The following is a 72,066-nucleotide window of genomic DNA, read 5'->3' on the forward strand; positions in this document are numbered from 1 at the left end:
CTTGTTAAGGTTTGATTTAATAAATTTTAAACTGTTAATTTTTTTATTTTCAGCTGTTTATGTTGTCACAAAATCTAAAAAAAAAATTTTGGTAATTTTTTTTTTATATAAAGATTGAGTAAAGTTGTACAAAGCTGATGTTAAAAGATGTTAAATTGCTACTTTATATATAATTCGTATTCCTTTTAAATATAAACGTTACTGTTTTATAATCGCACTTTGTTTTTGTTCCGCAAAATGTGCCGGTGTGTGTACCTGGAACAAATTTCCATGGTTTGTTTATATTAATAAATTAGAACGAGGTAATAAATCTAAAGGAACATAAGAATAGTAAAACATATTTTAGAAGTGTTATGATCAACAACTAAAACTACAGTCAACTGCACGTGCGCTCATACGCTTTGTATTGTTATATCGTAAGTTATGTATATAGAGTTGAATTCAAGACTTCTACAGGTACAGGTACTCCAGGTGGAGCACCTGTACAGTCGACACCCTAAGATACCTGAGCCCGTTTTAATTCTGAGAGCCTTCTTATGCATTCAACTGAAAAGTGTAAAGGACTTCCAACTTTTTAGTTGAAATTTGTATTTGTGTAATGTAATTAAAGATAAATTGGCTTAAAAAGTTTCTTAAAACGTCATTAGTGAATGGTGCAATAAAGAAGTTATTTCAAAATCAAATACGGCACATAAAGTTGGTATTCCTTTGACTGGTCTACTCAAATTCAAATATTCGGTTAAGAAGTCGGGTATCTTAGGGACACCGACTGTACTAGTGGTACAAAAATTTTCATACTATTGGTTCCACTCTTGGTTCCACTAGTGGCTCCAGTAAGATATTGATAGTACTCATGTATCCACTACATAACATGAGTGGAACTATTATTCTTCTTCTATCCTAATGGCAGTATTACCATTTGAAACGTTACTAATTTTCTATGAAACTTTGCACGGTGTGATATATAAAATATTATATTGATATAACTATTAGTGGGCTTGTTCCGTGCGTGACCTCGCTGAAAAAATGTTTTGGGAACACACTGTGTTTTTAGCAATACTGAATTAATTACCCTTTTGTTGCCCCAGCTGACATTACACAAAATATCTTTATACATACATTTAGTAGAGTTGTAACGCCTCGATAACTGTTCGGCATTTGGATTATACGGCCTGTTTTGCACTATTTGGCCGAATACCGTGTAATTTTCATGATACCATGGAAACTGGAACGCACGCCGCTCGACCACGGAGGGCATCCAATCAAAATCGTCAATTAATTTTTTTAAAAGTAGGAGGGTCTCAATTCGATTATATGTCTTTTTGTATGTACGTTACGGGATAAATGCGGCATTTGCGAACAGATTTTGGTCGTTTTTTTTTTGTTGGAAAGAGATCAGTCATGGTCCCATTTGTATTTGAAGAAAATATTCCACCTTTAAGGGTGGCAAACTAGGGGATGAATCAGGTTTTGTGCACTTTCCGGTAACCGATTTCAATAAAACTTGGCAAGTAGATGTAATTCCACGAACTTTTGAGGACGGTTTTTTACTGAGATTATTTTAATGAACGTTTCAAAATGGCGAACAAAACCTACAACCGCCGATTCAATAAAAACTAAATTATTATAACAATCTGTCAACAAGATTAAATAATATAATCTCAGTACATAGTGCTAAAAAACCAACCTCAAAAGTACGTGGAATTACATATAATTACCAAGTTTTATTGAAAACGGTTACCGGGAAGTGCGCGGATTCATCCCCTAGTTCGCCACTTCACAGGACTTGACACAGGAGATAATAAAAATCGGTTCTCACAACTCAAAGTATTGAGAGAGAAAAACGTCTTGAATATCTTATCTTATCTTATCTTTAATACCATTGAAATAATTGCTCGTTATCCTAAAATTTAGGCGCTATTTATAAAAATGAATCTTCAAGCGTGAGTAGCCACCCTTAGAGGTGGATGATTTTCTTCAAAATTAAATGGGACTACTGAGGTATCCTCTTTCCAACAAAAAAAGAATCATGAAAACTGGTTCACAAATACCGGAGTTATCGCGTAACATACATACAAAAAAAAAGAAAAAAGAACACAGTCGAATTGAGAACCTCCTCCTTTTTTTGCAGTCGGTTAAAAAAATATTCACGTTTCAAACACCATACCGCGCGTTTGCGCACTGTATGGGATTCGTATTCCGAATCCGAGACTATACAAATCTAGAAAACTCGGACCCGCTTCGGCTGTCGCTTGTGCACTAAGTCCGATTTGAATGGAAGAAAATACGAACATCACTTGTACACCTAGAGATAAAATGATCTCTGACATTTTGGACCGTCATTTCTCGGATTCGGAACTGCGGGTCTACTCTCGATCTCTGTCCGAAACAATTACTGCCAAATAAGCAATAGTTGACCAAATGAAAAGACGCGTGATGCGAACGACGCTTCATTCTTGATACTTGTATTTTAATTTTGTCGAATATTACTTATTTGACAGTAATTGTTTCGGACGGATGTCAGACGGAGATCGAGAGTAGACCCCCAGATACGAGTCGGACGTTGTGCGCAAATGCTCGATGTTCACAGTCGAGCGCGGAGCTTAACGTGTTGTCCTTTAAATCTTTCTTATCGTAAGTTGCATAGAGTCAGACTTACAGTCGTATCGTAGTCGAAATATTACGCCATTATAAGGGTAGGATTAACTCCGCAATTGCGTCGCAAAGGAAACCTTTTTCACTTGTATAACTCTTTTGCATTTTAGAAAGACTAATACGTATTATATTTCTGTATAAAAGGCCTAGATTTGTTAAGCAAAATTCGATCTTGTGTAATATGTAAGTTGCCATTACTTTGAAGTACTGTACAGATCACGTACCTGGAGGTCTATTTTTGGACACCCGTTTTAAAACGGCCATCATAGCGTGCCGGTACTATAACAGCAAACAATAAACAGCTGTTTTAGCTAATATTATTAATAAACATTAAAATCTTTCTCAGTCTAAGAAATTAGTAATGAAATTGACCAAAAACTTTGAACATAAACATGAACTTTGCAAAACTACGCTTGCAATTACAACCGGCGTCATCTGTCTTCTATCGATTGCAACCAAGGGACCTCATTTTAACAGGTCTGCAAACAGGCTTAAAGTTTGGCCATATTCTGTATGTTAACTAATCACTGTTAGGCTCAACCATACTTGTCTCATTTATGATATTAGTTTCAATATAGTGGCTACTGAGTTTCATTAAGGCTCAACTCACACTAGCGCAGAGTTCGAATCCGGCCGGATCGATGGAATATTTCTGAGTTTTCGATCTTTGTATTAATAATTATAACCAACTAGTGGAGTAATTTAACAAAAAATAATTGAATATCAATTCAATAAAAATTTAAAATAACATTTTCTACAGAATTCATATGTCCACAACCCTGCGAAAAGTAATGTAATGGAAAATCAATATTACTAATTATATAAACATGTATAAATTTGAAAAAATATTCCACCTCTAAGGGTGATAAACTAGGGGACGATATTATATATAAAAAATGCAATTTTATAATTTTCGAAATTGTATAATATTAACGCAAAATCGTTGATCGAATCGTTAAAAAGTTCTCTCCTTGAATTTAAAACAGAACTTACATTTGATTGATTGAATAGGGCAATGAAGCATGTACGAAGTATCGAAACATTTCAAAGAAAAAATCATAAAATAGAATTGTAAAAAGGGGAACTAACGACGTGATATTAAATATTTCATTACAGCCTTTAATGGTCATTTCACTGAAAGCGTCTGAAAGCTTTGCCAACTTAATAATGGCGTACGCTGTAAAACGCAAATGAAATGCAATGGCGTTGACAGTAAAACCATTCTAGTAACGTTTATTTGCAATAGATTTTCTGCGAAATTAACCAATAGATGAACTAAATAGACCTAACTCTATTTAAACTGATAACTTTTATGTTTGTGAAGAGTTTTGGAAATCTTTGGAATTATATTTTCGTGATATTTTGATGATTATGATGGTATGTCGTCTGAAATGCCTTCTATTATCAATTTTGCGACTATGCGACGTCTTTCGTCGTTATCCCACCTTTTTATCCCTTCTGGTTACTGGCCGCCTACTTTGAAATCTCGAATCGTTCTTTAATTCATTTTGTTCGTTCCTCTCACTTTCCTTCTTTTCGTCGCTACTCTTTACTAAATTTCCAATCTTCATATAAAGTTCTGAGCAGTTATACCATTAAAAATCATATATCCTGACTGAAGAGCATAATATTAGTAGGAATACAGGCCCTTTTTTTGTGAAATTACTCCACTTATCAATACAAAGATCGAACAATGAAAAAAAATTCCTTCGAGCCGGCCGGATTCGAACCGACGTCTTCTAGCATACCGTGCCAGACGCTATACCAACTAAGACCTCACGAATTTTTCTGTATGCTTGTTGTCGTGTCATTGTATTTGGCTTTTCAACGACTTTTTAGTCGTAGCGCCATCTATGAGAAATCTATGAAAGTTGTATCACCTTTTTTTTATTACCTTTTGAGGTAAGTTTCTTTTTAGTATCTCTAACCTGTTAACCAGTATTTAACTTAAGTAGGGTGTGTTTTAATTTGATTGTACCTTTGTTTATATCGTTACTTTGTTTTATTACAGCCTTTACGCCTTTATTATACTTTACCTTTCTTCCTATTCCTATTCATCAATAAATTCATACAGATAAGGTACCTTAGATACCAGTAACTAAAACTTGGATTAAATTATATGAATAATAATCTATTTATCTATTTATACTTCAATTTATCTTCTAACGTGTTTATGAAACAACCCTCGAACATTCACAAGCGTGTCGTAAATCAAAATGTGTGAAAACGGTTTATTTGTTTAGGCTCTCAGTATCCGTCAGAGTAGTGGAAGTATTAGCATGAGAAACAATATTATTGGGAAGCTATGTACACACTCACACGTTAATCTAAACAGACGGTCACATATTGAAATTGCAAATTGGAACACTACATAAATAACATAATATTTCGTAGCAGTACTACCATTATACCTATTTCTGCCGCCTAGTAGTAATGTAAGCATCACTATATTCCCATTTTGTAGGAGAAAGGTGGTGGTGAAACTACGGATTCATGGAACTTACCCATTATGTCTCAAGAAGACGGGCACTGCTTCAGTGCCCCTCACATTTTTGTAATGTAAATATTTGTAAATAGACACTTATTACTTATGTAACTTATAACTACAGATAAATAAAGAAACCTTTGTTAATTCGCTCAGAGGACACGTAAATATTTATTAAGTTCATGATTCGTGTTGCGCGCATGGGCGCATGTTGGTGCGCGCATACGGCACCACCAGTAGCTGCGGCTCAGTAAATCCGCGTTTTCATTTTTACGTCTTAGTAATTAACAATATAGATGAGTACAGAGTAAGGTCGTGGAATTACATCTATTTGCTAAGTTTTATTGAAATCGGTTACCGGAAAATGCGCGAAACTCTCCTAGATTGCCATCCTTAGAGATGGAATGTTTTCTTCAAATTTAAATGGGACCAATGCTGAGGTACCCTCTTTCCAACAAAAAAAAGAATCATCAAAATCGGTTCACAAATTATCGCTTATGAGTTATCGCATGACACACACACACACATTTTTGTGTGTGTGCATATTACGCGTTAACATACAGTGGAATTACGAAACCTAAGTGTGGATTAAAACGTATTGGGATTTTTTCTTTTCATTTGCTGATTTTGTATTGTTAGTTTATTTTACTTTGCAACGTAACGTACTACAATGTAAATGGCATTAAATAAGAAAATTAGTACCCAAATGTGCTTAATATGGAAAAGTAAAAAATCTACTTTCTTACAATGCTTAGTTAGCATGGCGTCTGGCACGGTTTGCTAGAAGACGTCGGTTCGAATCCGGCCGGATCGAAGGATTTTTTCTGAGTGTGCGTACTTTGTATTAATAATTATAACAAACTAGTGGAGTAATTTCACAAAAAATAATTTAATATCAATTTAATAAAAATTTATATACAGTGAATAACGACGTCTCTAGCCGGAGCCAGTAGCTATAAAGGTGTCTAACTGGGTGACGAAATACTTTCACAGATTTGTCATAGATGGCGCTACGGCTAAAAAGTCGATGAAAAACCAAATACCATACGACAATAAGCACATCGAGAAATTCGTGAGGTCCGCTGGTTCGTTCCGTGGCTCAGTTGGCATAGTGTCTGGCGCGGTTTTGCTAGAAGCACGTCGGTTCGAATCCGGCTGGAGCGAAGGAAATTTTTCCAAGTGTTCGACCTTTGTATTAATAATTGTAATCATTATTGTAAATAAAATTAGCAAAAAAATTAACCACATGTGGTGAAACGTCAAAAGTACTTTTATCACTTGAAAATCATAAAAATAATACGAACTACGTGAATTATGTATAAGTATGTCAAGTTTTATAACTCTCCTATTCAAGCATGAAAGATGTATCGACCAATTTCGTTTGTAGTATATTTAAACCTTATTACCTTGGGCCTTATTACACCAAGGGTGCGAACTAGTGATGTAGCCTGTTTATCAGTGTTGTTTTGTAAATTTGTTTTACTATGTCTAATTATTATCGACTTTTCTCATCCCTGTATTACAAAAGAGGTTTAAAGAAGCTTAACTAAAATAGCTCTTTGATCCCTGACCTTAATAAATAAATGGAAAGGGCAAGCGAATCTCTGCTCTAAACTGACATTAAATATGCTTAAGTGTGGAACTTGCTAAGGCAGGTAGGATTTGTAGGAGGGAAAACAAGACTAGAATGGGTGCATAATTATATCTATCTAACTTAAACTAACAATATACACACTAACTCCTAATCTAATATTAAAGTACTATTCACGACCATTTATTAGAAGAGACTCATGTTTAACGGTGGGATGTACATTCAAGGATTAAAGCTTAGTGACACCCTTTATTAACGATTCTCATGCACATTGTCACAATGTCAACACGCAGCAATGCGTACACACACTACTTTTTGTATGACGTATGAGCTGTATACGGAAAAACTTAGTTAAGTTTGTGCTACACTGGAACGTTTTATTTTTAGTGCTATTGAAATGTAATAATAAATAAATAAAATAAAGTAAAAGGCCATTCATGAATATTAAAGTACATGACAAAATTTTCCCTTATAAGTCAAAGTCAAAGATTATTTATTCCATAGGTAAAACTATTTTACACTTGCAAACGTCACATTTAAGCTACTGCTCGTTCACTACGCTGACCTCCCTGATAAGAACGAGCAAGAAACTCTAGGGACTGCTCTTTTCAAATAAACTTAAATGCTATGGAAATACACTTTGAATCAAATTTGTGTGGATTCTGGAGCCATGTCGTCTTTCCATACATCTTTATCTAACACGTAGTCTTCAATTTTGTAATATGATTTTTCGATCAAAATATTTTCAATGTAATTTTTAAACTGGAACTTAGGAAATGATAAACTTAATATATGCTCCGGAATCTTATTGTAAAAACGTATACAGTTCGCCATAAAAGAATTGTTTACCTTGGTATAAGGAATGAATCTATTCTATATACATCGTCATCATTTCAGCTCATAGTGGTCGACTGCTTTACATATTTCTCCCTCAAAAAGCGGTTACACTTTCTATTAGAAACGCGATGCAGAAACGCTAATCATCTACGTTTATACAAACGCTCGACTTTAAGCAACGATGCAAACGGGACGCAAGCGTGCGACTGCATCGATACAAATGCGCCATTGCATCGCTACACTCGAGATGTATAGGCGATTGCAGCGCAAGCCCAGTCCACGAGGAATGATATTGCGGTGCCTACATCCGGCGGATTTTCGCAACCTTCATCAAGTTCGGCCTTTGTGGGTGGCCTGTCCTCAAGTACGAGGTCCTTACTTGAGAACTCTTCGGCCCACTGACCACATTGCTTTGGCCCCATCGGCTTCTCTATCACTTCGGTATCAAAGTATAAACAAAAAACATTTAAAAACAATAATATCAAACATATTTCAATTACGCATTGGCCATGCTTTTCCATGATCACTTGACATCTTTTAGGTAATTTTAAGATAAATCCGCTGATTTGGAAAAAAATTACAAATCGTGTTTTTTTACGACACGTAACATTTTGAGGTACACAATAATATAGGCATTGAAATAAATCAACATAGACATAGATATTATCGAACAATTTTAACCACTATAAAAAGAAACTAATCATTGGTATAGTTTTTGGTATCATTGAATATTTGCTACTTATTACTGGACAAGTATTCATTCAAATCCCTAGTACCGGGCAGTACCGTTAACATCAAGATAGTGTTAATAACAATTTAAGATACCTTACAAAAAATGACAACGATCACAAATGTAAACATCTGAGCACTGTAGGATATCTGCGTCTTACCGTCTCTCTGTGCACTAGAGCGAATGAGAGCGTTATTTCATGGTTGAGCGTGATCGGTGTAATATTAGGTGCTGTCCGGCGCTAGGGAGATCCCCCTACAATTTAACATTTTACGTATAACCTTACGAAAAAGTACATGATATTATTGTACTTAAAGTAAATAATCTCAGTGCAGAGTACTAAAAAACTGACCTCAAAAGTTTGTGGAATTACATTTATTTGCCAAGTTTTATGGAAATCGGTTACCGGAAAGTGCGCAAATCCGGATTCATCCCCTAGGTGGCACGTTAGAGGTGGAATATTTTCTTTAAATTTAAATGGGACCACTACTGAGGTACCCTCTTTCCAACAAAAAGAGAATCATCAAAATCGGTTCACAAATTATCGCGTAACGCGTTTCGCGATTTATCAAAATTTATATAAAAAATACAGTCGAAAATGTCCCGCCTTTTTTGTAGTCAGTTAAAAAAGTAAACATTACCAAAAAAAATGTTATTCATTTATCGAGTTATTTTTACTTACATTTGAAATTATAACTATTTTTGTAATGTTAGTCACGTATATTACTTTTCTCAAACTAACCAACGTTCCGGCACATTCGGGCTCTTTACAGGTCTCTTGGTCACAAGTGATGACCAGTTCATATTTACACGATTTTCTCATATATTTCGGAATTTTCAACACAAAGCTACAGCTCTCTGGTGGCATTGGCTCAGATAGGCTCGACACACCCTGCAATCATATCTCTATACATAAAAAAGTAGGTTCGTACGGACGATAGTAGCTAAAGAAATTCCACGAAAGATAAGATTACGGAAGACTTTCAAAAGCCACTGGCAATTGTTTCCTCAAACCGGATTAGATTCGTTCAAAACAAAACTAACAAAGACAAACTTAAAAAGTACCTACATAATACAATGTCGCGAATTAAACAATACAAAGCTTCTGAAGTTCTTATATTATTATTGTTTTGTTTTATGATACCAAATGATGGGGCAAACAAGTCGTGCGCCTGGCGGTAAGCGACACGCCAGTTGCAGTGCCACTCAGAGCTTTAAATCGCAAATATCTAAAGGGCACAGGCACTGCGTTGTCACCCTAAGACATAAGTTAAAAAGTCCTATGTGCCTAATATTAACCTTCAAAGCCGAACTGCAGTAATGCTCACATTACTGCTTCGCGGCAGGAATAGGTAAGGTGGCAGTCATAAAGCTTTGCTTAATACTACAAAATTTTGCTTTCTACAACTGAAAAAAATTATTTTTTTTGCCAGCAATACAAATATTTATGTCTGAGACAAATTCTCAAGTTCTGAGACGTGTTCTTAAGTTAGAGCTGCACTTTGGAAAAGCTGCAAAGCTACCTATATAGTGTTTTAGGTTCTCGGGTTTCTCTTAAAGAAAAGTTTATGGAGACTGGTATCAGGACTGTGAGATCACAGTATATTTATGAAATATTTTGTATCACGCAAAAATATACATAATTTAATTAAGAAAGAAGACATCCGTCATAATATTAACCTTTAAAGTTTAACTAAGGTAAACGATTCTTGAATGGGGAACTGTATACGTTTTTACAATAGGATTCCGAAACATATAATATTAAGATTATCATTTCCTAAGTTTAAAAATTACATGAAAAGTATTTTGTATATGGAAAAGTCATATCACAACATTGAGGACTACGTGTTAAATAGAGAGTATGGAAAGATGACATTTCAGTTTATTTGAAAAGAGCAATCCCTAGAGTTTCTTGCTCGTTCTTCTTATGGAAGTCAGCACAGTGAACGAGCAGTAGCTTCAAAAATATCATTTTTAAGTGTGAATTTTTACTTATGGTATAAATTGGTTATTTGATTTTGATTGTACGACTATATGAGCGACACAGTATGCATTTACTAAAAAAATAATATGCACTTTTCTAGCTTTGAATAGCCTGAAATTGTAGTTTTCGGGGAATAGTGATGCCGACAGTGTACATATTGCATTAGGACGAACGCTTTAGGATGGCGGAAGCGCAGCACTTTGTGCGAATCGGTGACAAATTCATAACATAAGAATGGAATATTCCGGACTTTCCGAATAAGAATTGTGACAGGCACATTGCTCAGAGAATGGGCAGCCGATGGAGCTAAAAAGTTCTAGAGTGACCAAGTCCGATGATGATGATATGACACAGTCAGCCAAACGACTTGTGAAAAAAACCCGAAATGTTGGTTTGTTTGAAAAAACAAATATACGTGATTTAGATCGTAAGAAACTTGGTACAACGCCTCTACCACGAGTTTACTGTGACAGTTGTCGCTAGCGACCGCGTAAATTATTTCACAATTTTGTATGGCAAATTATACAGCGCCCCTAGCGGTCACAAGAAGACACAACATTTTGTATACAAACATTTTACGCGATAACTATCATTATAATCTCATGGTAGAGGCAGTTGTCTGCGTCAATTACGTTGCTCTCGTACACTTAGTACAGAGAAATCCAATTTTCCAGTTTGAGACCAGGAAATAGTTGGTATGATTGTCTAGAACACGGGCAAGGGCAAAAGAAATACGGGCAATTTATGGGTTGCTGATCGCCACGTACATTTAAAAAATTTCACTATCAATGTTTTTGCACTCTCGATAAAATAGTTATCGTCAGCGCTTAGATAAGCATCGTACCATGAATCCTGTTAATTTAATAAAAAATTATTAGAGTATGAGTAATTTTTTTTATTTTTTTATTTTTTATTTATTTATTTATATTCAGGTTACTGAGACCCATAAATACATACCTTACAGACTAACATACATAACAATATAAAATAACACTAATTACTAATTTAACACGTATTTAGGTTGTCGGCGACGTGTGGCGCCATCTGGTGTCAGGCAACCGGCCACGGAATCGCCGGTATAGGACACCCTTCGGCCAGAACTCCTCCTTCATGAAGGTCGACAGATGTTCGGTCGGCACTCTCACCACAAACGAATTAAAGTTCACGTAGTGGCGGGACTCCAACCGCTCGACCCTCAGGGTGTATTTGGATTTCAACCTGATGTACTCCACTATCTCCTCAGACTTCGTGGAGTAATGCAGGCGTGACAGGTACAGCAGCGTTGTCGGGATTGCCGGACGCAGCAAAAAGTTGGACCCTGTCGGTGCAGTGCCGCACAGGTTACGGCTGGTGGGCTTCCTCTTCTTCTTCTCCACCTTTGTGAAGCCGTCATCGTCGCACCGGTCCGTCTGCCTCTGTGGTTTTGCAACTTCAGAGACAGATACACGAGGTTTTTTCATCCCCTTCGTTGATAGCTGCCTGGCTTGTGGTTGTGGAGCAACGGGTCGGTTAACAGCTGCGACAGCGGCGTAATCACGTGGAGGGGTCAACGTGTTTACGCGTGACGTCTCCGCCGGCGCGGACAATCGAGGGGCGGGGCGCGGGGAAACGCGCTCAGCGACAGCGGTCGGTGACGCATCCGTATGGGCCGACTCAAAACTGCCGATAGATGCATTATGTGCCCCGCGACGAGTACTCACGTTACAGGCCTCGGGTGACCTACTTACCGAAGTTGCACTACTCAGTAATACAACTTGGGCACGTAACTCACAGATGGTGTTATCCGAAGCCTCCAATTTACATTGAACTTCGGCCAGACTTGCTTTCAGGGATGTGATGTCCTTAAGCAGCCTAGTGACATCGACATGGTCGAACGTGACAGGGGGCAGCTTGTGCAGCTCCTTTGCCACGAAAGCAGGCACGTCGTCTGGGTCGGTTTCCTTTAACATCGTTATAATGTCCTGGATACTCTTCGTTCCTCCATCCCTCCGGCGAGATGGCATCTGCTCGGCCTTGCCAAGCACACGGAAAAGCAGCGCCTTGCCACTGCAAATCTCATCTTCTTTAAAGTTTGATTTGCAGATCTGCATGATGCTGACCTCGTCCATAGTGTCGATGGCGTGTTGTATGAACGCCAGCAGTTCATTGGCTATGAGTTGTTGGGAACCCATAGTCAATTACGCGCAGCGGTCATTACCGCGCGGATCGCGAATTAATATAATTCTTACTGTGTGAGCACGTCCGAATCTGAGCGTGCATCGCACCGGACTAATGTATGCAACACTTATTTCCATGTTACTAACAGCACTAAAGCTGAGTCAAAGTTTTTTTTTGTTGTTAATATGAAATACTTGCTTAGTTCGCCATATGTGCTTAGTCGAAGTCAAAGTTAATTTTATGAATCTCAGTCTTAGAGTTACTTTTTTATTATTACTATGACCTTAAGGTGCCGAGCAGACGTGTGTCTTGTGTTGGCTACAAGCAATCGGCAAATAGAAGGGAATTTGCTATTTTCATTCAAATTGCGGTCGCGACAACCAGCGATAATAATAATATCAAATGTATGAAAATGCTATATTACATTGTAGTAACTGGTTGATTGTATCCACCATAAGTAACATGTTTGTGCGGTCCTCCGGACCCTCTCAAACACCTGTACTTAGCAGTGGGATCTAATATTTTATAACTTCTTCGGGCATGAGCATAATAATTCACAAAAGTTTTTTCGCAATCGGATATACATTAGAATGCGTACGGGACATACAATCATTTTTTATATTCTATATAGATTAGGGATGCCACAGACGCCTGCTTCTGCGCCTATAACCGCGGATCATCACCATATTTTTAAATATCTGCTACCGCATCCCACATCAGAATCAATCGATGCAGAGTTTTTGCGGATACAAATGTTTTGCAAGTTCACTACAAGATCGTCAGACCAAGCCCTACTCAAAGCGCGTGGCAAGTACTAGTGTTAATTCGAGAATTCGGCAGCGTATAGTGCAGGCAAAGGCCTGTTTGTTGTCTACAAAAACAAACAATATTGAGTTTACATTGACTTACGAAGTTTTTCATTCAACATCTTTAAAAATAATTAGGTATTAATAAATGTCATAATATTTCTATGCTTTATGTCCATCATGTCTTTTGTAATAAACTTATACAAAAACATTTATTTTACTTAATATGAATTAATAACCAATAATTCAACCATCTATCTGCGGATGTATGAAAAAAGTTTTTTTCATACATCCGCATCTGCAGACTTCAACGATGAAAAATTCGCATCCGCGTCCGCATTTTCAGATATCATCATAACCCACATCATCGGCATCCCTGATGTAGATCATAGTTGTTGAAAAGGAACAACAATTTTACAATGTGAAATAAATTTGTAAAGCTTTATTGCGCAACCAATTATAATCGTATACATGACCTCAAAAAATATGTGTATCCGCCATGTTTTTTCCTTTTTCATGAACAACTCACTGGTTAAGCTGAGTTCGCATGTAGAAAATCGTTTCATGATGCTTTTATTGATAAATTAAGTACTTTATGATTAACAATAATGTATTTAAATTATACACTAACTTAATGTTCACCAAGAACTTCAAATATAAACACTAACTTTGCCAACAACTGATCGTAATTACAACCGGTTTACATCACACCATCATCTGTCTGTTGTTGATTTATACCAAGAAACCTACCTACTTGGATATAAAATAGATCGTAACGCTGCAATGAATATGTCATAGTTAACATTATGTGTACATAGTACAAACCACTAACACAACTATGACACACTTTACTGATAAATCTAAATATATGACAGACATTCGATGGAACGAATGTCTCTCTAAATAAGCGAGCTGAACACAGTGAGATCAATATCAAGGAAACATTTGCTGTAACAAAACCTCTATTTTACTATGGCCCTATCAACTATCTTGGTAATACCGACTATATACATATGCTTTGCTCTTTCTAGTACGTTACTTTCTACAATTTCATTAATCTATCCTTTTCCTGGAATTTTATTTTTTTTATAACGTCAAGTGACGGGACAAGTCGTGCGCCTGATGGTAAGCTACACGCCTGTTCAGTTACAGTGCCACTCAGAGCTTTAAATTGCAAAGATCTGAAAGGCACTACCACTGTGCCCGTCATCCTGAGACATAAGTTGACAAGCACACTTACCCTTCCAAACTGCAGAAATGTAAGGTGGCAGTATTACCCTGGACGAACTCTTTCACAGGGAGCTCTACTGCTAGCGATATAGTATAACATGTACAGACATGTATATACTGCTATATCGAGCTGCACAACGACGGATCTTGTTCCGTTGCTCTGCAAGCGATATTCGAACAAAAGTGTATAGCTTGATGTGCTGTTGATTGTACCAAACACGAAACCAATAAAAAATCTAAAATGTTCTTTCATTTGCAGTACTCCACGCGACATCCGCGATGTGGTCGCGTAAGCTGTCTGTAAGCAGCGGCGTAAGCGGAGCCTCCAAGTGCGATGACGCTGACATACCTCTGGCCAGCGGATTGCAGCTCTATCCATTTGCTATTGCGCTTCGAGTCCGAGTCTTACAGGTTCGTACTGCTATAACCAATGCCGACTCACCTTTGTAACTATCAGGAGCAGACAAGAGATGTCGCTTTATTAATTCCAATATTCATTGAATATTATGATGTTTTTATACCACGATAATCATACGGCAAAAGATGAATTTTTCTTTGCGTTTGTTCGGTCTTTGTATCAATAATAACATCTGTATTACACTTTTGATGACATTTATATAGTGAAAGGAGCAAATATAGTTTCCACTGAGAATAAATCGCGTGACCCAACTACTTACTCAATAGCTACAGCAAATTATCTTCTACTTACACAGACTTAAGATTGTTTATAATCTACATTTATTAAGCTAAGTCATCTAATAACCCCAAATTTGAACGGAACAACGAATTAATGAACTGCACTTTCTGAACAGATAGTGTGTGGCATCGGCGGATTAGTCGTGGGTGCTGTTGGCTGGCTAGAGGAAAGGCAGAAACCTGCTCTAGGACTAGGCGTACCTGCTGGAGCCGTGACTGTACTTGCTGCAGGTAAAGCTAAAAACACACTATGTTCTCTCACATTCAAATAATCTCTATATCTAATCTTTATTTCTTAGAAATCGTCACATCGATTAAACTCTACTACTAATTCGTATGGCACATCTTCTTGAGAAGCGTGAGTAAGGAACTCCAGGGTTTGCTCTTTGTAAAGAAACATGTGCACACATTTATGTTTACAATATTTATTACAATATGAGAGGTCAAACAACCTGCTAGAACTAAACGGGTCATTACCATTGATTTTTGTCATCCAAGTACGCAAAACCTGTGGTATAAAGTTTTTGTTTCACTATAGTTTTAAGCTCAGGCCACACAGACGTGGTAAAACGCAGAAAACGGTCCGGGGGTGAACTTGTGGTAAGCGAATGATACCGGGGCGTGTCACACAACAGTCTCAATAGTAGTTCCCAGGAATAGCGGCGCGACGGTTGTCAATGTGACGTCAAAAGCAGCCACTTTCATTTTTATTCATTTTTAAGAAAGCACCACATCGTTGTCGGATAAAGATCAAGAAAATTTTCACCTTTTACTATTGCTACGGTAGTAACCCAAAAGAAATATCGGCCGAATTCATATTCTAACTTAATAAAAACACATTAAAAAACACAACTTCCAAGCCCGTTAAAGTCCCGCTAAAGGCCCGCTCCCGGACCGCGCGCCGCTGCTACCACACTGTGTAGACGGTTGCATGGAACTCAATGGAATACAACTTACGCGCCTGCACCCGCTCCGCGTTCGCCGCCTGTTTCAATGTGGCAGTGTTCATAAGAACTCAAACATTACAAAAATTCCAGCGCCCGGAACGCTCTCACTTCCGCCTCTGTGTGGCCAGAGCATTAAACCTCGTAAATGACAAAATTTGAATATAAATCGGAATCTTATTATAGAAGCGTATACATTGTCCCGTAAACGAATTTGTGAATGACTTTTCATGAATGTACTCTGATATTAGTGTCAGAATGTTAATTTATTCAAAACTCTTTCAAAGACACCCTGGAGCTCAGATTGTCAATTAGATAGATAGATAAAATGTTTACTCAGCACATAGAAGCAGAAATAAACATTTATTATCACTTCGCATGGTATTACAGAAAAGCACTTAGAACATAAATTAGTACACATTGATACAACCACATATTTGTAGAGGAAAAGAAAAACAAATGTTATATTGACCATTCCTATTTGCAACAGTTTATGGTGAAATGGCCCTGACTCGGCATTTCAATTATCTCTCTCTAAATGGAATCTATTATACACACACGCTGGATTATCAATATTGATTAACTCAAACACAAAATAAATGTAGGTTCAGACAGGTATAACCTTAGACTATTGAATTTGTTTTGCTCATAAACAAAAACAACATAAAGCCAACGGCTAAATCGTAAATCCTTCGTAACTTCGAAACAAAGTTTAAATTATTCAAAGTACTCCATATTTTTAAATTCTCGCACACAATCCTCAACTTTTAAGAATTCGAACGAACAGTCCAATTTTTTTTTAACTGACCATTTTAGGCTTCCTGTACTATCTATATACGTATATGTATATATTGTAGTTAGACCTAGGCTGCCAGGTAGGAACCTAGGGTTGATTGTACTAGGTTACAACTTTCACTTACGACTTCAAGTATAGCCTGCTAGCTTTAATAACAACACGAGACGATACTAAACATTATAACACTCATATCACACCCAACAAATTTAGTATAAGTAGAAGTTTAGTAGTAGTAGCTTGTGAAAGAGTACCAATTTCTGCCACTAAGCATTAATGCGAGCATTACTGCGTTCTAAATTTGAAGGGTAAGGGTGCTGGTACAATTACAGGCACATGGGACTTGTCAACTTATGTCTCAGGGTGACGGTCGCAATGGCAGTGCCCCTCAGATCTTTGCTATCTAAAACTCTAAGTAGCACTGCAACTGTTATGGACAAGCGTGTAGCTTACCATCAGGCGCACGACTTGTTTGTTTGTTTGTGAAAGAATTTGCCAATCGGCGTTAGGTACTTGCCGATTGTTGTCCATGGTGCGCCAGACGTGCAGGAATGGATTAACACGTCATACTGGGAAGCTCCTTTCGTATAACCTTCGTCCTGAAACCTAAAGCTCACAAGTCCCAGGTGCTTCTACCAACACCCTTACGCTTCAAAACCGGAACTCAATAATCTCACATTACTGCTTGGCGGCAGAAATAGGTAATAGCCCCCGTGACACAGTTACTCTATCGCGCGTGATCAGTAGTGCGACTCATATAATGAAACCGTTACGTAGCGATTTAGTCGTCGAACTGCTTTTTCGTATTCACGTGTGACAGTCAAATGTCAACGAGTCCAATTTTAAAGTCGTTCGATGCAAATGTCGTTAAAGCGTATTCTGGTATATGAATCGAACTTAAATCGACAAGTCGTAAGTATTCTGCTAAAATTTTGACAGTTCCTTCAATAGACCTTCGACGACTAAACGGTAAATTTCGCAACGCAACGTTTCGATTCTATTCATATGAACGTTGGTTCAAGTGATAGGTGAATATCAATTTTGGATAGGACTTCGATCGAACGACTACGTAACTTTGATAGCTTGAACTTACGTGAATCGCACTACAGAAGCGTACAAGATTGCGCGCGTAAAAACTTGCACAGGCAATCGAGCTCGATTACCTGTTTGAATTTTTTTAAACTAACGTTCTTTCGCGCGCGATTGCTCGTGTTCGTTTTTATTACAACGGAAAGAGCATCCATGTAAAGGCTAAAAGCGCAGGATAGACCGCGTGAAACTAGCGCGTGTTGGAGTGAGCGATAGCGCGCGCGACTGATGACCGTAATGACGCGGTGTTTCCCTAATCCTTCTAATGTCTTTACACGCGCACTCAATCACGCACGATTGCTGTATCACGCGCGAGAAAGTGTGTGTGTAAAGCTCGCAAATGTGGCAGTACTTCTTTGGACGAAATCTTTTACAAGGAGTTCTACTTCTACTAAACTACTGGTACTCATAGCACAGGGAATTTCATATTTTAAAATCAGGTAATTAGTGTGGTTGTTTTTGTTGTGGTTGTTTTATATCGATATGCAAATAATTACTTGCGTTAACGGTAAGGGAAACATTCTGTAGAAATAAAATAGTTGAAAGAAATTGCTTACACTGGTGTATTCCATTAATAACTTAAAATTAAACATGCCGTCACAAGAAGAGGGGAAAAAAGCAGTGTTGCCTGTCTAAATAAAAAATAAAAACATTCAACAAACAATCTAAATGTTTAAATATTTCTTAAACACGTGCAAAGTAAATATATAAGTCAATGTAAATGAAAAGAGACTCTGGTCAGCCAATGAGATGTAAATGATTTCAGTAGTGTGCAATGAATTAGATTTTTTTTAGTTGTAATAAACTTATCTAACATTTGGTCAACGTGTTTGTCAATTCGTTCCAATTGATTCAGATTTAAAAAATTTAAGGTGACAGACCATGCTTTTCATCTGTACATTTATTATTCAGAAAGCTTTCAAACAGATTTCAATATAATGATATTCAGTTCTAAAATCTCTTCTCGCCGCCCTCTTAAAAGTTTAACGTTTTTTGTTGAATGTATAACTTTGCGTAGGTACTGCCAAGAGCACATTAAGCTTAGCACTTAGAATTTTGGATCTTTTTATCGCTAGCGGCACTGAGTTGGATTTAACGTGCTCGTTTGCCGTGCTCTTGACTTTGTAGCCACTTAGAGTGATGTCACACGATGCGTTGCGTTAACTAAACGATGACGCTGTGTTACTACATATAAATTAGAAGTACATGCCACATGGTGCTTTGAAACGGCACGCGGCGACGGAACGCGTGCACATCGGACGAGGGGCCAGGAGACCGGAGGGGTGCTACAGCTACGGTGCTCTACTACTACTACTACTATTACTACTAGTACTATTGCACTCGTTGCGTTTTAATCATAGCGTTGCGATGACGCAACGCACCGGCCGCGCTCGTGTGACATCACTCTTACTTCCGAAACATGTTGTTATTACATTATTTTTTATTCATTTAGAATAAAATAGAAATCGTTTATTACTACGCCACAACAAAAATATACAAAGTAATAAAATGAAGATAAAAAAGATGAAGCTAAATTAAAACAAAAAATTAAAATAAAAATAACAGGAAAAAAAAAGGAATAAAAATACAATTATACACAACAACAAAGCAAACATATATTCAACACAATTAGATTGAATGTCACGTGTTCGGCTGTGGCGTATGTAACAGGAACCTACCCAGCCATTGTCACCACCGAGAAAAGGCTGTGACGCTGATTTTCAGTGGGCCCTAAAACCGAGTGAGTACCGGACGTGTGTCGCGAATATACGAGTACACTTAAATAAATTACATAAATATTTCTATAATGTAGTGTGTTGTGTTCAGTTATATGTATAGAATACTTAATGATTCTGATACATATATAAAGTGGTAAGTGTATGTAATGTGGTGTCCAACATTTACAACAAACAAAATAGAACTTATTTAGTTTAAAATGAAACCGATTGTGAGATTTGTGTCACGTGTACTACGCAAGAAGAGAGGGTAGGCGCGCGGAAGGGGGGACCCCTGTGGGCTTACGAGCACGGAACACTAACCTCACGAGCCAACAAAAGTGCAGCCCACTCCATTGTAAACACTAAACATATTTTGTCCTGCACCGTAACTAATTAGCTCGCATAATAGTCTCTATTTCTAGTCTAGCCTATATTTAGGAAAAGTCACGGATTTGTATCTTAATATAAGTAGTTTATACATGAAGATAAGAATGCCATTAAAGAATTTCCACATTTGAAAAATAACATGAAGCAAAAGCAAAGGTAACGGGATTTACGTATGTACGAATTAAATGAAACTATATAAAACCCCTACACAAAAATAAAGTCACTATTCGCAAGCTAACAACTCGTCGCGACCAATGACCAAATAAAAAAAAATGTGGTGCATTCATTACTTTTTACATAATATAATATTAGAAAAAAACACTTTCATAAATTGTCTTGTGAAGTCCTGTGAATTCGTTCGTGTCGAAACGACAATACCCATGTGAAATATGAATTGCGGAACTAATCTTACAAAATGTCTGAAACAGTTCATAATATTACTGAGTCGGAGTATTAATCATCCTCGGTATTATGGCAGTCGAGCTCTGTAATCTCGCACTCAATTGGAAAATGAAGCGTAAAAGATTTTTATTTTATTTCACAACTTGGCTGAAATTACAATAGTCGAGATTCGTAATTTTGTACCCTACTGGAAGATACCGGGTGTTATTAGTAAAATATATTAATTATTTATATTTCACAACATGGTGGAATCATAATAGTCGAGATCCATAATTTTGCATCCTATTGGAAGAAGCATTTGGCCAGACCGGCAAAATAATAGTGACGGAGTGAAGATATTTGTGTTTTCCATCCGTTACTCTCATCTCTGGACTGTATTCGCACTTTCGATCAGGCGCGGTGCAGTCATTTTGCCGAGTCACAATAAAAAAAAACGTGGTATTATTAGTAAAAAAAATAATTATTTAAATTATTTCACAACATGGCTGGGTTCATAATGGTCGAGTTCTATAATTTTGAACCTCCTACTACATACATGATGTTATTAATAAAATTAGTCGGTTTTTTATATTAATGTGACTTGTTTGCCTTTAATTTGCGTAATATTCCACAGCAACCTCAGTGTACTACAGCCGAGGCTTCGGAGGTTGGGTGTCAGCAAGATCAAAGTCCACGATACGATGGGGGGCGCCATGGAGGGCCTTAGGCCCGTCTCCTTGCGCTGCTGTGCCGTTGACCATATTATGGACTGCTGCTGTCACCGCTCATATCGTCATGTTTACTTTTTGTATGAGATTCTTGACTAATATTGAGTAAGTAAAATTTTAATCTATTTGCAATAGAGTTATTTTTTTGTTTCGCGTTACTCTTTTTATTTTGCAACGTATGCCGTTATTTTAATATTCGTACCCTACTACCTAAAATACTTTTTTGTCAGCCTGTATTATTCCACTACAGCAAATGCTAAATAAAATTGTCTTCTTGTTTAATCTAACAGTCTTCACTCAGAAATCCCATTACAAAAAGTAATTTCGTGTCTCTTTTCATAAAATTCAATTTTACCCCAAACAATATTCTTATCATCGTGATTAACAGATTTTCGCAAACATATTTTATTTCTAAGAGGAAACTTTATTCTTACGAGGATCGTTGTTAATGTCAGCACTTTAGCTGAGTTTTATGAAACGCCTTTGACGGAGTGATGATTTACTTTTAAAAGTTGAGTCCATTGGCATTTATCTACGTTTACACCCATACTCTTAACTTTACACTGGTATATTGATGACCGACTACGAAGTTGGTTGGATTCCAAGAATTGGCTCGAAGTGTTACGCTTCCACATTTATATGGCGAACGACTATGGAGTGGAATTCCATTTCGGAGAGATATATGTCCAGCGCAAACGACAGCAGGGTAGTTATCCGTTAACGGAGAGAAGCCACAATGGAGCAGATGAACTTAACTTAATAATAACTTAAAACTTAAATCTCGTCTCTCGGAAGGGAGATAAGAATCTGGTCGATTTCATGCACCAAAACGCAGGCCTTTTTTTTGACGGGGGGGGGGGGGAATCTTTATGGATACCCCTGAGCCCAGGGAGACTCAGGGGTTACGTGGAGACTCTCCCTCCAGACTGGAGGGCCTACCCCACTAAAACCCCCCCGGGTTTCCCTCTCGCCAGTTGAGTCGGCGCCATGGGATCAGTGAACATTCACCACGACACCAAAACGCAGGCCTACCAATTTTCCGCCAAAAGGAGTTAATTCGATCTGACTCCCACTTTTCGGGGTTTATCTGTTTTTGTTCCCTCCACCCAGGAGCTCCTTGGCATGACATTGAGCGCACGCCGTAACTTAGCGCTAATATTGATTTAATTGCATCCGTGGCCGAAAGATTACCATCACTACCACACAGAAGTCCCAGGTTCGATTCCCGGGCCGAGATAAATATTTGTGTGGCCTACATTTATTTCTCTCGTGAGTTGGGGTGTAATTTGTGGTTGACTATGTGTGAGTCCATGGCACCCGCGACACTGGGTTTCACTGGTGCGAGGATATGTTGAGTGTGTGCGTTATTATTATTATTATTGAATCTAAAGCACAAATCACAAAACACAACCAAAAAAACTGGGTATCCTTAATAAGGTAAAGCATATTTCACGCCTGGACACTTTCATTGCATGGAATATTGATGTCACCTGTGAGATGGTTCAACGAAATATCAACTTGAGGCTCTTGATCCGGTAGAATGTAGAGCCAGTAGGAGACTTATTGGCGATGATAAGCTCAAATCTAAACTTCATGGTTTAGCCCACAGACGCAAAGTGGCTTGTTTGTCGGTTTTCTACAGAATATATTTCGGTGAGTATGCCCTTCATCAGCTCATCCCGGTTTACCATCGGATATCCAAACGTACAGCGAGATATCGTCCTTACTTGGTCGTTATTCCCTTGAGCCATACGTAAACGCTTTTTATCATCTTTTATTATGCGCATAACCCAGAAATGTAATTCCCTGACTGTAACTGTATTTCTGAGCACATACGACGCAAGTAACTTTAAGGTTCGACTGAATAGGCATCTTCTGGGCGAGCTTGTTCCGTCGTAGATCCTATCTTTGCTCCAGGGATTGGTAATGGTCAAGAACAAGTCTATTTACTTTAAAAAAAACCCTGCCTGCGGACTTATTCCCTGAACGCTGTATCATGGCCCTTTTCAAGGCGAGAGTGAATAGGCATTATCTAGGCTTGCAGCTCAATAGTCAACCTCATTATCACTTTCCATCAGGTATGATGGCGGTCAAAGACGCACTTGTTTTTTTTTTTATGAAAAAAGACCTCACAAGCCCTACGAATTGAATTGTGGGTGTTGATTGAGGATCAATTTAGGGTAATTCACCTTTCTGAATTGAAATTTGTTAGGGTGTTCTGGGTAATGCCCCGGAGTGCTGTTGCTGAGCCAACAGACGCTAACTCAGATCGAAGGCAATTTTATTTCTGTTTATTCGATTTTTATCATTATTTTTTTACACAAAAATATATCAAATATCATGGCAGTAAAAACCTCGTGATATAAATTAATGTTAGAGTGGTTACACGCGGTGAATTTTAGCAGCGATGCAAATGCGCGATTCCATCGCTACACTTGCGATTTATAGGTGATTGCATCGATGCAAACGCGAGAATCGCTTATAAATCATAAGTGTAGCGACGCAAACGTGCGTTCATATCGACGCAGTCGCGCGTTTGCATCGCCGCTAAAAGTTACCGTCTGTAACTCTTACCTGTGTCTTTATCTATATAATTTACTCCTGACACTGATTACTGTGTAAAACATAAAATCAATTACATAGCTCAACTTTGACATAAGCACAAATTCTTTTTTTATAATACCAAGTGACGGGACGAAGACGACGTGCGCCTGGTGATAAGAGAGCTTTAAACCGCAAAGATCGGAGGGGTACTACCACTGCTCCTTTCACCCTGAGACATAAGTCGATAAGGCCCATGTGCCAATTTCACCGGCATCCCTACCCTTCAAAACCGGAACACAGTAGTAATTATATTACTGCTTGGCGGCAGAAATAGGTAAGGTGGCAGTAGGTACTACCTTAGACAAACTCTTTCACAAGAAGCTCTACTGTTACTAGATTTATAAAGGTAAATGTCTCCAAAGTTATTACATTATGTAAGTTTGACTTTTTCAAAGTGATACGACAATCAGAAAGTGATAATGGAAAACGGTGGAAGTTTTCAAATGGAACTTATCGAGTAAGAGAGTACCCGTAATATTAGCAAAGTTAACGCCTTCCCAGTCCCAAAACTTTTTGTCTGCAACATATGCGAATATTATAGGGTATAGCTACAATCTGCGTTGACTTGTCCTTTGTTTTGTCGACCCCTTTTTAGTGAAAACCTTTTGTTTGTTATAAATGACCTGCCCTTAAACGCCTTTTTTTTTTGACGAGGGGAAAATCTTTATGGATACCCCTGAGCCCAGGGAGACTCAGGGGTTATGTGGGGACTCTCCCTCCAGACTGGAGGGCCTACCCCACTAAAACCCCCCCGGGTTTCCCTCTCGCCGGTTGAGTCGGCGCCGTGGGATCAGTGAACATTCACCACGACGCCGCCCGGCCTAGCTTGCGCCAGGGCTCCCGCGCCAACGGAGGGGCGAGTCGGTTGTCCTCCGACCCGCCCCCCAGACGAGTGAGGCCGTGCAATGCAGGCTCCGGAGTCCCCGTCCAGAGCCCGCTGACCTCACTAGGGGATCAGGCGAGCAGCGCACTGCCTTCGCCTTCTCCCCGTACGTCTGCGCCGAAGCGGGTGCGCGTCCGCCGCGTCCTCGCGCACCCTCTCCGCGGCCTCCTTTTGCGACATAACTACCCTTAAACGCCTTACCTAACCCTGAAAGAACCAATGGGTTGAGAGAATAAGTAAGTTGCTGATGGCCGCTACTAACCGCCACTACCTGTAGGGAAAGACAACACTAGGGCTCGTTTTACATTGCAATTGCAGATCGCAAATGTTGCTTATTTTTACGTAGCATAAAGAACGTTATTTCAATAGCGCAAGACTGAATTTACATTGCCGCGTAACTGGATGGAAGCTAGTTTTTGTAACGAAATTCTACATAGCGTAATGTACTTTATGTTAATTGTGTAGCGTAAAAACTAGATACGATGCGGTATAGTTGGTGACATATAATTTGCACCGATTCGTCTTATAACTACATCTTTAGAATGCAATAGGACAAAAGAGGGAGTCGTCTCGGTAACGCACGTGCATCTGTATACTGCAAACAACTTGTAACTGTAAACCCTTTTCACATTGGCACTTAATTCTAAACTTGTTAATCTTTAGGCGGAACGGGTGGAACATTGTTGAATTAGTAAAAAAAGAGTCGGCCAGCGTTATTTTACGAAGTAGTTACAGGTTTAAAAAGCTGCCTGATGAGTAAAGAAATAATTCAAAACTAGAATTCGGAAAAAACATTTAGAACATCCAGAACTCGTACGATGTACCAAGATCATTTAGTCCATGTACGCTTTGAGTAAAAGAAGTGTCAGGGCGCATTTATTCGAATTTCATCGCACTCACCACGCGCGGCCGCCGCGCGGTCGCCGAGCGGAGTAAGCGTTGCCGCTGCACAGCGACCGCGTGCATCTAACTGTCATAGCAAAATACGCTCTATTTATTTAACTATTACGTTTTAACTTAAATGGCGTCCCGGGCACGCGGACGAGACTGGCTTAAATTTGGTCAACGCGACGACCGCGCGAAAATTTTCTACTCATATAACTGGGTGCTTAATGGTTTTGTTATTGTATTGTAACAGAAAGGATAATCCGGTCCAAGAGACAACTTTCATCGGTGCAAATAATATTTCTTTACCCTTACGTGCATAAATTCCCGAATCTGCGCGAGAATTCTCCGGAAGGCGCAGGACCTCCTTTTTGGGACATTACTAGTTTGTACGTTACATAATTGACATAAAGTCACTCATGCTATGGTTAATTCCTCCGTGGCCGAATGGTTACCATACCGGACTGCCACGCAGAGGTCCCCGGGTTCGATTCCCGGGCCAGGAGAAATATTTGTATGGCCTACATTTATTTCTCTCGTGAGTTTGGGTGTAATTTGTGGTTGTCTATGTGTGTGTCCATGGCACCCGCGACACAGGGTTTCCCTAGTGCGGGGCTATGTTGAGTGTGTGCGTTATTATTATTATTAATAGGTGGTCGCGTTGATTATGGTGATAGTGTGAGTCAACCTAAAGTCGATGTTATTTTAATAACTTACAATTCAGTTCTTTATTACTGTATCTATACTCAGTGAAATCCCGTCACTTTATTCAAGTCTCGGATTCATTGCAAAAATCAAAACACTGTCACATCTGTCCCGTTTTATTTCCAAGTCATGAACATGACATTCATTTGCTTTCTGTCAATCTACTTTCATTGTGCACTTCATTTCTGTGGTATTGTACATAAAGATAAATTTAATAATTAAATCTTTTTTATCCATGAAAATAGCTTCCAAATATAACATACTTATGTCCTTTAGTATCATTTAAAATAACATTGTAGGAAAATATCTGAATGTGGGTTACACCACTTTTGCGCTGATAGCCTCAATTGTCCTATAATAATACCTATAATAACCTATAATACCTATAATTAATAATCATAACAAGACCTTAACCATTTTAGTAATTATTTATAATATGTAACACAGATTTCCAACCTAGCATAGACTCCCAGCTTTCATTGTAAAATTGTAAGTACTCTTAGGGTCGTATTCTAGAACTCTACTCAATGCTCAAGTCAAGATTTGAGTATGGTTTAAAGCACTCGAAATCATACTCAAGTTCCTGTCATTACGACCCTTAGGGTCGTATTCTAGAACTTTAATCAATGCTCAAGTCAGGATTGCACTGGAAACACAAGCACTGGAACTACGACCCTAATGGCAGGGACTTGAGTATGATTTCGAGTGCTTTAAACCATACTCAAATCCTGACTTGAGCATTGAGTAGAGTTCTGGAATACGACCGTTAGACTTTTTTGAAAGAAAACAAAGGTTTTTGTATTTATATTACAGTGTACGAGGTTGATAATCGTAAAATGAAATAAAAATTTTTTCGTATTACAATATTACAATTTATTTAATCAAGGGATAATAATGCTCGTCATTTATATAAACAATAATGCTTAATGTATAACAAAATATAAATATATAACCCAAAACATGAACCCAAAATATTGTCACAATAAAATCCAATAAAAAGAAAATTACAATTTCTAAGAAAGAAATTCAGTAAACAACGCAGTAGTAGTAACGCAGTAAATTCATTATCTAACAAAAGGATCTTCAATTGGATATAAAACATTTCGTCGTTTGTAACACTTTTCAGATTTACGTGAAGGTGTTCATAAAATTGCCCAGGAAAGTACTTTATCTATTTCTGCCGCCGAACAGTTATGTTAGCATTACTGTGTTCCGAATTTGAAGTGTAAGGGTGCTGGTGAAAACGCTTGTAAACTTGTCTCAGGGTGACAGGCGCAGTGGCAGTGCCTCTCAGATCTTTGCGATTTAAAGATGTTACTGCAACTGTTACTGACAATATAAAAAATTAATAAAAAAGTCTTTGAACTGAAATATTTAACCTTAATGGGAAAGGTGCGTAAAATATATGGACCCCTCGTACGTAAAGTATCGTATGTCAAAAATTGCCAAGTTTTCAGGGGAGCGTTTTGAAGTTTTCTACCGGCCACTAACTAAAACGCGTCTCAACGACAAATGGTCAAATTACCATTTTAAATAGCAAAAAACAGGGCACAAAATTATCTTTTAAAAACAGTTAAAATTAGGAAATGTAACTATTTCTCCGGATTTAAATCGCGTATATTTCTTTTTTCAAACAAACCGACGTTTCATGCGAGCATGTCAAGGATAAACCTACACATTCAATGAAGTTTGACAAACCCCAGGTCCTTGCAAAAGAAATCCGTTATCTACCCAGGATGCTGCGAGAGGCCATTGAAATTAAAAAACATCCTAATTTCAACAGGGAAGGTGGTTTCTCCGTACCACCAGTTTGGGATCCAGTATTTCCTGTAATGAAAAATCCCAAACAGACATAAGACTGCAGTACTAATTATTATATTATTAGTATATGTTTTAGTTTATTCTAATTTCTATTATTAATTAATAATAAATTGAACTTAATAAAAAAAATAATTCAATAAAATAATTTGTAAAACGTAATGTAGCGTAAATTGGAATGTTTCTTTGTAAAATTAAAAATAAGGTATTTAATTAATATCTATTGTAACTATAGTGAAAAAATAGGGTGGTTTGCATCAATATTAGACATAGCTGGTTGAAGACTGTACCACCTCAGTCAACCGTGACCGTGGGACCTGTAAAGGGCCCGAAACGTCGGTTTGTTTGAAAAAACAGTTATACGCGATTTAAATCCGGAAAAATAGTTTCATTTCCTATGTGTAACAATCGCGAAAACCTAAGAACTCGACAGTTAAAATTAGTTAACGTGTTCGACCTATCGGAACTTACCCTAACGATGCATAGCTGAAATATCTTCAAATAATTTTAATATATTCTAAAACTGGGTTATGAGTTTTTATGATATCTCTAAAAATTATTTTGTCACTTAGCCGCTTTTCAGTTGGCGAATGGTAGTTTTGAATTCACTAAAATGAGCATAACACGTCACTTTAACATAGAAATGCTGAAATAAATTTTAAAATGATATAATAAATTGTACTTGTTTATCCAAACGATATCTAGGATTTTATAATAATCTGTGTGAGTTACGAGCTTTGCCGAATAACAATGAGAAGTGCTAAAGTCACGGGTTATGCTCATTGTCGTGAATTCCAAACTTTAAAGCGCTCCCCTGTAAACTTGACACTTTCGACATACGATACTTTACGTAGAAGTGGTCGTAATTATATATGCATGTAAGTTACCACTTTTTTTTTCATTATTTGATTGTCAATTAGAAATCATCTTAGAATCACTATTAGGTGCCAATTTCTAATAAAAAAAGAATCATTGAAATCGGTTCGCTAATGTCGGAGAAATCGCGGAAATACAAAAAAATACGGTCAAAAGCCGAACCTCCTCTTTTTAAAATCGGTTAAAAAGTATTGTTCTTAATTCTATTTTCACGTCTGAAAAGGCTTATTAGGAAAAAATACCATAGTCCTCATGGGTGCCATGACAGAAGATTGTAGTTTTAATTGATCCGACCTAGTTTAAAACATGTTACAGAAACCAGTTCTTATACATATAATCACGGAATGAATACAAAATCTCTAGTTTATTTATGTCTTGCTCTCAATTGTATATGTTATTCATGAAATTGTTTGTCGTAGGTACTGTTAAAATACATACTTTATTCGAAAGTTGTTTCGTTTGTGCTGCACAACTGGGAGCAATGGGGAAATTGCTTTCCATTGTGTTGCTACGTATGACAAGTTACTTTATAATTCTATCACTTTTAGAGAAGGACGCGTACCCATACAAATAAAGCTAGCACACAATGTAACACTTTAAATTATTATTGTAGATAAAGCGATCGAATAAACACATAGATAAAAATTCATTCAATCCTACTGAAATCGAACCAGCGCCTGTTTGCCAGACCGGGGCTAACCGCTCTACCAACTGAGCTACGGAAGGAATCAGCAAACCTCACGAATTTCTTTATCTGCCCGTTACCTTTAAGGTGCGTACAGATCTGGCGAATGCGCCACGAACACGCTGCATGTGCGCTGCACACGTGCAGTTAAATACATGTTATTATATGTGGCATGTGAACAGATAGCATAACATACGTGTGCAGCTCGCGAACCTTTTTTGTACGCACGCACCCTTAAAGTATGTTTATATAGGCATTGTAGAGATTGGAAATAAAACTAGTTTATTAGATCTAAATCTCGTATCTTCCTTTCAAAACAAATTACTACATAGTCGAATGGTTTGCAAATCGGTTTTCATGATGTCGCTATCTTTGAGGACCCGGGTTGGATCCTCGACCGGGTCATTATAGATAAATTAACTTTTTTATATTGTCTCGGGTCAGTGTTTATGGTCCGTCGATGCTTCCGATATCCATAGTGTTTTAGTTACTGTCTAATATTTATTACAATTTATTGGATGGTAAGTACTATGTACTTTACCATCTCAGGCAGCCGTGACCATGAAACCTGCAAAAGACCCTAAATGTTGGCCTATTTGAAAAACAAATAAAAGCCATTTAGATCCGAGAAAACAGTTCTATTTCCAATGTGTAACAAACGCAAAAGTTCAAGAACTCGATATTGTAGAGATTGCTCTACGGTACTATAACCGTAAGTGTTTTCTACAAATTGCGTTTTAGGGCAAAAGCAGAGTCTGAGTAAGCACAGTGTGTATGCATCCCGTCCAGAACTGATGGCTTTACGATCTACAGGGGTTGGAAGCATATGGACGCATAATGCTAAAAACCGGGCTTGGTGACGCACCTAGGGAGGTCTGTACTGCCGTAATAAGAATAATAAAGTTTATTTATTGCGTTCTACTTCCTACCAATCAATAACAATACAATAACGCACACACACATAGCCCCGCACTCGGGAAACCCTGTGTAGCGGATGCCACAGACGCACAAATAGACAAAACCACAAATTAAACCCAAATTCACTTACTACATTTATTTCTCTCGTGAGTTTGAATGAATTTATGATTGTCTATGTGTGTGTCCACGTCACCTACGAACACTATAAAGGGTTTCTCTAGAGCAGGGCTAAGGTTGTGTGCGTTATTATTATTATTTTATTGCATTGCTTGTCTAATTCTTTTCTTTTGTCTACTTGTGTAACCCGTGTAACTTCCTCTTTACTAGGATAACTATAGACTTAAGTACTAATTTTTTTTAAAGTGCTCTAGAAAAGCGATTTGTTTTTAGTTTTTACACATTTCAACCCATAGATACCAGTTTGCAATTATTATCACTAATTACAGGTTTCTTACCACGGTATGGTTTTTCTTAATTTTCACGATATTTCAGATCGATTTTTTTTATAATATCAATTGACGGGACGAACAAGTCTTGCGCCTGATGGTAAGCAACACGCCTGTACATAACAATTGCAGTGCCACTCAGAGCTTTAAATCGCAAAGATCTGAAGGGCACTGCCACTGCGCCTGCCACCCTGAGACATAAGTTAACAAGTCCCACGTGCTTGTAATTTCACCAATGCCCTTACCCTTCAAAACCGGAACACAGTAATGGTAACATTACTGCTTGGCTGCAGAAATAGGTAAGGTGGCAGTATTTCCCTGGACGAACTCTTTCACAAGGAGCTCGACTGCTACCAAAATATCGGTATCGTGAGTCAACCCGTGAACGTTCCTAAATATCAGGAAAATCATGCCGTGGTAAGCAACTGGTTTGTTTATGTCACGTTTTCCCCCAGAACATCAAGTACTACCTGCATTGGTGTAGCAGGCGCCCAGCTGTCAGTGTCAATTACGACGCTAGCCGCCCAGGTGTTCATGCTACAGCTGGACTTGCGATACGATGCAGCATTGTCACCGCCGCCGCGGCAGTCTGATACTCAAACAAATACTGCTGTTTCTATGGTATGTTTCTGTTAAGTAATTATTATAAATCCTCGATACGAGTGCGCCTTACTTGTGTGAAAATTAAATATTTTAATAATAATAATTTTAAATTATATAATAAATACACTTCCTATAACTTCATTTCATTTTTTTTATGATAGTAGGTGACGGGACGATCGAGTCGTGCGCCTGATGATAAGCGACACGCCTGTCCATAACAGTTTCACTGCCAGTCAGAGCTTTAAATCGCAAAGATCTTGGCACTGCCAGTGCGCCCGTCACCTTGAGACATAAGTTGATAAGTCCCATATGCCTGTAATGCAATTCTAAAAATAGGTAAGGTGACAGTGAAATTTAAAAAAAATCAAATTATTCTTATTTTATGTAAAGCTTTTTATATAACAATCATTTTATAATTTTTAAGAGGTATTTGCTTGTACCTATAATGTGCGTCCCTCTAGTAGATTAGGTTAGATTAGTATGTGAAAAAAACAGCAAGAGCCAAAGCGAGCGAAGCGGGCATGTCTCTGCAGCGGCCGGCAAGTGCCAGAACCGAATTTCTTTGCCTTTCCGAACAAGTTTTAGGTCAAATTTTTTTAGTTTAATAATCTACTTAGTTATGTGAACTGAGGTTTATAAATGTTATTTACAATGAGTGACTCAGCAGTAAAATGTAACATTATATCAAACATTCTATAAATTAATGAATTGTTATATGGATAATAATAATAACGCATATACTCAACATAGCCCCGCACTAGGGAAACCCTGAGTCGCGGGTGCCATGGACAGCCACACATAGACAGCCACAAATTACACCCAAACACACTAAAGAAATAAATGTAAGTCATACAAATATTTCTCCGGGCCCGTGCTCTGCGTGGCAGTCCGGCATGGTACCGTCCGGTCTCGGAGGCAATTAAAGTTTAGTTTAGTAGTTAGTTAAAGTTTATATTAAATAAAATTATATTAAATGATCGTATTAAGTTTATAATATTTATGTTATACATTACTCACCCTACGGACACATTTCACACTTCCAACATTCACTACGTATGCCTGTGCCGTACAGTACAAAACGCGGAACAAGAAATTCATAACGTTTTATGTTTTGCGGTTCAAGTTGTGGACTCGACACATACTCGTATATTCGTATGATTGTACAAGCACGTTGTAATGCGGAAGTGAATATTTATACATGTGGGATCCATTAAAATGAATGCATTGAAGCAATTAAAAACTCTAGCACCAGATGATAATGCAATCAAAATAATTACATTCATTGGTGTTGATGAACTGAAAAGTTTTAAACGGTAAAACATAAAAATTAACAGTAAAATGATTAAAATGATACGTTTACAAAATACATGTGTACAAATAAAATGCAAGTTGAATTTACTAATGTGAACTGTATTTCTAATAATTTCAGTATAGAGTACTAAAAAAACCGACTTCAAAAGTATGTGGAAATACATATATTTGCCAAGTTTTATTGAAGTATCCCCTAGTTCGCCACTATACAGGACTTGACACAGGAGATAATAAAAATCGGTTCTCACTACTCAAAGTATATTGAGAGAGAAACGCCTTGAATTGGAGAATAACAAAGTCAGCCATTAAAATAATTGCTCCTTATAATAAAATTTAGGCGCTTTTTATAAAAATGAATCTTCATGCGTGAACAGCCACCCTTAGAGGTGGATGATTTCCTTCGAAATAAAATGGGACTACTATGGAGGTACCCTCTTTCCAACAAAAAAAGAATCATGAAAATCGGTTCACAGATACCGGAGTCATCGCGTAACATACATACAAAAAAAATACATATAGCCGAATTAAGAACCTCCTCCTTTTTTGAAGTCACATTTTCACACAAAAAAAGGAGGTTTTTGTGTGAAAATGTGTGAACGAGTATCAGTCTCCTTTTGATATTTTTTAGGAAATTCTATGTCTTCGCTCATCACATGTATTTCCGTATGACAGAATAGTTTAAAACAAGCACCAAAGTTTATGAAATGTTTAAAGTAGCTTTTTATTTATTATTGATGATTTACAATAAAAATGGCGAACAATGGTTTTCGATAAAATATAAATTAAGTTGGTAGAGCAGCTTTAGCGTAACTTTCAGTATTTTATTCGAATAACTTTTGTGCGGATATTTCTTTTCAGTAGCTTAATAAATAACACTGTAACATTCATCTTCTGAAAAAGCTCATTTTTAATTTACTTTTCGGGGCTTTTGTTACTACTAAAAAAAAATTATCTTGGAATGGCATCACGATTTTATAAAAATATTTTACACGCTAATCTACAATCTTTTGCCATCTCTGGGTAATTTTAGAAATCCCGTTTCATAAAAATTCCTGTCTTCATTTATAAAATACAGCTCTGAGCGCCGTTTGATGGTATCTACGTTATTAAAGTCGGGGCCTTTCAAAGAATTATGTAAAGAACGAAACATGTGAAAATCTGAAGGAGCTATAGCTAGCAAATAAGGTGGATGAGGTAACACATCTCGGCCTAAAGCCGGGTTTTCACCATACGAGTACGCCCGGACCGAGTTCACTCGGATGACTACTTCGACGCGATTAGACGTATTGATTAGATGCCGACTTTCACGTTGTGTTTACACGTTGCGTGTTACGAGTAGCGTACTAATAGTAATCTGAGTGCTCTCGGACCGAGTGAGCTCGTACGAGTTAGATCGTGTAGGAGTCCAGTCGGATTTCGGTTTACACCTTATAAGTTCATCAGCATTCGAGTAGCATTTGTTTCCTTGAACAATCAAGATGCCGAAAACTGATCTGCAGCTGCGAAGTGTAAGAGTTGCAGCAGATATGTTAATAGTTGCAGGATAAAGTCATGAAAGGGAAAAAACAAAGCAAGAGAAAGATTTGGACCATAAAATGGATTTTAAGACTTGACTAACTGAGTGTTTCAAAATAATTTTATCAGCGAAGTGGAAAGAAAGATAAAAACAAGTTTAAAACCCTTTATTGTCACGTTCATTCCACTTTTTCTTAGTTGGCGTCATTTTGTTTTTCATTAAACGATCCGAGTATACTCATAGGAATAGAACCGCATTCGAGTCCACTTTGAACGGACCTCGGTGTCCAAGTGCGCTCGGAACATGTGTTTACACGTTACGAGTAGCGTCCGAGTAAAAGTCCAAGTGTACTCCCATCGAGTATTTTATTTAGTGTGTAAATTCACAGAAGACAGTTGTCTACAATGTACCTACGGGTGGCTTGTGCGGAGTTAATGCGGAGCGTGTTCCGTACGGAGCAATCTGCGTCACTATAAAACGATGTTCTAATGCCACACGTGTTACTCCGCTCCGGTGCTCCCCGCGGAATGTCCGGATGGTCCACAAATAAATTCTCAGTGGTCTGAAACTAGCCTTAAATATTCTACGAACGAAATCGGTTGATAACATTTATAGAAGGTCGATAACCTTTATATAAGATTCATCAACAGTTGTTGTAACAATTATAAGTTTAACTGGTAACAGATGAAACATCTTGAACTGAGCGGGATTATCTTCATATACAATCAATGCTACAAAGACTAACTAACAAAGATATAAAAACAATACAAACAAAAAAAGAACAATATTAGAGACAAGATATTATCATGTTTACTTGCTAAGTATTGCTCTGTGAAGACCGGTTAGCGAGTCCGAGAATATATCCACAGAGTGGCAGTATACTATATGCTCATTGCGTAATCTAGACATTTTCGGTTATTGTTCTTGGAGTTCGCGATATTTTTAAGACTTTCATGTGATAAAAGGACTTTTGATGTAATGTCACTTGCTGTGTTATACGCAAGATATGATTTCCTGATGAAATACTTTCTTTACGATTCACAAGTACGCCATTTTCATTTCCCGCCTATTTTGAAAACACGCGCTAAAATATTATTTTTCAAAATGACCATAGACAATAAAACATTTTAAAAGAACAAAGTTCTTTTTTCGTTTGTAGTTAGTATTATAGCTAGTGGCAAAAACGCAAGGAATTTTAGGCCTAATATTTAAAGCGAATCGCTTGCACAGCCCGATGTTAACTTGATGGAATTCATTGCACGTTATCCAATAACGAACTGCTTGAAGGGGTATGAATGTTCTGTTTTTATATTTTTATTTTTCTTGTTCATTTTTATATTGCCGTGCCCTCACGTGTGATCTGCTTGCGTGGCAATGGGCGGCGTGGTGTTGTAAATTCTCAAAGTGAGAGATGTTATGTGAGTGTATTATTATAACGTTTTTTTTCTTTCTCTCTTTCTTATTGTTATCTTTTGATTAGTTTAGTTTCTCGCTGCGTTAGTTTGTGTACCACCGTGCAACTGTAACACCGAAATATGTTTGCAAGAAATAAATACCTAAATATTGTACTAACATATTTATTCAAGATTTTAAATGTATAACACTTTTGTAAGAACCTAAGTCTGAAATAAACTTATTTTATTTTATATTTTATATATTGTTTATATTAATAACAATCATAATTATTCCTTGACTTTTTATTTTAAATTGTAATATTATGAGAATGATAACATTATATTCCAATCTATTGATAGTTATTTAAAATGTCTTCATCTGTATGTCTAAACAAATAGGGCTTTGTAGGGTCAAAATAGTCTAAAATTTATACACCATTTCTCGTCTTTCTTTCAGTTTTAATGAGTTGCTTTTCAACGTGTTGAATTTGAAAAGAAATAATTTAAAACCTATTTCATTAGTTTGAAAAAAACTTATTGCAAACCCTGTTAAAAATTCAAAATTTATCATTTTATAAGTTTGCAAGTGACGATTAAATAAAGTTTGTTCAATAAAACTTCGCATATTTCAATAAAAATGTACAAACAAAGCCCATGAAACAGTGTGTTTACAAGTCCGATAGAAGTTTTAATAAAAAATTAATAGTCACCTTAACTTGCTTGCCTTTTTTTGTTGTGTTAAATACATATTTAACCTTTTATTTAATCTGAAAGGCAAAAGTTGAACAAGCAACCTGTGCACATTCGAAGAAACCAGTTGTTTTGTAGTTGGTATACAATACGCAGAAATATAATAATAATGTGCCAGACAACACATTACATGTACACCCATTACATGGTCAATTACAGAACAACTAAGAAATTTCATGTACTATGAGTTCCAGAACAATGGCATTCATTCCGGGGTACAACCCAGAACACCCAGACCAGAAGCAATTTAGAAAAAGTAATCACCCAAATTGTTCCCACCGGTAATCGTACTCGGGACCTCCTCATCCAACACTCACAACGCAAACCGTTGGACCACCGAGGTTATCAGATCGATACCTCCAATGAACACTATCCCAACTTAAGCTGTTTTGTTTTTTATAATTTAATTTGTGGATGCGCCATTATGATTTAGAAATTTATACAAATGTCCGTTTTTTTTTTAAGTTTTACTGTAAGAGTATTTGTTTGCTTGTATAATAGATTGTACAACAACTGCATAAAACGCGTCAATTTGCCCGAGACGAGTTTATCCACTGGAGCCGCAGGTGAGGGTGGATATTTAAGTCGAGGGTAAAATGAGTTTTATGAACGAGTTATACACTCTGATTTTCACTTCGATTGCGAGGAAATTACACAGCAATATTACAAATGAACGCTAACACAACTATTGCCAAGAAAAAATAGGAACTTTCCGCCAATGTACTACTTTTCTACACGTGACTCATTTCGGACTACATAATGCTCAGTTATATTTTACAAGCTTTATTAATTTTTTAATATACACGTATTAAAAAAACAAAAGTAAAACTTTATTTTATAAAGTTCTAGTGTGCGTGGCAGTTGGCGCAGGCGTCATTACCTCGGTCTTAAACGACGATTTTATTTCATGCACTAGAGCTTAAAATCCTATTTTATGCAGCCTACACCCAGCGTGAATACGAAATTTAAGAGCATGAGAAATGAAAAGGTATTTTTTAATGTGCGTTTATGTCGAATAAACATTTTATCTATCCATCAAAGTATCAAGCTTGTATTATGCTATTCTTTAGCGTATTTTAATACTGTTACTACTCTATATTGTCATTATAATTTGCGCCATAAAAGTTATACTACGCGGAATGATTCCCGGCCAAAGAGTAGTAATCATTTTTTTTCTCACAGTTCTGCACATTCGCGCGCGTAAAATTTTACAACGTGGTGACCTTTGACCTCAAGTATCTCAGGTCACTGATCGCAATTCAAAATTTATTCTATATAATTGAATTTTTATGCCAGTTACAAATTTCATACATATGTATTACTTTTTTCATACATATATACGGTTGAAATATAGCCGAGTAAGTCCATTGGACCATGTATTAGCCAAGAAGGCTTTGCTGGCTACACTTCAATTTAGTCATTCACTCATATTTAACTATCCTTGATTACACCAAACTACGCCTATACAGTACTCTGTACAAACAGAGGCAATTTACTTATCGTGTTATGTTAAATAAATACAAGGCAAGAAAGCTATATTATGTGGCTGTAATATATAGATATTTGTTACAACAGTAGGTAAGAAGGAAGTTTCAGTTGCTATTGTATTATGTACCTTATGGGTTCCAATAAACTAGTCGACACGAAATAGGCTAAAGACTTTATATCTATGGTAATAAGGATGTACGAGAAGTCGCTTAGAGATGACGATGTCAAAGCGAGGCAAAACAAGACTTTTATATTCTTATTCGTCGATACTACCCTTAACTTGAATTCAAATTTTTCTCGTACAGAATCGGTTCTATTGCGCGAGTCAAGCAGTGGCTTTATTTCAGAATTAATTTTTTTACAAACGATATTAAAGCCATTTGAAAAAATACATCGTATTTAGTTCAGTTGATATTTAAAAAATCATGGATATATGTAAAGTACCTGATGAATGCAACGGTTTTCTTGTAAAATTTCGAGATAAGTTTGTTTTTTCTCTATCGTGGAAATTTTTTGGAATCGTGTTTAGTGTGTAGAACTCATACTATAATCAGTGTATATCCGCTCACGCGATACATGCAGCCGTAGATGCATACTACATCTAGAGGTGCCGGTGATGATTTTATACCGATTTATCGGATATCGAAGTTATAACAGGTAAAAGAACTAATATTAATTGCTATTTCGGTAACTACTCTAGCAAACTATAAAGTTTTTAATTCCTGGGTCTGACATTTAAAAAAAAAACAACTTCAAAAATACGTCACGACAATCGTGTGTGTTATTGTTTGGGCTAGTGATTTCGGTGTTTATTTATTGAAAACATACCGTAAGTAGCGTTTTTTAAGTTTACCCTGAATATAAATGTTTATAAACTATACTTTAAGGAGTATGGTAAACGTTAGAGCCACTCAAACAGAAAATTTTCATATTTATCCAAGTACACCAAAAATTCCATTAGTGCTTTTTAAGTGCAGGATTTGCGGTGTATTACTGCATTTTATTTGAGATGTTTAGTAGTACGGAGGGTATTTATTTAGCAATGCAGAATAATAATTTTTATTTATAAAAACTTGTATTTAAACTGAATCCTTTTCTATTTTGCGAAACCAAATAGCCGCCATTTTGCGGTAGGAGGAGCACATCGCGTGAGCGGCTAGCTTCATTCAACTTCAACACTTTTACTGTTATGCGGAATCAACCAAAGCCATTTGAATTTGTATTGACTCTTAACACGTTAGATATAAAGCTTTTCTGCTTGGTTTAAAACGAATCCGTGTCGACGAGTTTGGTGGAAAAATATTGTTTGTCGTTTACGGAACCGTAGGTACGAATAATATCCAAAACTGTCATAAGCTCACAAAACCAGGATTAAACTATTTGCATATATATATGAAAGAGGTGGGTCTTAAAATAGTTTCTCTCACTCTCTCTTAGGTTTAAGAGATTATCGGTGTAAGAAACACTATTCAACCGGCTGTAAATAACGCATTACTATCACGTAGTGCCGGTCTTCGGTGGACAAGAAATCTTAAATCCAGACGTATCTATGTATTTGTTATAAGTAGGCACGTCTTCACTGACCGTAAATGTACCAAAACCGAGTCTCGACTCTGATCCCTTATTTGTTTGCCCTTAGGGCGCGTTCCCATCATGTCGTTACGTTTTATTTATTGTTGGACGACTGTCGCGTCTAGCCTGTTTCATATCACGTCTATCTGTCGTGACTGTGTCGTAGACGTTTATTTTATTGTTGAACGACTGTCGCGTCTAGCTGTTCCCGCTAGATCGTGACGACAATTTATCGGTTCACTGCAGCCGGCTTGTCGTTTGCTCGACAGAATGTCGTTACATTTTTATCGTAACGTTTTCATTCGATTTATTATCCGACGACAGTCGTTCTAGCTCTTCCCAATATCGCGACAGTCTATCGTCGTAACGTCGAAAAAGTCGTGAACGACAGTTAATCGTGTTGTACTATGTGTCAACCTTTATTTAAATATACAAATCACGGCACTTTAAACTGTACGACTATCTGTCGTCACGACGTAATGGGAACGCGCCCATAGCGGTTTGCACTGTGGGCACTGGATGAGTAGGCCCCGGGCTCGATTACTAATGAACTTTTCTAAATTAGTTTTGGTCGAGTGTTCTGAGAAGAGCCCCAGAGAGAATTTCGTTACTTTGGTACTCGTAGAACAGGGAATTTCATATTTAGGCAATTGGTGTAATTATCTGGCACATAATTATTAAGAAGAGATTTTAGGCCATGGTCTGGCAAACCTTTACTGCGTTGTCGCTCGTAGAGATCTTCTCTTGTACAGGTATTAGGGCACAAGGGGCACAACTATAAGTGCTCTTGAGCTGTGTTGGGGCACCACATTCAAATTGAGGTAGACTAGCATCCCTGTAACCCCATTTACACGTCTTGTTTCTGCAGCGTCCTACCTGTGTGCAAATACGATTTAAGGATTTCCACACGGGCCGCCGCAAATCGCAACCTTTATTTTTTTTGTATGAGACAGACCCTGAGACATAAGTTGTCGTATGTACCTGCAATTTCACCAACACCCTTACCCTTCAAAAACGGAGCACAGTAATGTTGATATTATTGCTTGGCGGCAGAAATAGGTAAGGTGGCAGTACTGCCCTGGACGAACCCTTTCACAAGGAGCGCTTCTGCTACTACCTGGTGGTAGTTGCCCTTGACGGATGTTGAAACCATAGCAGTTTCAGTGCTACTCAGAGCTTTAAATCGCAAAGATCTCAGAGGCACTGCCAGACTGCCACTGCACCCGTCACTTTTAGACATAAGTTGACAAGTCCCATGTGTCTGGAATTTCACCAGCACCCTTCAAAGTCCCTTCAAGTACTGAACTGACCGAACTTTCTACAAGGAGCTCTTACTATTTGATATTGTGTCGCCCAATATGTGTGTTTACTTCCGCAGGTGCCGATCACTTCCGTGGTCGTGAACAGTGGCAACAGCGGGGAGACGGATGGAAGTCCACAAAGCAAGGAGAAGGAATCTCTATCACACGAACCACCCACTTGATGCAACGGCTCATGAATCACTGATTGTAACATTGTGATGTGACGTGATTTGAAGTGATATTCATTGTTCGAAGTACGTGACTTTCGTGAATTAGGGTGACTGTAATTTAGTTTGACTTTGGTATTAACCCTCTATACAACGGAAGTGTATTTTGAGCATGGAGTTTTTTTAATTTAGCATAATACCATGCTTGAGCACTATAACAGGTCGTGGAAAGGAAACTATGACTGGACTACTATGGACTACTATGGAATTAGCGATCCAATTACGGCCACGCAAATCTAGGAACAGTAATTGTTCGAAAGTGTTTTCCCCCGCAACCCGCACCTAATTAAAGGGCCCTACTTAAGGCGTGGCGGCGCGCGGCGATTGAACCTGCCAGACTATTTTGGGCATTTATTCTTAATAGAATATACCACCCCCATAGGAACATGCCACTACTCAAATACACTGCATGCAAATCAATGCATAAATACTGATAATTATCTACATTTTATACCTTTTTGTACCATGCGGTACAGCGCTCTTTGGATGTAGGGTTGGCTAGTATGCTGTTACACATACCCACATAGTATTGGCAAATTGAATTTAATGCCCAGCTGAAGCCTCTCAGCCTAACTCCGGACACACTCCACTAGGACGTGGTACAACGTACTCTCTCTTGTTTCAAATAGAGCAGTTGGGAGACGTCTTACCCATCACGTGGGAGAACGAGCGAAGCCGGAAAGCTGGTATGATTTCATTTCTGCTCATATCTGCTGCATAGAAGGGCCTTACCATGAACTCTTATTTTGTATTCTAAACGAATCGTTGTGAGATAGCGCTACATGAAGTATATATCACCATCTCGCTTTTTTGCAATTACGAACCCAAACTAAACTGTAATAAGAGTTCATGGTAAGGCTTCAGGGCGTCTCACGGCTTGTGGGACACGTGGGGCACAAGCACTTTAATTATTTGTAGATAAGATATTTAGCTTCATGGAGACGTTGTTTTATTTCTAAAAGTAAGTAAATATATAATAAATATTATAAAACATCACATACGTTTCCCTGACTCCAAAGTAAGTCACTAAAGCACTTGTGTTTTGCAAATAAGAAACAACGACGGTACCACACACATCCAGACAATATAGGAAACTTTGTAATAGTAATAACGTACACACTCATAGCTCCGCACTAGGGAAACCCTGTATTATGGGTGCCATGGACACACATAGCCACAAATTACACCCAAAATCACGAGAGAAATAAATGTAGGCCAGCAGTTTCTCTACATTGACCCGGACGGGGATCTTACTCGTGACCTCAGAGCTGGCGATACCAAGAGAACCAGCGTACAAACCACTCGTACACATAGGCGAAGATTTTTAAAAGTCGCTTGCCTCATTTGGAATTCGAACCGACCAAACGTGAAAAAAGCCTGTATTTTTGGAATGCTAATAAAAATCATTCTGTATATGTATAGTATAGTTTTATGATACTGATCGAAATGGTCAATTATAGGATTAATTTTTAATAAGGAACATAGTATCTTATGCAACTGCCACCGTGGCTGAACGGTTACCACGCTGGACCGCCACGCAGAGGTCTCGGTTTCGATTTCCGGGCCAGCAGAAATATTTCTAAGGCCTACATCTATTTCTCTCGTGAGTTTGGGTATAATTTGTGGTTGTCTATGTGTATGTCCATGGCTTCCGCGATACATTGTTTCCCTAGTGCGGGGCTATGAGTGTGTATGTTATTATTATATTATTATTATTCACAGGAACACCGTTCAATTAAACAATTTATTCGAAAAGGAAACGAACTTGAAACTGCCAATACATAGTATTTATCCATTGTGCTAAATGTGTTAGTCCCATAATTACTATTATCTATTATTTATTCGTTTTTAACAAACGAAAATACTTATGTCTCAGGGCGAAGGGCGCAGTGGCAGTGTCACTCGGATCTTTACGATTTAAAGCTGTAAGTGGCACTGCATCTGCTATGGACAGGCGTGTCGCTTAACACCAAGTGCATGACTTGCTCGTCCCGTCACTTGGTATTATAAATCAAAATCTCTCCGTGTCTCACAGCGTGGTACGCCCTATCTGACTGGCTTAGTTAGACGAATGTTTAAAATATACCCTGTTCCCATGTACATGAGCACCTTAAAAACAGGCCCAAAAATTATATACTCTGTGACGGTGTGACCTCCTTACATCGTCATTACACTTTTTTATCGTCTTTTTCAACTCGTATCGTATCGTTTTTTCTTTCACTCGTATTTAAATTCAAATTTTGAATTGTTCCATCCTTTTGCCTCACATTCTGATTTTGTTTCGTTCTATCGCCACTCCCTGCTTGATCGCGACAGCGGACGGAGCTGTTTAAATTCAAATCGCGTCTAATTTGGATTATTTTACTAAGTTATATTCAATAAAATACAATCTAAATCATGTATCAATATAATAAGTAATTCTGTAATTCAGTATAACTCGGCCCTTTTAGGGGTAAGTGTCTACTTGATAACTCTTTATATCCATCAAGTTAGGGAGTGTTTTTTTTTTTATATTAATGTGTTTTTCTATATATACATTTTTATTGTTACAGCTTTACCCTTACTTCTTACGCCTTACTCCTTAATTGTTTGGTATCATTTCTTTATAACCAGACATTAAATAAATTTGTGGAGTTTTCTGTTTTACTGCCATGAACCTGGTCACGGCTTGTTAGGGTTACAACCCTTTCAACTCTACGTTTCTCTACAGCTTATATCAACTCGTAATTAAAATTGTTCACATGTGCAATAAAAACCTTTTAAAGTTTATTATTGTATGAAATAATTACATCTAGACGAAAAAAGAATAAGGCACAATATACATTACTGCGGAACGGAATGGAAGCGAATCTTTGCAACGAAATGTACATAGTATAACGATCTTTATGTCATTAGCATACCGTAAAAATATAGATATAATACGATAGCTGCGAGAATTCCCAGCTATCGTATCGTATCTAATTGTGGGAGATTGTGGGAGAATTCTCTGGAAGACACGGTCACGGTTTTTTGACTCGTATATAGTTTGTACGTTACATAATCGACATAAAGTTCATTATTCATTTCAACCAGCTGCAATTTAATTTGAACCTAAGAGCCTTTGCACACGTAGTATTTTATACGTCGCGTAAACGCGCGTAATTTGCGAGTATACGCGTGCCGCAGATGCGCTGTAGTCAATTGATTCAAACGTGCTCAAACATCGCGTTGCAAGCAAGAAGTTTATATAGAATTTCATGTAGTTAGTACATTTCTGCCGTCCACTAACTATAATGCTGCTAAGTGACAAATGATAAAATAACAGTTTTAAATAGCAAAAAATAAAGCACAAAATTATTTTTAAAAACAGTTAAAATTATTTAACGTGTTTGACTTATTGGAACTTACCCTAACGATGAATAGCTGAAATATCATTATAGAATTTCGATATTCTAAAACTGGGTATTGGTTTTTTATGATATCTCAAAAAAATATTTTATCGCGTAGCCGCGTTTTAGTCAGTTGACGGCAGATTTCAAAAATTAACTGAAATTAACAAACTATACTAAAATTAAAACTGTCTCTTATCAAAATCACGTTTACCGTGCGTATACGCACGTCGGCGGCGCGTATAAAATGCGCCGTGTAGGATACAAACTAGACGACAGAGAGCGGCGGCGCGGTGGCGGTGATGGCGTCAGCGGCTGCTGGCGGCAAAACACAAGCGTCGCGCTCCAGTTGAGCGGTGAATGCGCATTAGAATAGTCATAGGGTCGCCTTGTTGCTTAGATACCCATATCTATTTTTCTATCAATTAAGTTTAGTGATGTAGTCGAAGGAAATAATTTCAGCAGTTGTAGAAATACCATACGGAACAGTAAACATATCGACCAAAAAAGTAGAAGGATATAAATCACTATAATAAAGAAGAATAGAGATACAGTCGCTTAATAATTAAAGTGTGATTTCAGTTACCACTTGATATTTGAAAGAATATAGCCAAAAGTATCGATATCGCGCTCACATTCTTCACATTTTAACTGCCTCCGTGGCCGAACGGTTACCATGCCGGACTGCCACGCAGAGGTCCCAGGTTCGATTCCCGGGCCGGGAGAAATGTTTGTATGGCTTACATTTATTTCTCTCGTGAGTTTGGGTGTAATTTGTGGTTGTCTATGTGTGTGTCCATGGCACCCGCGACACAGGGTTTCCCTAGTGCGGGACTATGTTGAGTGTGTGCGTTATTTATTTATATTTATTTATTTATTCACGTCACATCACTTTACCGCCGCAAACTAAGCGATCTGGTCACTGACGTCGAGAACAGGCCACTTTTGCCGCACTGCCGCTCGCTGTCGTACAGTTTGCGGTCTTAGAAGTTATGTTTGTAACTTTGACAAATTATTATTTAAACGCATGAAAAATTGTAAGTTTGACCCAACAGAGTGGGAGAAACAGGCAATCGATCATTCGCAATAGAGATCTTTTGTGACAAACAAAACGTCACAATTTGAGACTCGTCGACGAATTGAGTTGGACGTCAGACTTGACGAGCTGAAAGCCCGACCACCTGCGGCGATCAGCTACCATTACATTGACGGTGTGCGCATGGATCTTTACTAATTGGGTACGTGAGCACACGAGCGCCACCGACAGCGGAGCTGAGGCAGTTGCCGTCGCAGAAAACGATCAGGAGAATTCAATTAAACGCATTATTTGACACGCTAACAACGGTAAAATTTGTCACCACAGCGATGAACAGTTTGCAATCCTTTGGATCCCTTCGCTGGACGCACCAAAACATTTGACGAAAAAGATAATTCGCAACCACATCTGCAAAATGACATCTTTTCAGAAGATAGATTTCAAACTTCTACGAACGAAGTTAGTTAACAATTGTTTTTTCTCCTATGAGAGTATCAAATGGCTAGCAGAACTGTTCGTCGAATAAGTCAGTACTGGGTACAATGGAGTTGGTATGGCTGAAATGGGTGAAAGAAACATCGGGAGACGTTATGTTGGGCCGTCTGACGTAATGCATTTTTTTATAACATCCAGTGACGGACCTGATGGTAAGCTACACGCCTGTCCATAACATTTACAGTGCCACTCAGAGCTTTAAATTGCAAAGATCTGAGGGGCACTACCACAGCCCCCGTCACCCTGAGACTTAAGTTGACAAGTCTCATGTGCCTTTAATTTCAACATTGAAACTTAGAGGCTGGCTTATACAATGTTCATGCGATATTTTTTCAAAAGTTATTTGCTATATCAATAATATGATATGTTCCACACGCAAAATAGGCGCCTTGACGTCGAGTTACGGACACTAGCCCGTTACACCAAAATGTACAAAATGTACTATGTGTAACAGTCGCGAAAACCTAAGAACCTAAGAACGATACGATATGATATGTTACGCAATATTCAAACGAGTATCAAGGTTAATTATTTTAGTGATCGTTGTCGCCATTGTAAAAACTTTTCCTGTGTATCTTAAGTAATTGTCATACTATGATACTTAAAAGTAAATAAACGCTATTGATCGGCATCATAAAAATGCAGGATGTTTTGTTTTCCACATTTGATCGGTTTGATTCGCAAATGAAGCAAGCAATTTTTTAAAGGTCTTCAAATGCAGTATTACTTACTTTTATAAATAAATAAATAAATAATATTTCCATGAAGAAAAATATCTTGTCTACAATATTAGCCTCACCCTTTGCACAGTCATTCTATCGCACGTGATCAGGAGTACACAGAATTGCACGCCGGAAAGCCTGTACGCGTAACCGTGGGCGATGACTTGTTTGAATTTTTTTAAGCTAACGTTCTTACGCGCGCGATTGCTCGTGTTTGCTTTTGTTATAACGAAAAAAGTTTCCATATAAAGGCTAACAGCGCAGGATAGACCGCGTGAAACTATCGCGCGTTAGCGAGCGCAATCGCGGGGTCTTTCCCTTTCCCTTCCGCTGTCATTGCACGCGCGCTCAATCGCGCACCATGCTGTATGACGCGCGATATAGTATTTGTGTAAAGCCCGCTATTGAAAGTACTTTACCTCCGTGTCCCATAGCTTTGAGATGCTCCATATACTGCTCGTCTGTCAATCGAATGCTACGCGTTTGAAAGTTTATAAATTATCGTATATTCCGTGTGTACCGTGCCCGATTGATCACGTCACAAAAGGTGTAAAAAAATGTCCAGACTACACTTGAACTGATAGCAGTGATCATCGTCATCATGATCTCTATAAAGGGTTAATCATTTTTATGATACCAAATGACATAAAAAATCTACTCTGTACTTGGCTACGTGACTTATCAACTTACTTCTCAGGGTCATTGGTGCAGTTCCGTCATTTAGTATCATAAAAACACTAGCAAAGTGTAGTTGGAAGTTTTTGTTAAACTAAAATTTCTGTTAAACTTTGTAACAAAATACAACGAGTTGTATTTTGTTACAAAGTGTTATTCATAAATGATTTATTATGTACATGCTACGCTCTATTTTTTTGTCTATGATTGTTGTATTATTACAATGTAATAAAGGATTTTAAAACCTTAATGTATTTTATAATTTGGGGAATTTATCGCTCCCCTAACGAACAATAAACGGCCTCGTTTACTTCATGGATATAATATTTCGTAGTTTAATAAAATAACTTTTCTCAAACCAGGCAAATAATTTGCAATCACTGACATGATAAATCCGTAACTAAAAAACTGTCGAATATTTTTGGCAAGTGTGACACTCTCCTTGGCGACACTCGTCCAAAAAGACTGCCACAGCGAAACGGTGATAATAAGCGGCGTCTAAAGCCGCCATACTCCCCCCCCCCCATGGAGTGAAGAAAGCGAACATAAAAACATAAATTAGCCTATTGAACAAAATCACTAAAATCTTTAAAACGCACATGCCTTCCTGACCGGGTCGTGTACGGAGTGCCGGGCGAGGAGGTGGCTGGTTTGTCTGAAGGAACTGAAGACGTCAACTACGGCGGAACTGTACCTAGGGGATGCCTAGCCGGTGGCACAGTAGGTGGGGGTCGGACGCCGTCGGTGGCATCAGCATCGATGACGCAGGTTTCACACGATCGATGCTGACGGTGACTGTCCTTCCGCCGACGTCAAGCGACATTGCCCTTTTATCGTGGACGCGGTGAGGTCCAGAGTACGGCGGTTGCAACGATCTTCGAGACGTGTCGTCCCAAAGAAATACGTAAGTGGCCGTCGTCAAATCCTTAAATATAAAAGACGAAGGCCTGTCGTGGTGGGAAGCAGCTGGATGGAAAGGAGCTGATTAGATTAGAAGGAGCACAATGAACTCCCCAGGAAGGCGGAGGGTCTCGCCGAAAACGAGTTCCGCTGAGGACGCATTGATGTCCTCCTTAAAAACCGTCCGCGTGCCGAGAAGCACCAGAGGCAACGCTCTCGTCCACGTATCAACGTGGCACATGAGAGCTGCCTTAAACTGACGATGGAGGCGTTCCACCGTGCCATTGGCGCAAGGATGGTAACTGGGGGTGCGAATTCCTTTCATATCATCCTTGCTCTGCGATCTGAAAATTTATATTTACGCTTGTGTAAGAAATGAATAATGTTTCAGCGTTTTTTACCGATAGCCCCTTAAGGTAAACCGCACTGCCACTGCACCTGTCGCCATGAGACATAAGTTGACTAGTCCCATGTGCCTGTAATTTCACCAACACCTTTACTCTTCAAAACTGAAACACAGTAATGCTGACAATACTACTTGGCGGCGGAAATAAGTAGCATTATTAACTACCCTAGACAAACTCTTTCACAAGAAGCTCTTTTGCTACTAATGACTTACAATCACAAAACTGTTCTCCCCAAATACACTACCGTAGTAAAATACTTGCTAGTTACACATAAAAAATATAGAACAATATGTAATACACTAATACTGGGATTTCAGAGTGAGGTATTTATTGTCTCTGTTAATTAAATAAGAAAATTCGTAGCCCCACGTTGGGCGCCATTTATAAACTCGATCGTTATGTTGTTTTGTATTTGGAATTGGAATGAGGCGAGTTCTTAACTGGGATGAGATTGTTAAGATGAATAAACACAAAGAATGTACAAGAATTAAGATTTAATTTATCTTCCTTTGTTCTAATGATAATTGCCTCTTAAAATTATGCTCTTGAATAATGTCTTTATTCAAACTTTTACAATAGCTGTTTGTGAGATGTTACGATATTGAAATCCAAATTTACGATGTATTGAGATGTAGCGTGTAGCCTAGCCTTAACGAAAGGAAAGAAAAGACTCGCTGTTCATATAATTTATTTTAAAAGGAGAATATAAAAACATACAATCAGTACGAAACACTCCATACTATAACACAATCCAGACTAAACACAATATTCACCCCGAAAAGACCTATATAGAGAATCTTTATGATTTAACAGTAACTGACGTAAAGTTTGAAATTAAAGAAGGGTGATGATTTATCCTGGTGATTTCGGTGTTTATTTATTGAAAACATACCGTAATGTTTCTAAACTATACTTTAAGGAGTAATTTCATGGTAAACGTTAGAACCACTCAAACGGAATATTATCATATTTACCCAAGTACACCAAAAATGTCATTAGTGCTTTTTAAGTGCCGGATTTGCGGTGTATTACTGCATTTTATTTGAGATGTTTTTGTTGTAGTACGGAGGGTATTTATTTAGCAATGCAGAATAATAATTTTTATTTATAAAATCTTGTCTTTAAACTGACTCATTTTCTAATTTGCGAAACCAAATAACCGCCATTTTGCGGCAGGATGAGCGCATCGCGTGAGCGGTTATGAGCAAAACCTCTCGTTTTGAGAATTTTGACGGGAGTGACGACGAAACAAATCAAGGTAACGATAGTGTAGGAAAAGAGAATTCAAGAACGATTCAAAATTTTTAGAGTAAGTGCTCAGCAACAGCAGCAAACTTTGTCAGCATCATCACAAACACTACGTTTTTCTAAGCAATTACTTTTTATGCAATGTGAGTTCGTATTCGCGACATAGAGTCACGATTAATGCAGCGTGTGATCGGAATGGGAATGAGTCTGATAAAGTGAGAAGCAAAAGAGACTATACTCGCCTTGCCATAGGAAAGCCTTTGCCGCAGCAATGTAGACCTGGCTTTCACTATATAGTCAAACGAATCATCTAAATACACGTAACCTATATGGTCGAAGTTTGTGGTCAAACCAGCATCAAGTCTTTATTTCATATGTAAGCAGATTACAATTGAAATAGTCATATTGATTAAACTCTACTGCTCGTTCGTAAAGCAGATTCCCCTGAGAAGAATGAGCAAGAAAGTGTAGGGGTTGCTCTTTGTAAATTGGGTAATTTTCAGGTTTATGTACCTAATTTCGGTGGCAATTTTTATTATGTAAGTGTTCAAATGTGTTATTGTGAAATATTAAACAATATTTCAGGATACTACGCTCGAATATTAAATAATACTTAATGAAATATTCTAGAATATTTAAACAATAAAAATTGCCACTGAAATTAGATAGAGAAAACTAACCTTTTGAACATTAACCAAAATTAAAAAAAAACAAATATTATATACCGAGACAACCTCCAAACCTTAAAACATCGCAGTTAAAACAGAAATCTATTGAGATTATATCAAGGAACCAAAGTAAATCTCGGAATAAGGTAAGGCCTATTATTATATTCAACGTGTAATGGGCTGAAACGGCCAAAACGTTATCATGTCATGCATTAGCAGTACTCATGGTAACGTAATTCTAAATTTGGCGAGGTCCGAGCAAAGGTTCTAAAACAATTAGGTTTTACTGGATAGTCCAGAGATATGCGTCTATGAAAAAATTGGCGTCGCTTAATGATTTTTCGATTGGTGGCGACAGCGCGGCGTAATGAATGTGGAATCAGTGTGACATTATTGTTTCGGATTTTTTTAAACTATGTATATGAATCCCTGTATTCATGTTCAACTTTTTTTCAATTTAAAATTAATTTTAGCAACAACACACAGGTACTGCTACTAAATAAGAATGTTTGAAAAAAAAATCACATAAAAATAAACCGAGTATGAATAGAATGTACGTGGATGTTCCGTAATTCATTTTAATTGTAAGAAAATATTGTAGTGTATAATTAACAAGGAAGCCGACACTTCATTAAAATAAATGAACATCAATTTTCACCACGCCGACTTTACTCCGGTCAAGTTTACCAGCGGCCTGTGCACACGGCATATTTCTTTACTCGCCGACGACGCGCGTTTCAGGCCGTAGAGGCTCAAATAGCAAATTGGTGTAATTGTATCTATTCAAACGCGTGTGAGAGGTGCACGTTGGAATCAATTGAACATTGACGATGTTCGCCTTGCAAGACTGAAGAAAGAGGCGGAAGAGTGGCATTGTCGCTCCGCCACCCGCAGTCTATGTTGCCTACCAGGATTATTGCGAATATCAGCATCTGCATCCGCGGATAATCTGCAAAAATTAAAATATCCGCATCGGCATCAGCATCCGCATTCATCGATGCTTTGCGGATGTTCGAGTCGTCACATGACCTAAAAGGTACCCTGAAATAATTTACAAACCTTCCCATAACTGTCGTTTTTAAAATATAACTTTGATGCTACAATTATTAACCTAGACAAATTAATTGTTTTCATGCAGCTTTGATTCTTTTTTTAAGATTTGATTTGATTTGGCAAAATAATTGAAACAATATTTTATTTCAATATCAAACAAAATAAAACGCAAAAAAGGTAAAAAATCAGCATCCGCTGATGTTAAGGTACAAAAATCAGCATTGACTGATGTATAAAAAACCTGAATCAGCAACAACTCTGTTGTCTATGTGACGAAGCGCGTTTACGGCGCCAATGAGAACATGTGCCAAAGTTTACTGGGTGCATCGTGTTTACAGTGTTTTCAGGTAAGTTTTTCGTACTCAATTTTGGTGACAATTTTTATTGTTTAATTACTTGAATATATCATCGTGAAATATTAAAGAATATTTCAGGTTACCATACTCGAATATTAAATAATGCTTCATAAATATTTCAATAAAAAGAAATTGTCACTAAAATTGAGTACAAAAAACTTACCTGAAAATCATTTTTTAGTAAGTTTTTTATACTCAATTTTGGTGACAATTTTTATTATTTAATTACTCGAATATATCATCGTGAAATATTCAAGAATATTTCTGGTAGAACAATATTTAATACTTCATGATGATATTCTATAAAAGTTCAAACAAAAAGAAATTGTCACCAAAATTAAGTACAAAAAACTTACCTGAAAATAACTCGTTAGCGCTTGTCATGTGTGTGGAAGAATAACTATGATAAGATGTCCAAAGAAAAATATATTTAGTATGATACAATTCCACTGTACAACTAATACAAGTCCGAATACATGATGTTATTACTAAATAGCGTTAATGAACGATATCACAATTTTGAATATACGAAAAAGGTGATACCACACCAACCGATCGAATTAGAATCGATGCTATCATAACATTAACTTATCGATGAATACCGATCGATAAAATAATAGTTCGATCGATGATGGAGTTTTTGAAAGATATACAAAAGTGCCTAAATTGATCGTCGATCGTTCCATCATTCATGACAAATCAAGCAATCCAGCAGATCGATTTGTTGTAGTGGGTACTGGTTTACTCATCTCATTCTATCATAGACTGGCTAGTGTAGGGGAGAGCTGGGCTGAACGTTTTATACTGAAAATGAAGGATTTGATTTTCAAAATGTGGAAATATTGAACAAATGTTTATCGCTTTTTGTAATAGTGTTGTCACGTCTACTAATATCTCAATAGTCTTTTTCATAGAGGCTAATTTTTGACACATTTCGAAGCGGAACATTCAGCCCCGCTTTGGGGCGCGTTGTACCGCCTTTGAGGCAAACTGTTCCGCCTGCATTATGACAGAATAACAAAGATTTTCTTAAATAAGACCACCTATTTTATAATTGTATGTATATAATGTTTATATTATGCACAATTAACTTAAAAAAAACAACTACATTCTTATTCATCAGTAATATTATTCATCGCTCATTTCTTCATCTGAATCACAGTTGAGACACACATAAGCGATTCTATCATCTTGTCTAAATATTTGACATAAGCCCGTTTGTAGTTTGGCATCCTTAAAACAAAGAAAAATGGTCATAAAAATTTTAAGTATGATTGCAGGTCTTTGGGGGAAGTTGTTCCTAGGAACAACCACCCCTCGAAGGAGGAACTTATAGCCCCAAATTACATTTTTATACGAAGATTTGACATACCGACAAAGTAATAGAATCAATAAAAAAAATACTCATACAATAAGATTCCTTACTAATGTCACTACAATTTAGAAAAGTTACGACAGACCAAAAAATTTAAACAAGAAAAAATTTACTTACGCGATATTTTGACAGCTCCACGCACATAGCCACACGTCGTCGCTGGAGTAACTGAAATGGCTGCCGACAAGACGCAACACGCGACGCTTTAACGACGCGCTTCACATGTATTGCTACATATTTTCCTTGCAAAGTTATTGCTGTGAGAACAACTTACCCCTGGAACTACCAGCCCGGTCTCCCCTACTCTAAAGATCCTTAAATTTTATTTTTAACACATGTACCACTACGGTGCGCTTTGCCTAAGAAACAATAAAATAACAACAAAACCGTTAGTACTGTAGGCTTACTTTTATAATAAGCCTCATAAGTTAAAAGACGAAATACATTAAAAACAACGATACAAGAACAAGAATTAAAGGATTTTCAGAATACCTAACAAAAAATCTCAAGAGAAAATTTACATTTAACTCGACCTAAAGGATTATTATATCTACACAATAAAGCCCAAACCGATCCCTAGGTGACCCTAGGGATCGGTTTAGGTTGTGTGCTTAATTAACTCGGAACAGAGACTTCCAAAAATCTTCCAGGAACTTCGAATCCCTAGCGGAATAAGACTCCAGGTCTTACCTCCAAAGCTGATTAAAGAGATAACAATTTAAGTATTATAGACCTTTCTTTGATTAAAGTTCTTCTAAAGTAAGCACCCAAACCAAATTCACTTCGCGCCTTTACCCAGAGGTTAAACGGAAAGAGCACCATAACCTGTGCAAGCATGTTAACCTTATAAATTCAGGTCCTGACTCTAGATCAGCTCGTGGACAGGGTTGTCACAGACCGCTGTCAAGGACTTCATCCATCAGCTGCGCGAGAGACGGACGCCCCGGCTACACATTACCGGGGCAGACGAACAACAACTTATGTCTCAGGATGTACCCTGATTTTGCCGGAGAGCCCGTAGTTCCCCCAGAAATCCATACCATCGGGTCGGTAGATAGGGACAATGTCGAAAAGTTTATTTCCAAAATGGTCCTACAGCGAATCAAATCTGGGACCTCTCATCCAGCGTCTACAGTGAAAACCATTGGACCACCGATTTAACGCCTCATCATCAGACTAGCACCGTATAATTTGAAAATTGAGTAATAAAGTAGATATTGAAAATGTTTCGTAAAAAAAGTAGACGCAGAGACAGCGCACTATCGCCGTCCTAATCTTTAAAATATTTATACACTATAACATCCTTTGAATCGTTTTTCAATGCTCTATGTTGAAGCGTTAAATGGACACCCTTTAAACAAAATCCTTTTTTTTAAACATAAGAGAAATTATACGGACGTTATAAAAAAGTTTTAGGAAAATTCTCTAAGATTCTCACCCATGTAAACGTAGCTTAGACTTGTCTTCATCCGTTAGTTACAACGCCGGACACAGCGGGAGTCGATTTGTAAACAGCTCGCCAATTTATATTCCGTCCGAGTGTCAACAAGCTAAAGTTGTCGGGCTGGTAAATAGAACGAAGATAAATGCAATAATCTCAGTACAGAGTACTAAAAAAACCGACCTCAAAAGACCGTGGAATTACGTATATTTGCCAAGTTTTATTGAAATATCCCCTAGTTCGCCGCTATACATGACTTGACACAGGGGATAGTAAAAATCAGTTCTCACTACTCAAAGTATATTGAGAGAGAGAAACGCCTTGAATTGGAGAATAGCAAAATCAACGATTAAAGTAATTGCTCCTTATAATAAAATTTAGGCACTATTTATAAAAATGAATCTTCATGCGTGAACAGCCACCCTTAGAGGAGGATAATTTTCTTCAAAATGAAATGGGACCATTATGGAGGTACCCTCTTTCCAACAAAAAAAGAATCATGAAAATCGGTTCACAAAAACCGGAGTTATCGCGTAACATACCTACGTACAAAAAAAACATCAGTCGAATTAAGAACCTCCTCCTTCTTTGAAATCGGTTAAAAACTAGTGTTAAAGAAGTGTCTGTTGGAAAAAAAAACAAAAAGAAACAATGGTACATATTCTGTAGGACTAAGTTAGCAATTCTGAGCAATTTATGCGTAACAGACGTTATCCATGATCATCTTGTTGATTCAGCTATAATCTAAAGCTCAATGATTGAGCTCTCAAAATTATTGCCTCGACGTTGTTTGGATATTGAGGGAATCAGTTGAATGGCAAAAAAAACCAATGTAGAGGTGTTCTTCTTATCGCATCGACCACATACTCTATAAGGGCTCATTAAAAGTGCGCGTGGTTATTGGCATATTCCCTTTGACAGTGCCGAAGCGGCTACGAGCGGGTAGATCCACACGTCGAAATCGCAAACAGACGCTAGACCAACCACTGTGAAAGGTACACGCGGATCGAGCCAATAGATTGTTCCGCGCGGCGCGCACACCCGTGCCCGCGCCCGTTGACACTACGCACATTTGATTGTATATATAAGGCTTAATGCTTGCCATCGTGGTGAAAGGATTTGTCCAGATTGTTGCCCAAGGTGCGCCAGACGTACAGGGAGATTCCTTTCGTGTACTTCCACAGGACAACTGAGAAGATGTTAAGAATAGTGCAGGAAAACAGAAGCTTATTAAAGACTTTTCAGGACTAGATGAAGATTGATGTTCCACCCCTATGTTGTGGATATTCCAAAGATTAGCACGAAGCGTTACGCTTCCACATTTATATGGCGAACGGCTACGGAGTGGAATTCCCTGCCCGCAAACTTGTTCCCTGTACGGTATAACTTTTCAAGACGAGAGTGAAAAGGCATTATTTAAGCGTGCATGCTCCATTATTGACTTCATCGTCATTTTCTATCAGGTGAGATAAAGGTTAAATTCGCATTGATTTTTTAATAAAAATAAAGACAATAGAGAACCGAAGGAGAAACATGTTTGGGCATCTGATACGTCCCAATAGTTTTATTAGAAGCATCATAGAGGGGAAGAACGAAGAAAGGAGAGGCAGAAGACCAAGGCGAAATTTAGATCAGACAAAGAAAAATGAAAGTAAAAAGAAAGAAAAGAAAGAAAAGAAACAAAAGAAAGAAAGAAAGAAAAAAGAAAAGAAAGAAGAAAGAAAAAGAAAAAGTTAATGTCTTGTGTTATTAGTAGCAGTAGAGCTTGGTGCTGTAAAAACTCGAGTCCGGGAGGTCTACATTTATAAACTCGATCATTTTGCTCCACTCGACGGCCTAAAATCACCTAACTCGAGTTTTGAAGAAAACTCGACTCGAAGTTACGTCTACAACAACAACTGCTATTATTGCCCACGAATTAAATAAAAAACAAAAACCTAAGGAGATATTAATACTTAATTATACTACAGTTTAACACGCCTACCACAACACTGCTAGGTATTAATCAGACTTGAGCTTGACTCGTTACATAAATAGACTCGAACACGAGTGCGACTCGTTACATAAATAGACTCGAGCATTACCCGCTCACGCGATGCGCTCCTCCTACCGCAAAATGGCGGCTATTTGGTTTCGCAAATTAGAAAAGCATTCAGTTTAAATACAATTTTTTTTAATATTAAAAATTATTATTCTGCATTGCTAAATAAATACCCTCCGTACTGCCAACAAAAACATCTCAAAGAAAATGCAGTAATACACCGCAAATCCTGCACTTAAAAAACACTAATTAAATTTTTGTTGTACTTGGATAAATATGATAATATTCCGTTTGAGTGGTTTTAACGTTTATCATGAAATTACTCCATAAAGTATAGTTTATAAACATTTATATTCAGGGTAAACTTAAAAAACGCTACTTGCGATATGTTTTCAATAAATAAACACCAAAATCACCAGCCCAATAATACCCACACGATTGTCGCGACGTATTTTTGAAGTTGTTTATTTTTTTTTAATGACAGACTCAGGCATTAAAAACTTTATGGTTTGCTAGAGTAGTTACCGAAATAGCAATTAATATTAGTTTTTTTACCTGTTATAACTTCGATATCCGATAAATCGGTATAAAACCATCACCGGCACCTCTAAGTGTGGTATGCGTCTACGGCTGCATGTATCGCGTGAACGGCTGTCGAACTCGCGTCTATTCGGAAACTCGATAGGCTCGTAATACATCGAGCAGTGAGTCTCTGTCTTTATCAGTCGAGTCTTGTGAATTGGAGTTGTGTCTTAAAATGTAGACTTTCGGGCTCGATTTTTTTTACCACCTTACCTATTTCTGTCGCCAAGCAGTAACGTGAGCAATGTTAATGTCGTTGTTGTGAAGGGTAAGGGTGCTGGTGAAATTACAGGCACGTGGGACTTGTCAACTTACGTCTTAGAGTGACGGGCGATGGATAGGCGTGTCGCTTACCACCAGGTAGAAGACTTGTTGGTCCCCTCACTCGGTATCATAAATAAAAAAAAGAAAATCAATATTAGGGCGCTGAACAGAGATGGTTAGCGATTAAAACAAGAATCTAGCTAAACAAAAAGAAGAGAAGAGTTGTTGTTAAACTTAGTATGTAATTATATCCTATTTGTATTCATTTGTACCAAAAAGCGCCCTACGACCTTTAACCCTTTACGGCACAAGAAACATAAATAACCTTTAACGTAAAGTTATCGCTCTTTAGTCACAGCGACTGATCAAAGGATCAGACTCTATCCTCCTAAATTACCCTAAACAACACCCTATGGACGTGGTTGGATCAACTTTTGCGCATCCTAAGTCTTTAGTATTCCATAAAGTATTCATTATTTTTATATTGTCTTAGAAATAAAAACCAGAAATTATTAAGTCAGCTTGTAATTAAAATTGATTTTAATGAAATAAGTATCGGTTACAAAATCTAATTATCAAATTTGAAATGTTCGGAACATTATATAAACCAACGATAGGTAAATACGCGTCGAAAACACGCCAGTAAAAATCGGTGAGTTTGATTTGCAACGCCTTATATAGTATTCGTCGTGAGTTGGCAGCATTGGCAGAAACGTTAGTGGACTGCCACTGCACCCGTCACACTGAGACGTAAGCTGACAAGACTCATTTGCCTGTAATTTCACCGTTTAAATCTTGAACGCAGTAAGGGTGAGGCCAGACGAACGCGGTTTTTAAGTTGTGAGTTGCATTCGGTTTCATATAAAAGTCCGGTTTATACTAAACGACGACTCAAAATGAGTTGTCTGCCGACTCAATCGCGTAATTACGACTGAATTTCTTGCGAAGTGCTGATGTAAGTGGAGGAAGGGGTGACTTTGGTACTGGATATGCGTAAGTAGATACGTTTCTTCCTTCATTACACTATATGACTCAAATACTCCGTACAAACGCTTCGTTCATCTGGCGCCCCAATCGAATTTCAGTTGAACGCACAAACCACGCGACTCACAACTTACAAATGACGCACTCCTGACCTCACAACTGTTACTCCCATTACTGTTTGGCGGCAGAAATAGGAAAGGTGGCAGTATTCTTACACAGAGTACAAGAAATTTAAATTTAAGTTTTTTGAAATTACAGGCACATGGTACTTGTCAACTTATGTCTCAGGGTGACGGGCGCAGTGGCAGTGCCCCATCAGATACTTACGATTTAAAGCTCGGAGTGGCACTGCAACTGTTGTAGACAGGCGTGTCGCTTACCACAGGCGGCACGACTTGTTCGTCTCGTCACTTAAAATTCCAAAAAAAATTAAATAATAAGAAGTATTTCACAATAGAGCTCTACTGCTACTAAATCCATCTGAAACTAACATCCAATTTCGGACGTGGACGCGGTTGTAGACTCAGACACAAACACAATAAGCTAATTCCTTAAAACCACTTATTTAAAACATATTATCTCGTAAAAAAAGACCTCAAAAGTTCGTACTATTACAATCTGAAACAAACCAATACTGAAACCCTTTTTGTAATAAAAAAAGAATCATCAAGATTGGTTTACAAACGCCGGAATAACCGCGTAACATACACACAAAAAAATACAGTCCAATTAAAAACCTCCTCTTTTTTTGACAACGGTTAAAAAGAAAAAATGGCAAAAGCAAACATACGTGTAAACTAAATAAAAGTCAGCTTTTAAGCTAATCTTAGATTTAACGTGCCCTATCTTGGTAATTAAATTTTTAATCCTCTTAGTGGTAAATACTCTTGGGAACAAAATGTTAGGCGAAAATTCTGTCACTTATCTGTGACGTCATAGTACATAGTACAACATCGCACCCTTTTAGTATAATAAGACCACATCTGCAAAATGACAACCTTTCAGTAGAAAGGTTTAATGACTCTAAGAACGAAATTAGTCTACAAATTTGTATGCTGCTATAAAATGTCCCTTTATACATAATTTTATATCATGATTTTTTTTGTCTTTCATATAATAAAAGCTCTTTTTATATAATGATCACATGTGGTGTTTTTAAACCAAAGCTACGATACACACGGCTATAGAACACGGCAGTAAAGTAATTTAAAAGCATTTACATAAGGGGACTTTCAGCAGGGATACAAACGCGATGCGGTCGCTCTTAGTCTTATAGTTTACCTTTACACACGCGCGCGGTTTTAAGTAGCGATGCGGGCGCGATTGTATCGATGCAGTCGCGCGTTTGCATCGATGCAATCGCCTGTAAATCGCAAGTGTAGTCATGTAATATATATATATATATATATATATATATATATATATATGTAATATATAATAAACTCAACACTATTAGACGTAAACACACTGTCTCTCCTTCAGTTACAGTTATCACTATTATTCACACAGCGTCATTTTTATTTTCTGGGAGGCTACTGTATATAGTAAAATCAACAGTCTTCTTAATATTCACCCTTTGTGCAGAGCGAAATGTAAGAAAGTTATTACAAACTGGCTATTCACTCTCGACTATGAGTCGACTGAAAAACTACTTATCGTACCGGATTAGGTTTAAATCACACACACGCACGCATACATACACACACAAACACACACACACATACACACACGCGCGCGCTTACACTCTCACACACACTCGCGCACGCACTTACATATGAACACACATTGTTTTCTTGTTATATGCTACGCTTTATTTTGTAATGTAATCATATATTTTTTAAATAATGTTACGTTCTTTAAACACCTAGAGGAAGTGAGCCTGTAGATCTGTAACACAGGTCCCCAACCTAGTACAGACTCCAGCTCTCACTAAGGAACTTGTTATTATATATGAAATGTAACTACTTATAGACCTTTCTGAGAGAAATAAAGCATTTTGTATTTGTAATCGCGCGTTTCACGAACGCGCCGCCGAAAAGTCTTCGTGTGTAACCACTGTAAGACAGGCTATTTTGCTTCATGGAGACAATTTGTTTTAAAAGTAAGTAATACTGCATTACTACTTTTAAATTACTTCTGCATGCCTTAGGAATCGAACCGACCAAATCCGAAAAATAAACACCCTATACTTCTGTGATGCTGATCGCACAAATCAAGTACAACAAATAATTCCTTTTAAGTAACTTTTTCATAGTATGCCGCTTTTCTACGAAAGTTGGCGACCATCATGGCTATTCTAATTTTTTAAACTGCCGCACGAAAAATGGAATGTGTGCTAAGGATAAAATTGGTCTCTCAGATTCTTCAACTACGAGGTTTTGCTTCTACCTCGACTACGCTTTCCTTGGATTTTCCCCCTGCATTATTAGTTGAAGAATCCGATATTTATTGCCTTTCATTACGTGGCCAAAATACTGCATCTTCCTTTCTTTTACAGTTCTGAGTATTTCCAACTTTATTCCATTCGACGAAGAACCTCAACATTGGTAACCTTTTGTACCCACAATATGACATGCATATGTCTGTACAGCCACAGTTCAAAAGACTCCAGTTTTGGGCACAGTGCTGGGACCAAGGGCCAACATTCCAATTAAGTAACACAGTATATCAATTTAATGACCATGGCCATGGGACATCCCATATACTATTTTTTTTAATATAATAGAGTATAATTATTAATACAATGATCGAACACTCAGAAAAAATTCTTTCGATCCGGTCGGATTCGAATAGACGTCTTCTTGCATACTGTGCCAGACGCTATACCAACTAACCACCAACCAACCACCAACAGACGTCACGAATTTTTCTATGTACTTGCGTCGTGTCTTTGTATTTGGTTTTTCAATGACTTTTTTAGTCGTATCGCCCTCTATGAGAAATCCATGAAAGATTTATCACCCTGATAGTACCTTTACAGCTACTAGTCCTGGCGAGAGATGTCGCTATTCACTGTGTTTAAATTTTTTATTTAATTGATATTAAATTCTTTTTTGTGAAATTACTCCACTAGTTTGTTACAATAGAGTATGTTACGAAGTCTTTGAAACATTAATTTTAACGAGCTCATGAATAGATAACCAATTTAATTTAATCTAAATGAGAAGTTACGCGATCGGAGCAACATTTTGTTGAAACTTTGAATAAGATAAATTTGCTGATCACAGAACTAGAAACTGCAATAAATTTAGATACATTTTTTATTTCACCAACTCACTTAAGGTGAATTGTTAAACTAAAAAGTTAACGAAGAACCTCGTTGTAATCAGAGATGAGCAGTGGGGTAAAACTCAATCAATCCGCCCAGACTTTAATCGGGTTTTTACCCAAAACACCGAATTTAACTCTATTCAAAATCGTGGGCAGAAACGGGAAATACGGAATTTGGTATAATTCCCTACTTATTAGATTAGAATTACAATTTCCTAATGAAGCCACCCAAATAATAATAATAATAATAATATTTACTTGACTTAGATCCGTAAATGTGGTTCAAAGCAGCTAACAAGCTGAGAAGAATTAAGTAAATAATATAACCAGAATATGTCATTTAAAGGATGTAGCGATAGTACCAATAGTTATTTCAAGCATTCCCTGAATTTACCACCAACATATAACACTTGTTACAGAAGGCAGCCATCCTTGATACTTCACGCATTGTCAGAAGGCTCTTGCAGATGAAAGAGGATGAAGTAAGCCTCTCACCCTCCGCATAGACTTGCTGCATTTGCTTGATTTCGGTCCACAAGTGTGTTTCACAGCCAGCTAACAAGCTGAGAAAAATAAAAAATATAGTAATAATAATTACTAAATTTGAACGTTATTTTAGAAAAACATAGCACTAAAGATTGAGTCCATTTCCATCAAAATTTCTTCAGAAAGTCGCAAACTAACTAATAGTTTAATAACTTGTTCAAGTTAGGATTCCAAAAGTGAAACTAGTTATCAAGTCACCAATATACTTTTGCGCAGTAGGTGTAACTTAACTAACGAAATGTTGGATGGATGGCTACAACGACTACGCGGAAAGTTTGAAAGTTTCAAGGCTTTTCTGGAAGTACGTTTTACTTTGATATACGGATTATATCTTCAGACCAAACTCTTATACAGTTTGTTCGAGTGCTTCCCAATAAAAGGTCATTGTTTCGAATCCCTGTGAAGGCATGTATGTACCATGTCAATGTTTAGTAATATCTACTATACTTATATCTCTACTGCTACTATAATAAACTTCACTAGCAGTAGAACTCTTTATGAAATGTTCATCCAGGGAAGAACTGCCACCTTACCTATTTCTGCCGCCAAACAGTAATGTGTGCATAACTGCGTTTTGGTTTTGAAGAGTAAGGCTACTGGTGAAATTACAGGTACATGGGACTTGTCAACTTATGTCTCAGGGTGACGGGCGCAGTGGCGGTACCCCACAGATCTTTACGATTTATAGCTATTAGTGGCACTGCAACTGTTATAGACAAGCGTTTAGCTAACCATCAGGCGCACAACTTGTTCGTTCCGCCACTTGATATTATAAAAAAAAAGCCACGAGACGTCCAAATAAATTCATACACCCCAAGTTACAAATTCCGAATTTCCAAAAATCCAGTAATATCTATAACGTTAATAGGGACATATTTATATAAATATTATAAATGGTTAGAACCTTATTCCAATGGCAATAATCGCATTTTACAATATAGGGTGATGTTCCAATAACCGGATAATATAAATAAATGTGCCCCATATACCCACGGCCGATCGTGAAAGGGAAGTCTTAACAATATTATTGGGATCTCAAGCAATGTACCACCGGGGTACGGTTCTTGAGTCAATTTAGCGTTATGAGAAAATGAGTTTATAAAGAGTACTTCAATAAGGTAAAATACAATGGTCCATTGTACCAATCACCACTGAAAAGAACCAACATAAAAAGGATAGATATAACCAATATCACCGTGCATCGATATATTTCTTTTAGGCTAAGGGGCCATTAAAACTTTGTACGTGATGACAACTCGGATGAAGAAATGAAACATTTTTAGTACTTTACGAAACTCGCTTACAACGTCACTAAAGTTTACGTTATGCACATGTTTTTTATTATATAAAGTGACGGGATAAACGTGTCTTACTCCTAGTCAGAGATAATAATATAATCCCCATATAACTATAAAAAATATAACATAATAACGCTACTTAATTCCATAAAATTTAGGGTATACACTGATTACTGTACGAGGTGAAAACAGAATTCCTAAAAATGGTCACGATAGGCAAAAACTTAAAAGATATATTGAATCTTTTGAAATTTCATCACTTTCCCACAACAGGGCCACATACTAAAATACAATGTGACCCTTTTCGATATTTTTATGACTGTTGTTAAAGCACTTCACTATCGACCGTTAAGGACATCAAGCTGGACACTAAAGGCTTTAGATCTTTCTTATCGCAAGTGGCATAGAGGTGAACTTAAGCTTGTGCTCTTGACTCTATCTGGAAAACTTTACAGTTTATATCCAATCACTTATAAGTCATACAACCAAATAGTAAAGTCTATACAACCTCAAATGGGTTTGGTTGATTCTGCATAACAGTGACGGTGTTGAGTAAATCACTTTGGAAAAACGGTTAAAAGGAGAATTGGCTCAAGTGACACCTTGGGCGATAGTCTGCGTCCATTGATCTATGTTTCACGTCAATTGAAGCACCTTTTACCCGACTGCGGGAGGTTTACGTTTTTCAAGTGTATGTATGTACGTATGTATATTCACTTGTTTTTTCACGCTGTACAGCTTAAACGGCTTGAGGGATTTTGACATATGAGGTGTCGTTAGATTCTTCTTGATTGTGGGAGTGTTACAGGCTATAAAAATTACTCAAAATAGTGAGAGGGGAATATTTTTTTATCTTTCCAGTTTTTTATTGATTCCATCGCAAATTCGAGGGACATTTCAAGCGACATAATTTTCAAAAAGTTTTTTTTTTCTAACTAGGAATATGAGCCTACTTTAATAATCATAATTTATATTCATGTCTATTCAGCAGTTTCTCCTTTTATTTTTATTTTTTAGGAAAACGTGTTTTTACCCTTTCTTACCTAGTCCAATGTTGATAACGATTGTACCATAAAGTTTTTACTTCATAAATATTTTATAACGTATCGTATTTATTACTACATAGTATTTGAATTGTTTTACCTTGAACCGATGTTCGCTTTAACGTCTCTTGAACGCTTTTACGTTGAACCGAAAAAAAAAAAAAAAGTTCGACGTCGCTTGGCCCTTTTTACTTTGAACCGATATTAAGTTTGACGTCGCTTGGACCCTTTTACTTTGAATCGATAATAGGTTCGATGTCGTTTGAACCCTTTTACTTTAAATAGTTTCGGAAAACTAAGTCATTTAAGTTCTTTCTCCCTGTTCAATATTTATATTTTTGGTTAATTTAAGCAATTTCTCAGAGTTAAATAAATAGTGAAAACGGCGCTTGACCCGTTTATCTTCTTTACCTAATTTCCCAAATTATAAAAAGGTTGTTATGTTTGTAATGTCTTTTTAATTGAAAAAAATAATTTAGTACAAAAATAATGTTTTATTTATGTTGCATTGTAAAAATTAATTTCTGTAACAGTACTTAAAACATTTGTTATTGTAAAATCGAATAACTCAAAGAATAAAACGTATAACAATCAACAAAACACGTGTAATTTTTCTGTTTCAGCTCTCTTTTTAGTTACTTTTCTTTTTACTACCCAAATATATCGTCACCGTCGATCATTTTAGTTTTACAAATCTTGTACATAAACCTTGTTACCATTAAATCCTTCTGTCTACCTTGATCAGAAAATAGTGCAATATGGTTCAAGCGATCGTTAACTCAGAGAAAAATCCTCCCTTATCTATGAAATATGCATCAAATAACAGAATCGTATAATAATACAAATAATACAGTAATAAATCATTTTTGAAATTATTACACCGTTTACGATTGCGAGTATCTGAAATAAATTTTAAGTATTAACTTGCGTGTCGCGTAAACACAATTGCGTGTCTCGCTCGAGTTCGAACTTCTAATGGCTTTATATTTGCATTATTATATTAATATTAATTATATTTCATGGCTTTTTAAACGTTGCTGAGTTTTATGTTTTCGTTATTGGAACATTGGAAATGAAACTGTTTATTTGAAAAAACAAAATACACGTGATATTATATACGAAAAAAATAAAAGAAAATTAATAAATGAGTGTTTATTTACGTTCACTTAAATCTAGCTTTCAGCAAGTTTACTGGAGAACTCCATGTAAGCAAAATAGTTTGTGATAGGAGACCCATCTTCCATGTTCCATGTGACCTGCAGGATTAATAAGGTCATATTGGCAGAATCATTATGATTCATTGACAATTCATATTATGAATTTCTTACAATTCATATAACGTAATTCATCTATTTGACAGTTTTTTTTTAAATACAATGTTGTCCTGAGACATAAGTTGACAAGTCTTATGTGCCTATAATTTCACCAGCACCCTTACCCTTCACAACCGGAACAGTAACGTGACCATTACTGCTTGGTGGTAGAAATATATACAGTGGCGGTACTTCACGGGACAAGCTCTTTCACAAGGAGCTCTACTGCTACCAAATTGTTGTGAGTTCTTTGGAGGTCTCCATAGAACACTGTCAAATAGATGAATTGCGTATTTATTTTATTTAAAATTTCATAATATCAATTGTCAATTAATCATATCATGGTTCTGCCAATGCGGCCTTTTTAGTCCTGCTGGTAAGTTATGACTAGTGAGGTAAAAAAAATTAAGAATTTAGAGACGAGTTCGTCTAGTTGAAGATGCTTCTTTTATTTTGAAATTATATAGACTTTGAACAATATATTGCTACCTTGAATGCGGTACCTGTGGCCGCATGTAGGTTCAGAAGCAGCGTGTCCATACAGCAAGTACTGTATGGACACGTTGAGATCAAAATTCATTTTCTATTACAGTGTACGCTATTTTTGGAGTGTAGTCTTGTAAAATATTTATCTAATTATATTTATTATCATGTAAAGATTAAAACTCCATTTAGGAAGGGGTAGTATACCTAATTCGTTCCCTTTCTTTGATTTACCCCTGATTTACCAATAAAACAAAAAAATAATAATTTAGCAAAGTCAAGTCCTGTTTGATTTTAATATTGCGCGCATACAAAGTTGAAATGTATGAATTTATTAGTTGCATTATTCTACAAGTTTAGTAAAATCCACTCTTTTTTTGTTCTGTTCATCCAAAAAAGACAAATTCAAAAATAATCTTTATTTCATAGGTAAGCAAATTATACTTGAAAACGTCATATGCATTAAACTATACAGCAAAAAACTCTAATGGTTGCCTTTTGTAAATAAACATTTGTTCACATTTATCATTTTCATTTATTTCAAACATCATAAATCGATAGTACCTTCAAGAAAGCGGATCACTACCCGCTGCCACAGGTTTTTGTCATCCAAGTACGCAGAAGCTGTACTTACTACTACTTACTTAGTACTTTTAAGATAAAGTTTTTGTTTTACTACAGTATTAAACCAACTCTATGTTTAATAATGTTGTTTAATGTGTTAATGTCAAATGTTGAATAGCGACCGGAATCTTATAGAAGCCCCATTTAATTTGCCCCTTTAATGAATTTTGTAACTGTAAAAACTACTGTAAAGAAGACAGGTTATGTTCAACTGTATAAGGAAAATTAAGACCTAGTAATCCCGGAAAAATGGCTGAAACCGAGGCGTTATCAAAATACAAATCTGAAATGGAAAATTTTCAGTCAAGCCTTATTGATTCTTGATGAAGGACGAGACATTGCAAAAAGTAATACGATGCAAAACGACAGGTGAGATATGGAAAGAGCTTTACAGGCTTTATGACGGTGCAAGGGGAAGACACAAGGCAACATTGGTACGTTTTAATATCTCATACTGCCTCATCTCTAGTGATGAGTTAACAACTGTGATTTGTAGTTCGTTTGAACTCTAATCATCATAGTGGCGCACTTGCTTAAATAAACCTATATATATATACTTTTGGGCATAGGCAAATGCGCAAAGAGATTAGCGAATGCTTCCAGTTTTTTTACCCAAAATACTTTAAATGGTTTTTATATCCTTAAAATAAAATAAAATTCTAAAAAAATGTCGTTCATAGGATAGCAAATTCAAGACCACTATTTTGAAGGCGTTCTTTGCCGGTATCTCTCACTCAGCCTCACTCGCAATCCGAGATTATTTGTACAATGGTGACCTCTTGTTAATTCATGTCCTAATTTAGGTTTGCCTAACGATGGCATTAAGAACCCTTATTGCGGGTGTTGATAATTTACGGAATACTAATTAATTTAGGATATCCCGACATCTAAATCACATAATTTAGGTAAAGTGTACATACATTCGAGAAAATGTCGTTTTGTTTCCCCTACTAAATTGGTTTTAATGCGCGAGTCAAGCAGCAGGGACACTGGCTTTATTTCAGAATTATAAAATATATATATTATATATATATTATTATAAATGTATATCGTTACGTGTTTTATTTAGTTCAGGTGATATAAAAAGAAATCATTGATATATGTAAAGTACCTATTGGATAGAGCGGTTTTCTTGTAAAATTTCGGGATAAAAATTTTTAGAAATCGTGTTTCCACACCGTATACTAATCAGAATGTAAAAAAATATCCTCAATTTTACCATATATTTTTTCCAAAGTGAATGATTCAACGCTTTCACTGTAATGCGGAATCAGCCAAATCCATTTGAGGTTGTATCGCCTCTTAAACATTAAAAACCATCGACTAATTTCGTTCGTAGATTTTTTATCTCTCTCCTGAAAAAAAATCATTTTGCAGATGTGGACTTATCACACATGCGATTGTAATGTCTTAATTATTGTTCTAAAAATTTAAGCACAATTCAAAAACAATAAGTAATATCAGCTATTAACCTAATATATCTAAATATGTCGGCAGGAATGTTTCGGGTTTATAAAAAAACCGATGCATGCCTATTTAGTCTATTATGTTTAAACTAAAGCGAATTTTAATCAGAATAACTTCCTTAGCCTAGAAACTGCGGAAGCCGAAGGAAAGCCGTACACAATTAACTAGGTCCCCTTTATTCTTTAGATAGTTTGTAATACTGTACATGAAGCTAGTTACCCTAGTTACAAGTAATATGATTATTAGAAAAAACTCATTGAAACTTTGCAGAAAGGGGGTTTAGTTTGTATTGGAAGCGCTTTGATTTTACCTGAAAGCCTGTTTGGAGGCTGCGGAAGAACGCAATACCATGTGCAGCGCGGAATAGGTCTTTTGATCACTACAGAAGCAGCGATAAAAAATTCTAGGATTGCGATAAATATCGTCCACTGCTGGATACAGGCCTCCCCATAAAGACCGGTCTTGCGGTGCTAGCATTGATATCCCTATATGCGATAAATATACCTATGTGGTACAGCACTATGAAATATGTTTATCGGTATTGTACGGGCACATCTCTATTCCATTCACTTTGGTAACAAGACAAGTGTTTTATTAATCATCAACATTACAATACCTAAACTGTATTCAGCACTTAAAGAAAAAAGGGAAATGGACTATCCCAGATCAAATTTTTTTTATTTTATTTTATTTATTAGGTTCACCAACGTTGTGTACAATATTACTTATATTCGATATACATATATTATTTTATAATCTAATTGCCTCAAACACTTAAAGGTAAACACAACATGCACTGACTAAAAGCTAACAATGTCTAATAAAAACTAAAAACTAACAGTGTCTAAATAAAGTAAACAATAAAGATCACAATATGGAGCACAATATACTGAAGGTCACTTATTTGGTACAGTCGAGTAAGTGAGAAATTTTCTTCCGAATCTTGAGAGGTGAATCGTGGTGAATGTCAATGCTATCACTGAAACCATTCACCGTTCTACTCAACCTTGCGACGGGTGAGTTTGAGCCAAATACAGTTTTACGAGGTGGGACACTTAATGGACTAATTTTGTTACGCGGATATCTAAAGGGAACACGCAATTTGAATTTTTGAAGCAAATGAGAGCAATCCACTTCATGACGAAATATTTTTGACACAAATGACATATCCAAAAGAGTTCTACGTTTCTCCAAAGACATCACATTGAAATGTGATGTCTTTTGAGAAATTGAAATTGATTTACGTAACCAATTTTTCTACATTAGTTTCGGTCTGTGTCCTCGCTAAAATTCGTTACTCAAAGTATTGGATATTTTTCTAGTTTGAGACCAAACAATTTGTGTGATTGTTTTATATTTTACTTGAAATAATTGTTCTTCTCATGTATTGAGAAACCACTGAATTGACAGGGTCACCAATGAGGAAGTCTTGGGACGCATAGATGAGAAAAGAGAAATTCTGCTGACTACACTACAAGAGAAGAAGATTATTTCCTTAAAGTACAGTAAAATAAGTAACACATATTTTCTTTGTTGCAATTTACCTCATATTGGTTTGAACTCTGGACTTTAAAACAATTTATAACTGCAATTAAAAACGACCAATTCGCTTTTTACTGTGATATAATTTATGTAAAAGTACGTAGGTTCTAAGCTTCCAATGGTCCCAAAATGGATGTAAAGTGCCAAGTTTACAACTCCACCTTCCAAATGTTCCTCCAGATTTATTAGTGGTGATAATTTGTTTTTATATTGCCTTTCGAAGGAAGACCGTTACGACAATATTGATAATAACTTTGAAAACGCTGTCAAGTTTATGTCGTGATCGCCGTTAAAAATGGTGTTGGAAATATAAACGGATAAATTAATTATGATTGGAGATCCGTGCCTAGCAGTGGGACGTGTAAATGGGTTAATGACGATGATGATGACAAATTATTTGGAAGTGATAATTTTACGATTTAAAAATATAATAAACTAGTCAGAAAAAATTCTTCGATCCGGCCGGATAATGCCAAGCTATGCCAACTAAGACACGGAACGAACCAGCGGATCTCTCGAATTTTTCTGTGCTTGTTGTCGGATCTTTGTATCTGGTTTTCAACGACTTTTTAGCCGTAGCGCCATCTATGAGAAATCTATGAAAGTATTTCGTCAGCCAGTTAAGTAACTTTACAGCTGCCAGCCCTGGTTAGAAATGTCGCTATTATCTACAATTAAATTTGTATTAAATTGGTATACAATTATACTGAATTGTATATCAATTCAATACAAATTTAATGTAATAAACTTCCTTAAATTTCCATTACTAGAAAATATAGCGACAAGAAGGAGGAACGGCTAGATTCAAAATTACGAATAATGATTGTTTTACTAGAGATTAAATAAACGTGATTCTTGGCCTGAATCTTGTTTCCATGCAATCACTTAACTACGCTGGACACGAACGCGCGCCGTCGGCACAAAACAAACAGACCTTAAAGACCTCCAAACCAATTTTCCCATGAAAGGCAGAAACAACACTTTACAGTCGAAGCTCGAGTCACAACTTTTATGTTTTCACCCGTGCAAAGTACTGATGAACGATCCAGCGAAAGTACATGAGTACGACCGTATCGAATGACGTTATAAGGTATTGCCACAATACCGAATTACGTTAATTAATTAATTAAATACCAAGTTACGGGACGATCATGTTATAAATAAAAAAATAGTGGAGTAATTTCACATAAAAAATAATTGAATAACAATTCACTAAAAATTTAAATACAATGAATAACGACATCTTTAGCCAGGGCTGGTAGCTGTAAAAAGGTATCTAACAAGTGACGAAATACTTAAGATTTCTCATAAATGGCGCTACGGTTAAAAAGTCGTTGAAAAAACCAAACACAAAGACACAACAAGAAACATAGAAAAATTCGTGAGGTCCACTGGTTCGTTCCGTGGCTTAATTGGTATAACACCTGACACGGTATGCTAGAAGACGTCGGTTCGAATCCGGCTGGATCGAAGGATTTTTTCTGAGTGTTCGATATTTGTATTGATAATTATAACCATAACCCAGTTTTAAATTATTGAAATTGTTTATTGATATTTCAGCTATGTATCGTTAGGATAAGTTCCGATAAGTCGAATAGGTTAACTAATTTTAACTGTCTTTAAAAGTGAATTTTGTGGTATATTTTTTTGCTATTTAAAACGGATATTTGAC

General features: G+C 37.1%; 1 protein-coding gene across 2 annotated transcripts; it reads left to right on the forward strand.

The window, feature by feature from the left end:
• Positions 1-14,739: 14,739 nt before the first annotated feature.
• On the forward strand, positions 14,740-42,022 carry LOC113240454. Of its 2 annotated transcripts, XM_026477765.1 has the most exons (6): positions 14,740-14,886; positions 15,288-15,402; positions 21,118-21,316; positions 31,487-31,652; positions 41,044-41,220; positions 41,823-41,872. In XM_026477765.1, exons 1-5 carry the CDS (start codon positions 14,755-14,757, stop codon positions 41,146-41,148), a joined length of 717 nt encoding a protein of 238 aa, XP_026333550.1. In that variant the 5' UTR covers positions 14,740-14,754; the 3' UTR covers positions 41,149-41,220; positions 41,823-41,872. The 2 variants fall into 2 exon arrangements, with proteins under 2 accessions (XP_026333550.1, XP_026333551.1); XM_026477766.1 differs by lacking the exon at positions 41,044-41,220 and having other exon boundaries at positions 41,823-42,022.
• Positions 42,023-72,066: the final 30,044 nt, after the last annotated feature.

Source organism: Hyposmocoma kahamanoa, unplaced genomic scaffold (genome assembly GCF_003589595.1).
Source record: "Hyposmocoma kahamanoa isolate Upper Pololo Valley unplaced genomic scaffold, ASM358959v1 138, whole genome shotgun sequence".
Lineage (NCBI taxonomy): Eukaryota > Metazoa > Arthropoda > Insecta > Lepidoptera > Cosmopterigidae > Hyposmocoma > Hyposmocoma kahamanoa.

Excerpts from the sequence above, each read along its gene's own strand:
- LOC113240454 (XM_026477765.1), top strand. The coding sequence starts at position 14,755 with ATGTGGTCGCGTAAGCTGTCTGTAAGCAGCGGCGTAAGCGGAGCCTCC. Across the intron at positions 15,403-21,117 it reads CGTGACTGTACTTGCTGCAG|CAACCTCAGTGTACTACAGC; the intron begins GTAAAGCTAAAA and ends AATATTCCACAG. Across the intron at positions 31,653-41,043 it reads CAAATACTGCTGTTTCTATG|GTGCCGATCACTTCCGTGGT; the intron begins GTATGTTTCTGT and ends TTACTTCCGCAG.